Source organism: Mauremys reevesii, linkage group 9 (genome assembly GCF_016161935.1).
Source record: "Mauremys reevesii isolate NIE-2019 linkage group 9, ASM1616193v1, whole genome shotgun sequence".
Taxonomy (NCBI): Eukaryota; Metazoa; Chordata; order Testudines; family Geoemydidae; genus Mauremys; species Mauremys reevesii.
This window is the reverse complement of record NC_052631.1, coordinates 45,504,352-45,565,299: the sequence shown is the minus strand read 5'-3', so window position 1 is coordinate 45,565,299 and position 60,948 is coordinate 45,504,352. Positions and strand designations below refer to the sequence as shown.

The 60,948-nt window shown below is 42.1% G+C and overlaps 1 long non-coding RNA gene across 2 annotated transcripts; it reads left to right on the top strand.

Moving 5' to 3' along the window:
- The first annotated feature begins 13,815 nt into the window (after window positions 1-13,815).
- LOC120372416 lies at window positions 13,816-38,425 on the top strand. Of its 2 annotated transcripts, XR_005584957.1 has the most exons (4): window positions 13,816-13,938; window positions 36,669-36,790; window positions 37,364-37,539; window positions 38,232-38,425. It is a non-coding gene; the product is annotated as an uncharacterized LOC120372416 (long non-coding RNA). The 2 variants fall into 2 exon arrangements; XR_005584956.1 differs by having other exon boundaries at window positions 37,364-38,425.
- Window positions 38,426-60,948: the final 22,523 nt, after the last annotated feature.

The following is a 60,948-nucleotide window of genomic DNA, read 5'->3' as shown; positions in this document are numbered from 1 at the left end:
ATTGTTAATAGTCATAACTTTTTTTTATAAAATGCATTATTTGACTCAATCTCCTGTGGGAATGAATTCTGCAAATTCCTTTGCTCATGTATAGAGGAATATCTCCTTCAGTTTTTTTTAAATTTACTACCCTTTAATTAAGTGATTGCCTTCTCTTTATAGAAGGGTTATATGGAAAATGTTTGCAAGAACTCTTTTTTCTGTTGTTTTCTTTTTCACTGAAATTTTGTTTTGACAGTCTTTCCAACCAATTCCTTGTTTTGAATAATCTAAAACTCCTTCTATTCCTACAACCTGTGTTGTCCTTCCTTGCTGCCTTTCAGTCTCTCCCATATATTTCTTAAACTGATTCAACTAATAGTGGACAGTGCACCAGATTTTCAACATAATGTCTACAGATGGCCCTGAGGTGCAAAATTTAGATTGTTGCATTTGAATCTGAGGTTTGGTTTTTGCCCCAACTCTATTAATGTTATCATGCTTTATTGCAATATTTTCTAACTTGTAATATATCCATTTCCATAACAGACAAGAAACTGAAAAAAAGTCTCCAATGTGCAATAGAGAACAGTCAAATGAAGGGTTGTTTTCTATTAGCTATTTATAGTGTTCTCAAGTCTAGTTTTAAATGTCACAGTTAGCAGGGCTATCACTTCTTTAGGAGATTATTCCACAAGCAAGAGATTTTACAATCAATAAGTTTCATACTTAAATTAAAATTCCCTCTGATTGCATTCTATTTCTCCCAGTTGTACCCTTTTCATAATTGCTTTTATATTTAATTATAAGAATCCTAGCTATAGTTCTAGCTCCAGGATTCAAGAACCCTTGTACAAAGTCATGAAGATCTTGCACCTATTGAAATCAATGGCAAAACCCTTATTGGACTCTACACAGGTTTTATAGAAATATGGCTAATAACATAAGATGATTACACCTAGTTGGCATGTGGAGATCCCTTCATGTGTGTATTTTTTGTTGTTTTTTAAAATTAATCCTAAACCAGGATGAACTATAAAAAATTTTGCTGGCTAGATTTTTGAGACAAACTCCATTTTGAGAACTGAAACAGCTTCCCAGCTGCCAGCCTGGAATGCTTTTGTCAGTTTCACCTTGTCAGGTGAAACTGACAGACTTCGGGCAGGCTGCCAGAGAGACAGTGAGCCTGGGGGCTCAGCTCTGGGGGGAGAGAGACAGAGAGCTGGGGTGTTGGGCTCTCTGCCTCTCAGAGTTGCAGGAAGAGATGGACAGGCCTCAGCCTCAGCCACCCTCTGGGACACTTCTGTCCATTTTCACTGGCAGTGAAATTGTCAAAACCATTCAGGTGGGAAGCTGAGATGAGAAATTTTCAATCAGCTCTAATGATTAAACATTTCCCAACCTACCTCCAGAACATTTCATTAGTAGTTATTAGGGACAGAATCCACTTTTGATTGGGTAAAATCGGATTTAGTTCACTCCCTTCTTTTTTGAAGAATATTGGATTTGAATCAAGCTATATAAATTGGATCAAAGCTAAGCATAATTCACCATTAGGTGATAGTGAGTGGCTTCCTTTGAGAGGGGTTTAAATTTGAGCATCTGCGTGAGATAAGGCTGTCCAGTCTCTAGTTTCCTTTATCAATATGCAAATATCTCCAGTCAGAGAAGATGTAACACAAATAAACAAATGGTAAGAAACACAAAATACCTCAATAGGCTGAAAATATACTTATATAGCTAAAAAATCCACAGCTAACTTTTCCTAACTTAATTAAGGTATATAATAGTTTTGGGCAAATTTCAGGCTTCAAAATCAGATACAGAAACAGGACTTCTGTGGTGTTCTGTTCTGGTAAGTGTTTTAGAAGGCTTTCTGTCTAATGAGCTAGGTAATCTATAAAGAAACTATGTTTAACATGATAATTCATGTGACATAAGATAGAAATCTGGGCTGTATTTCCCCTTCTCCCCTGCAATATACTATGGGTACCTAGAGCAACTGAAACTTCTTTGACGCCCCAGTCTGGCAAGGCCTTGAAACATATTCCAAAATCAAAGGTAATCTGTTACAGGAGTGCTATCAAAAAGAGGACTGCATATCAAGATAGTTTATGTAAAGAGCAACACCTGTATATACACAGGCATGTGTAGCATTGTTGATAAATTATAGACTCATAGATTTTTAGGTCAGAAGGGGCCATCATGATCATCTAGTCTGACCTCCTGCTCATTACAGGCCTCAGAACCTCACCCACTTACTCCTGCAATAGACCCCTAACGTCTGGCTGAGTTACTGAAGTCCCCAAATCATGATGTAAAGACTTCAAAAAAAACAGAGAATCCTCCATTTACTCTAGTTTAAACCTGCAAGTGACCTGTGCCCCATGCTGCAGAGGAAGGTGAAAAATCCCCAAGGTCTCTGCCAATCTAACACGGGAGAAAATTCCTTCCTGACCCCAAATACAGTGATCAGTTAGACCCTGCACATGTGGGCAAGACCCACCAGCCAGACATCTGAGAAAGAATTCACTCTTGGTACTCAGAGCCCTCCCTTTTCTAGTGTCCCATCACCAGCCACTGGTGATCTTTGCTGCTAGCAGTTGCAGATTGGCTACATGCCATTGTAGGCAGCCTCATCATACCATCCCCTCTCTAAACTTATCAAGCTCAATCTTGAAGCCACTTAGGTTTTTTGCCTCCTGCTACTCCCTTTGGAAGGCTGTTCCAGAACTTCAGTCCACTGATGGTTAGAAACCTTTGTCTAATTTCAAGCCTTAACTTCTTGATGGCCAGTTTATATTCGTTTTTGTGTCCACATTGGTACTTAACTTAGATAACTCCTCTCCCTCCCTGGTATTTATCCCTCTGATGTATTTGTAGAGAGCAATCTCTCCTCAGCCTTCTTTTGGTGAGACTAAATCAGCCCAGCTCTTTGAGTCTACTCTCATAAGGTAACTTTTCCATTCCTCGGATCATCCTAGTAGCCCTTCTCTACACCTGACCCAGTTTGAATTCATCTTTTTTAAACATGGGAGACCAGAACTGCACAGTATTTCAGATGAGGTCTCACCAGTGCCTTGGATAATGGTACTAACATTTCCCTGTCTCTACTGGAAATACCTCACCTGATGTATCCTGGGACTGCATTAGCCTTTTTCACAGTGCCATCACATTGGCAGCTCATAGTCATCCTGTGATCAACCAATATACCCAGGTCTTCCTCCTCCTCTGTTACTTCCAACTAAGAAGTCCTCAGTTAGTCAGTTTTTCTGCAATACAAAGATCTTTGAGTCCAGCTCTTGACCTCAGTACATCAATTTAAAACTGCAGAGTAAACTGTATCTTTGTATACAGCCTTTTATCTTCAAGAAGGTGCACATTTTACAAGAGTATTCCTGGAGAACTCTCAAGCAATTATAGCAAAATTATCCTGACTGTACACATCAGGTTGTCTCACTACACTACTGTGCATAAGCAATAGAACATGACAGGCAATGCATTTTAATCTGTCCTTGCCCACTTGGGCATTACACCTTTTGCTTCAAGCATTCAGAACACCTCCAAAATAACAGTGTCACAAAGGAGGACTTTACTGGGATCAGGAAAATAGGATCTGGGAAAAGATCCAGGTTAACTAATAAGTACTAAAACACCCCAAGTCAACAAATTCCCCCCAACTCATCCCTGGCATCTTCCCAGGCAGATGGCACACTGAGGATGACTCCAGAGATGAGTGGTGCAGCACTGTGAATGTTGCCCAGCTTACACAAAAAGGAAAGGGTTCCCCTTATTGAGTCTTCACTCCTGGGTGGGACAGGATTTACTCCTGGGTCCCTAGTCTGGAGTCCTGTTGAGGTCTTGGCTGGCTCTCGGTAACTGGCACGAGGGTCAGATCTCTGCCACTCTGGACGCTGGCCACTGAAGGGCTGGAACTGCCTGACCCATGCATTAGATCCCACAGCAGTTCGGTGACTCCCCAGTTGGTGGGACATGGGAGTTAATTAGAGACTCCCTGAGCTGTTCTGCTTCTCTCTCAGCTCCAATCCCAAGGACCAAACTGAAACTAGTCTCTTTGTCTCTGGGTCAGTCTCTCCACACCTGCTGAGGGAACAATCTCCTTGTTGGTCTCAGCAGGAGTTTCTAGCCTATTGTGCCCCCACCTCTGACTTCAAGCATGCTGGGAGATGGTGTCAGTGGGCTATGGTAGCCATTATTGTTGTAGTCCATAGACTCAGGCCCCTCCTGCCCTCTTAGGCTCCAGAGTTTCCAGGAGCTGGAGAACTTCAAGTGAGGGTTACAGAAAAAAGGAGAATAGAATTAAGGTTATAGGTCTCTCCTGAATTTACTGGAAATGTATTGACATGGGGACAACATCAGTGACAGCCAGTCCTCATCTTCCATTTGTGTTTGGAACATATAAAGCTGGTTTGTTGCATAGCAGCTTTCAAGAGGAGATGTTAGTATTTCTACTCATTCACACTCCATGTTACTACACACAAAATAGCAGTTATTTCTCAAAGTTCAACCACAGTGAAACAATGTAAAATTTGTAAAAGCAGCAAAGAGTCCTGTGGCACCTTATAGACTAACAGACGTATTGGAGCATGAGCTTTCGTGGGTGACATGCATCCAATGAAGTGGGTATTCACCCACAAAAGCTCATGCTCCAATACGTCTGTTAGTCTATACGGTGCCACAGGACTCTGCTGCTTTTACAGATCCAGACTAACACAGCTACCCCTCTGATACTTGACACAATGTAAAATTTGCAGATCTCTCTGCATCGTACTGTAAGTATGTATTAGAAATCATCATCACAGAAGCAATCACAGAATAAGTTTCACTTGAAACAAAATCCAGGTTGGCTCCGAAGTAAGGCTTGAGAGCTTAGTCTGACTTTTAGGTCATTAGGGGAATGCAAAACCCAGGGGTTTTCTCTACAGAAGATTCAATCTAGCTCCAGAGTTGACCATAAGGAGGTGGGGATTTATATGGTCATGTGATATCCTTCAGCAGCAAAAGCAGCGGGGCTGGGGACCCACAGCAATAAACAACATTGCTCTTTCTATATTCTTCATAAAGATAAAAGGCTGCACAAAGAAAACCATTTGCAGTACAAGAAGTTTCATTGGGAAAAACCCATAACTCAGGAACTACTGTACGTATTCTTGAGCGCCACCCATTGACACCTCATATGGACTGTTCTATTTGTACAGATAAACTTGGAAGGATTAGCTTTTCATTGGTAAATGTGGATTTAACAGTACACACACAAACTAATGAATTTTTTTTCCCAACGATAATAAAATTCATAGGCAAAGTAAGATAAACATTTGTTGAGAACTTTGGAGTTTGATTTAAGGATATTTACTTTGTATATTTCACATGCAATGTTGCCCTCCCACCAATAATTTTGCACAGCTATGAAAATGTAAACTGATTACAAATAGAGAAAAATGCATAAAAATAAACATTGACATTATCCATTGAAATTATTTAAAAAATCAAATTCTGCCACACTTATATATAAACAAAGTACTATCAACAAGTGAGAGCTTGATGGGGTCAAGGTGAGCAGCAAGGCTGCTCATTTTCAAGGCCATGATCCAAATACTGAAGAAACTGGCCCCTTCCTCAGCTACTACAGAAAGCCAGTGGCCCTATAGTTAACCTTCATACAGTTTGCTAAGTAGAACTAATATGCTGATTTTTTTAACTTTGATATTTGCCCCTCTGTGAATATTTACCATTGTGCTTTTGTTCCTTCAGTATACATGGCACAGCATTTAAACACAGAACAGGCGTCCAAATCCTCTTACCTGCCTGGGAATTTACCTTCTCACTAGCTGTAAATAACACTATTTGATGGAGCAATGTTTGGCTGTAATACAAGCAGCTAATCCATAAGAATATTCCTCGCCCTTGCTCCTAGAAAGCATTCAGAATCCTTAAATTGTGTAAGCAAGATTTGCGTGTGCAGATAATTGCTTTGCATCTGTGAACGTTCTGGGTATGCTAGTCTTCTGCTGTACTTTCTGAAATTTTGTTCCACATGTACAAATATGTAAATAGAGCAAGTGTCCTGGGAATGTTGTTAGAATTCTCTGCTGAGTAGTCATCTTTGAGAGTTGCTGTTGGGACCACTGAGCTGCAAACACTGACTTCTCCACTGATAGCTATTAGTGACTAGTAAGATAGTACTACTGAAGCTCTTGTGTCCTTTCAAATAATCCAATGGCCAATACATATGTATTCAAGGGATTTAAGTTACCATACACAATTTTTCATCAACCAAAAGAAAATACACCAACACATCTGGTCCTTGTTTTTCTTAACAGTTGTCAAAGTTAGGTAGGAAACTAGCTCACCTTTAAATTGCTGCAAATGACCTTCTAGGATAAAAAAAAAAGTACTGGGATACTTAACATGCCAAGAAAATGTTTCCAGTTTGATAACACTTGCTTTGCTGGCGGAACTGAGGGAGTTGACCTTCAAACACAACTAACAAGGGCTTGATTCCTCACTACCTCGGCATCTGCACCTTCACAAAAAGAGTACACTCTGAGTGTAAATTGAGGCCAAATCAGAACAGGAGCTTTATACACCCAGTTCACACTTGCTCTGCCTATGTGTAAGTTACTAAACAAGGCATGAGGCACTGGAGACTCAGGCCCTGTAGCTTTAGAAAGGAAAAAGTAGCACCACATAAACAATTGGTATTCGCTGTCAATATGCACCTATAATTCCCATTCGCAACAGTGAGAGTTACCTGTGTGTATCAGGGAAAAAATGCCATTAAAGCTGTTCAATTCAAACAGTAAACCATGCACGGTATATAGAGGCTATTACATCTGCTGCATTTAGATCTCATTCACAGCAGTGTGGGGATTAGTGTAACTGAACTAGTAGGCTAAATTTAATTTCATTTGATCTTCTAACATGAGACCTCAAACAGCTTTAGAGTACAATAGACATCTCTGCATACTTCAGATGGTAACGAAAGGAACAGGAACTGCAGAGTATGTGCCAGGTCCTCAATAATTTAAGGTTTTTCCATTTTCCAGGGGCCTTATTTTCAGACATAAAACAGGTTTTCAGCACAACCTGCTAAAAAGTCAACAGCTAGATCAGATATCTAGTCACCTAATCCAGCAATGCCTCCAGATATGCTGCTTTCACATTCTTGAATTACCTTTTTCTGGACAAGGGTAGCACAAGGTGTTGTGAAATTGCTTTCTATGAATCATGTCCTTTTAGTCTCAGAAAGCTGGTGATAAAGCTATGGTTGTAGAGAGGTCTTGCAGGACTTATGATGCCTACTAATGAAACCTATCTCCAGAGGTGTGCAGAAGCCTAATTCTGCTGCTACTAAAGCCAATGGTAAAGCTCTCATCAGCTTCAACAGTAGCAAAATTAGGCCAGTGCTGACTGCTTTTGAAAGTCAGCCCTTCCCCTAAAATGTTGTGGAGTTCCATTGTGTAGCTAATTGATGGAAAAAATTAGGAGTGCTGGATTTTTACAAGACTAAATATTTCAGATTTGTGGTCAATGTGTAGCTAAGTTATGGCCCTGATAAAGCATGGTAATTCCCGTACTCCAGCAACTCAAAGTAGCATTTTATCCTGATCTAGTGTTAAGTCTCCAGCAGCAGCCAGTGAAAGAAACTGGTACTGCTGGGATGCCCTCTTACAGGAACTTTTTCCCAGCGTGCATTGCTGACCTTTTAAATGGGGCAGAACCAAGCAGCTCCAGCCTTAAGGCTGCCATTTTGTAGCTGACTACTACTTGCTTGCTGCATCTTCCTCTCTTCTAGCTAGTAAGTGTTTCTTAACTCTGGTTATGTATTTTAGTTTCCTCCTTGAGGAGCTAGTATGTTTTCAATGTCTCCTCATAGAGGTACTTCTGTTTTGTTCTTTTTTTCCTTTTTCATGTGCATGGAGAAACTTATTTTAAGGAAGGCAGTTCATATAAAGCAGTTCTTAGTTCACTTTGTTAGTCCTTCTCCTACTGTTTATTCTCTAACTACTTGGGCTTTACATTTACACTTTTTGCTCATTATAATAACCATTTTTTACAGTCAACATTTTCCTTTCCACTGCTATGATTAATTGACTTTATGTATTATGCTTTTGTCTAGTTCCCTTAGTCAACTCCTTTGGGTAATACCTTTTTCCCCTTTTTTTTTAATATTAGCCTGTAATATGTATTTGCATTTCAAGTTTAAAATTAAAACAAACAAACAAAAAACCCTTAAAATATATGGGTTGTTTTGGCTAGATTGGTACAGTGTGTTTGAGCTCTTGGGTCATCTGACATCCAAAATTGGATGTTTTTGTAAATGATCTGCTCTATGAATTATTTTGGGGAAGTTCTATGGCCTATGTTACTCACAATGGCCCCTTTGGGCCTTGGAATCTATAAATCGATGACTCATAATACACTTTCTGTCAAACAGTCCAGACTTTAATGATTCATTAATGACTCTGATAAATCTTCTGATCAGTAATCCTTTATGCCTGTCTACATCTGTTCTTAAATAAATGTAATAGTAGAGAGCATTTCAGGTGAAAATGTTCACTGCTCTTAAATTTGTCATAATTCCTCTCCTTTTAAGCTAAGAACTTGCTTGATTACTCTGTCAGCAATTTTACAAGACACGGGAGCATGCACATTTTTTTTCAGTGTTCTGAAGCGCAAAGAGAACATGGTATAAAATGTTAATGTAATTAATATTGGCAAATATAATTAATGTTGGGAAAGATTTCAGTGTGCTGCAAGTTGATAAAGAATTTAATTCTTTCCCACTGAGTATAGATCTAGCAGAAACTTGATATGACCCCCATTTTTCACACACATCCAACTTGCCTTTTGCTTTTGAACACATTTTAAAAACTGAAAATATTCCCTTAAATCACCGTATAAAGAAAACAGGCTGGGGTGGTGCAGAGAGAGTTGTTAATAGAATACAAGGCATTCCACCTCTGGGTCACGGCTGAAAAGTCAGCCCAGGTTACTGCAGTCTTCCCCATGCTAGGAGTCATCACTTAGGGCTGGAAGAGGCCTCTGCCATCCCCTTCCATCTTGGGGCCCTCTTTGCATGTCCTCTCTGATGAAGTCCCATAAGTTTCCTCTTTCTGACCAGCGTTTGATGGAGGGACTTGTTTAGTTGGCCTCTTTTTGTGTATCCCTCCACAAACATAATATCCACGGCAATGAGTCCCACAGTCTAGGTCAACTGACTTGGGCTCGCACTGCAGGGCTATAAAATAGCAGAGTAGACATTTGGGCTTGGCCTGGAGCCTGGGCTCCACATCCTGGACTCCAGCCCATGTATGAAGGCCTACACTGCTATTCTTAGCCCTGCAGCATAAGCCTATGTCAGCTGGCTCTGGGACTGTTTAACTGTGGTCCTGATGCTTGGGCTGGAGCCCAGGTTCTGGGACCCTGTGACAAGGAAGGGTCCTAGAGCCTGACCCAAATGTCTACAGCATGATTAAACAGCCCCTTACCCCAAACCCTGCAAGCCTGAGTCACTTGAGTCAGGTACCCTAAGGCTATTGCTTTTGAAGACATTTAGATGTCTGTCTATCTTTGGTGGATTTACAGCTTTCATATCTATATGTTAAGGTGGAAATAATATTTGAGTTGAAGATGTGTAGGTCAGCAGTGATGAATAGTCATCAACTGAGAGTTAAAATCCAAAATTTCAAATTTTTGAAGTTGTTTGCGTTCTGAAGTTTGAAACAGACCTATTCCTTGTTTGTTAAAAAAATTTCACTATTTTTCTTGCATATTTCTTCAATATTTTAAAGAAGTCATTATAGAAAATATGGTTAACATCTTTAGATTACCTAACATTTCAGCTAATGGAATAGTTCAATAAAAAAATTCCCCCAAAAGCATGACATAACAATAAATCAACAATTTTGTAATGAACAAACTTAATTTAAGAAGTCATTTTTAAATTTAAAAAAAACCTTCTGGTCAAAATATTACAGCCAGCTGCACTGGTACTGACGTAAAACAAGTCAATGCCCATAATGAACAGATGTTGACATCACAAATATCATCATGATGCCCCCAAAACTGTTTCCAGTGACTTTCTCACATATAACCAGTATGGATGCGGAGTGTCTCTGTAGAGTCAGATGACTCAAGGAGCTGAAACACTGTTACTCACTAGCGGCTAGCCTTTACTTTCTCCTTAGAATGGAGTAGCCTCCATAGGCATTAGTCTAGAGAAGTGATTGGTGGGTCTGTGCACTGGTGGGTGCAATGAACCCCCTGTGATTCCAACCCCCTTGTGTAACTGTATGATAGCATACAGGGAACTCTCACTGAACTGTGTTCTGTGGTGAGCAGGAGATGCGCTGTCACAATGCAGTTCTCCCACTTCTCTGCTGTGAGAGACATTTAATATCATTTATTAATAAAATTAAATACAAATTGGTGTATTTTAAGGGCCTTAGTTTGGTGGTGGGAGTTGTTTGAGCACAGTATGAATCCTAGAGCTATTTGGGTAATGTATTAAAATATTCTGCATCTAGACACCTTGGACACATAGAATAAAACAAATAATGTAGTTGTTGGGGTTATTAATCAGCTGTAGACAACTAAGTGTTTCATATGCATTCATAATGGTAAGCGATCCGTCAATAATTCAGGAGCTATCCTTGGCTGATATGGTAAACACAGGGGTCATAGGCAAAGTGGGATGGAATATTATTAAAGGGGGCCAATAAAGGAACTAGAAAATCTTCTAAGACAAGTATAATCTTGTGTGCTATAAAAAGCAGCCAGTACTCAATTTGATATGCAATGGATGTCAGCCTTGCAAATGAAACACTGGAAGCTTCCTCAGCAATGAATATGAAAATGTGACTATCATTTATGCAGAAAGAGGAAATTCAGCAAGTACTTTTATGTGTAGGTGTGATTAAAACTGTGCAGTATTTTTTTTTTTAATCCTTTCGGGACCTATATCCTGATGCGTCATTCACTGGCCCTAGACTTTGCCCTTAGGACTTCACTCCAGGCTTCAGCAGGTTGCAGTACATCGAGTGAATTATTTTTTGTTGAATCCTACAGACAACATGAAGACTAGCCCTCTTGGGATTGGAGCTGGGTGGGGGAGCAGAGGCAGCAAGGAGACGAGAATTGCTTTTATTTGCAGCTAGCATTCTATTGTAATAAAAGGCCCTGAGTATGTCACACTGGAATAGATTTCCAAGGAATTTGCTGTGAGACATAGTCCAGCAAAGAGAAGCTACTATAGAAGCACAATAGGTACTTTGTCTTATAGCTGCAGAAAATATTCTTGGCACTCTGCAATGGATGCTTGTTCTGTTGCAGGTGCTCCTAGCCAGGAAAAAGGCCTGCATACTGCTGAAGGCCCAAACCCCTTCTTTCCCTTCCAGCTGAACACTGGGGAATTGCAGAATAGTTGAAGGTGAGGTGCTGTAGCCTATGGATCATAAGCTTCCCCTTCTTCACTTGGGCACTATATAATTTCCTATGCCAGATTTGGTCCTTTCTCTTAGTGGGAGTTAACTTTCCCTGGGACCTCATTCAGAGTTTCCTTCCTCCAATGGACAAAGGACTGGCCTCTTGCACTAATCTAGGAATTGAGGTACAGGAGGGCAGTTCTGTTCCCTGCTGGGTGATTGGTGGGCTCTCCCTTTGTTTGCTGCTGTAGCTAAATGGCTTTCTGCCCACCAGCAATCTAATGGGAGACTCCTTCTCTCCCACCCATCCAAGCTCTACAGAGAGGAGGGGAGCTCTTTGGACCCACATGTCTGGCCATGCTTTATCTCCTTTGCTGAAATAGCTGTTTAAGGAAAAAGCTATTTTTAAGGTGCAGCCCTTATATTTTTTTTTGGTCATTCAGGGAAGACTCTACCATCAGCATTGAGATATCAGATATGTGGAGCCTGGGAGGACACGCTGACAAACTTAAGTATCCCATCCTGCCCCAGTAGCCACCCTTTTTTGGGGTGCTGGTCTGAACGGTGTTGCAAAGCACTGCCTGGCTCAGAACAGGGCTCTTGGCCTGTCTGCTGAATGCAGAATCATCTCTGGGTCAACAAAAGTCCATTTGTAGAAGGAGAGGAAATAGTATTTATCAGGCTTAATACCTGGATGTCTTTTACTATGTGTAAGGAAATACTAGGTACCCCAGCCTGCCAGAGGATTCTAGTACCTGTGAGTACGTAGGTGGGTCAAGTATTCATTTTTAGATACTTAAAGCCATCACTGAAGGAATAGAAGAGCTCTGATTCATATGTCAAGCATATTGGAAATGGGAGGAAGGAAAAAAATATTAGAGCACAGCTATTGCTCACTCCCTGTTTGCTGAGGAAGACTTAATGTCACAGGGATTAGGTAGCTGGCTATTTTTAGATGCCTATCACCTTTAGAGGCAATTTGAAGAAGCAGAAATCACCTCCAGCATGTCTTTGTGCTGCCAGAACAGCACCTTGTGATAAGCAAGGCCTTCTTTCAGTTTTAGAGTCCTTAATTTCCTTCAGGACAGAGACTGCATAAATTCAGGCTTGCCAGTTGCTAAATCTCTGTCAAACAGCCTGCTAAACACTTTCTGAGAGGGAGAGCCAGCTGAGTAGCATGAGGGGAAGAATTGGCATGAATTGTATCAGCAGCAGTGAGGAGGTGCATTCACAGCTATCTAACAGATGTTCTTTTCCTTTGTCTTTCCTGCAGGGCTGACAAGAAATGAAATAGAAAGTTAGAACCAAGCAAGGGAATGACATGCATTTACTAAAAATTGAAAGGGTGTGTGTGTGTGTGTGTGTGAGAGAGAGAGAGAGACTTTGCTAATTTTTAATTTAAAAACTATGGGCCAAGTTTATCAGCACATTCTGGCTGTGTTGTGCTGCTCCAGCGCAACTGTAAAATCAGTTTAATGGCTAGTAACATACCAGTGAATCTGCCCCTAGATTTAAATCCAATCATGTGTTGTATTCTTGGGATAATAACACATTAAGCTAGCTGCGGTCAGGAAAATGACAATAGCAACCTCTTGCTCAACAGATATGCTCTATGAGCCAAGCGCTGCTCCCTTACAGCAGTGTAATTCAAATCAAGCACTGAAATTTAGTGGCATTACTCAGGCTTTGCATTTGGGTAAACAGGAGCTGAATTTAGCCCCTGGGATCTATTTGGAATCATACCTGCTTTGGTGATGGATATTTGTACAACTCATTGGTACTGTAGAGGAAGACAGCCATAGGAGAGTGAGCTGCTTTCTGTTGTGGCTCACACATCAACATATTTAATTTTGCAGTTGTGGAATCTTTATTCTAAGGCATACACAGCTTCACACCTCAGTTGTGAGTGTAAGGCCAGTTTTACCAGTACAATGGCTGCAAAAGTGACCCAGTTTAACTTTGGCCAGTTATACTAGGTGTAGGGCTTCCTTGCACTGCCAAAGCAGCATGAAGCAACCTGGGTGTACCTGTGGTCTTATCTTCAGCTAGAGTAAATTGGCATATCTCCATAGAAGACAAAGGTACTCTGCTGATTTACACTAGCTCTGGATCTGGCCCTATATCTATAACATATTAGCTGTGTTGAATTATTGGTAATAATTCAGGAGCTGAAAAGGACCTGGACTGACTTTCAGATCCCAGACGGAAGTTGCGGATAGAAAACACAGCTCATTACTTGTGAGCTGAGCAAATCTGATGTGAAACCAGAGAGCGAGACTGAGGAAGGCCAGTGTTGCCTTTTTACGTGGCCCTTCTCTTAAGTGACTGCATTTTAAAATTGAATTACTTACTCTCATAATGTTTTCTTTCCCAGGGATCCCCCTAACAAGAACTGTCTGCTATTTGGAACACAGTTAAGTGAGTTTTCAAATAGGAACTCTGGCAGACAAACCCAGGTCTTCTGAGCCAGAATTTAGTGCTTTAACCACAAGATCATGCTTCCTATCTGAAGGTATTAACTCCCTGAATTCTCCTCTTAGTCTAATGAGTTGGGGAATTCAGCACATTGCTAAAGGCTGGCATTTTTCAAGTGCCTAAAGGAGTTAGATGCACAAATCTCATTGAAATTCAATAGAAGTTGGGCACCTCATTCTCTTAGTCTTCTTTGAAATCCCAGCCAAAGTTGATAGGGTTTCCATGTGTTGTTTTCAGTCACCCTTTATCTCTGCCTGCTTTTCTTGTGCTTTTAGCAAAGGTGCATTGGTAGCCTAAAACAATCTAAACCCACAATTATAGAAACTAGTTCCAGGGTTTATAGAAGTGTTTTTCTTAAGATGAGGTGCTGTATACTATTCCCAACAGCACCTTGGAGTTAAATACTCTTATACAGTACTTGGCATTGGTTGTTATATTAATGATCATGGATTCTCAAACACACACAAAAATCTATACCATGGTACAAGCTCTGTGAAATCCAAGAATACTTTGCTTGAATTGTAGTAGCTGAGATACGCTCTTAGAACTCCAGAGTTTAAATCAAAATGCAATTATTTTGTGCCTTATAAATCTGCTTCGCAGAAGGTAACACCAGCTTGTCTGAAGCACCCTTTGGCTGTGTAGAAGTTCATGTGTAAGAGGTTGTTGCTATCCCCATGACTGGCATAGTGGAAATGCATTTTTGTGCATCACTGTGACTTGATCACTAATTTCTATGAGCCCATGTCAATAGGCACTGGATTGAGCCTCAAAAGCAGAAAAGGAGGATAACAGAAATAAGTCAACAGTACTATTTAAGAGCTTTCTTGTGCTTTTTTGTGTTCCCTTTCCATGTACCATTCACTGCAAGCTCTTTTGGACAAGGATCATCTCTTGTTCTGTTTGTATGGTGATAGGGTTCATGACCAGTATCAACATGTGAATCTTGTACTTGCACTCTTGAATACTTGCACAGCATGCTTAAATTCAGTTTCTGAGAGCACTTGCACCAGAATTCTAATTAGCCAGGGAAGAGAAACTATCATGTGATCCATTGCAGTTAGACAAGTCATCTGGATTTTGAATATTGAGCAGCACAATAGCGGCCCCAATTCAGCAGAGCATTTAAGCATGTGTTTAGATCCCTTGAATGGGATTTAAGTAAGTATTGTGTAAGTATTTTGCTGAATAGGGATGCTTTCCTGAAATAGGGTCAGAAAGAGTAAATGAAATTTGTGAAAATGTTAATGAAAGATTTCAAAAGTGTTTATTCAAAAAAAATTACTATCTGCAGACATTGAAAGAACAGGTAAAAAAAGGCAAAATTAATTGCATAAGTAAGAATCATTTGCTCTGCATTGGTCACAAGTGACATGAGCTGAAAAGTTATTCCAGCCATACAAATATATCTCACATCCTGCAGTGTGCTCACTGCTAGTGAATTCTCATATGCAGTCTGCAAGAGCAAATTTTAAAAGCATCTTAGGATAGGTGTATCTGATTTGTTATAGTCACCATCAATAGGCATTAATATGGACAACATTTGAAAGGTGCCTAGTGCTTTTGGGTACCTTGAGTTTCAAGTATCCAGCTTGAGGCACCTTAAAATGGGGCCTGATTTTCAGAAAGTGTTGACTCACCTTCCCTTTGAAACTTTAGGCCCTTTGAAGTGTCTTAAGTTGAGCACCTACAATTACTAGTCACCTCTTACAGGTTTGGCCTTTGCTCTTGTTTAGATTATCATGCGCAAACATTTTAATATACAGGTCTAAAAATATGCATTTGTTGTTCTTACCGATTAATTTGTATTGTGTTTTTGCCACTCCATAAGTTGATTAAAGAATTTCACTCTAGCAGTTCTTTGGTGTATATAATAATAATAACAATACATGCACTTGTGTGGCATCTTCCATCAGGGGATTCCAACATACATGCACCTATTTATATATTTATACTTGGAAATACAATAGCTCTAGTGAAATTTCCCACTTTATTTCTATGACAGCCCAAGTAGCTCTACTGGACATTGTCTACTGTACCTTTCAATAGATGTACATTTTTAAGTGGCATATTTGCAATTTGTGTCTACATAAGGGGCCCATTTTTGACAAAGGACAATTAGTAGCTTAGAACACTGGTTCATTTTGTTTGTTTTTCTTGGTTTGAATGGGCATAATAGGCCCTGATTCTGAACATCACTTAAGAACATGCTTTACTTTGAAATCAGTGAGACTTAAGCACATGCTTAAGGTTAAGCATGTGCTTAAGTGCTATTCTGAATAGGACTGCGTTCATGAATCAGGCCCATAGTTTATCTAAGATGCATAAATATTAGGGATCTTTCCCCTCGCCGCATACTTCATTATTGAGAACAATTAATGTTAGCAATCTAGGGCAGATATGCACTCTTACGTTCCATGCCAGAAGTGTAGAAGTCATTAAATAATATGCACTTTTTAAAAGTGTCCTTAAAAAAACCACTCTTCAATCCTTTTGATAAAATATTTCATGCAGTGCATTACTTTTATATGTGCCCACATATCATAGACACTTTTAATTTGATGAACCTACATGGATTTTTAAACATACTCAGCTAACCATGAACTATATGGAATTTAGAAGGGTGAAGTTTTAGATCTGGGTTATAGTGAGGGTTCAAGGGTGCAACAGATCATGTCTTGTTCAATACTATTGCTGTCTGGTCTTCTTTTTAGCAAACAATTTTGTTTCTAAATGAGCCTGAATGTGGGTCTTAGTCTGGGTGCGGAAACAATGGCAATAATGTAGAGATTTCTGTTCAGTAATGTACCTGAGATTCTCCACTCAACCCCCACCTTCTTTCATTCATGCTACTTTCCTAAAGCCAGATTAAATGAGAAATACCCCAGATTTCAGTGATCTTCCCTAGGGAATCACATGCAGCCACAACACTCTGCAGTCCCAGTTTTCAAAATGCACCTTCTACTTCTGCTTGAGCCATTGTCTCTCCCAGTGATATGCATGTGCCATTAGGACCTGAGCCAGCTGCCAGCAAAGTCAAAGGGTTTCCTAAGGGCCTCTCCATCCCCTTACAGCTGTTAGAGGCTTTTCATAACAAAGAAGTGGGGCATTTTTTGGATGAAGCCAGTACTGTAAGCAAATAGCACATATACTGTCTAAATGCAGAGTTACTGCCAGCCCAGGGCATGCAACTGGGCATGCTCAGGGATTGAAAAATGAGGTACTTTCTTGTGCGTACTTCTGTGATGCTATCGTCTTTAAGCTTCATATTAGTATCTTTGTTTCTGGATTTGATTTCAGTGGAAGTGAGCAAAGCAACAGTGAAATTGTCATTGAGGTACATTAATTGTTTAGCTGCATTACAGGCCTGTGGCATCATCCCTTCTTTCATCCCTTTGTGACTCACGAATGCCTCATGAATCTGTTTTCTCAAAGTCCTAGTGCTAGTCTTGGGTTGCACAGCAGGTGGCAGGTGGATCACTGGAAACTAATAGCCTGCTAAGTTTGCTTTGGACTGTGGTTCCCTTCCCCCTCTCCCCCCCAAAAATACCCTTCCCCCAGGACATTAAGGATGCAATGTCAAGCACTCAAAAGTTAGGAAGTGACAGAATTGAGGTTTCCTGTGCAACCTTATTTCAGCCCCTCTTGTGCATGATGTCTTTAATTGCTTGATCACATACTGTTTTTTCCACAGAACCCCTGCCCCTATTGCCCCCACACTGGTTCCTAGTCTCACTCTCCCACTAACTCCTCATCTAGTCTCTGTGTTCTTGCCAACTGATGCCCAGTACCCCTGCTTCCTTCAGTGGCTCCCCATCCCAGCCTCCTTCCCCAACCTGTCCCAGCTTTCCCTTCGTCCTCTCAGTCCCAGCCCCAGGTCTCCTCCTGGTCCCCAGTCTGCTAGCATCCTGGCCCTGGGTTTTCCTCCTGTTCCTACTGACTCCTTGCCTCAGTCTACTTTTCCCCAAAAAATTCAGCCGGTGGGAGACACCCAGCATGGAAAACGTCAGTCCAAATGGTTAGTTCAGCAAAGTAATAAGTAACTGAAGCCAGGATCTTCTAATGGGAAGTGTGGGATAACTTTCTTAACAGACAGTACTATCAGCCCTGCCTATAGTATATGTTGATAATATAAAGAGTGCCATCTATTAGCATTAGATTATGAAATTATATTGCTAAATTAATAAGGTCAATAAAATTGTTATGCCCTGGAAGCGTGTAGCTCTAAACAACTTGAACCTGGAGATGGCATCCCAGTTTGAATGATCAACCATAAAGGAGGGGAGGAAACCCTAGACATAACACAGGGGGACACTTTTAGTTGCAATGCTGATCCACCTCTTCATAGGTTTATCACAAATACCCCAGAGCAGCCCATTTATTGTCTTCACCGCACCTCCCCAGACCCATCAAAAGGTGGTGTAGACACAGTCTTCATGTAATTCCCAGTGACTCAGCTCTGAGTCCTGAGAAATGGTGACCTCAAAAACAGAATTGTGCATCTAATCCAGCCAAAGAACCCCCAGCAAATAAAAGGTGCCCTCTTGCTACACAAGTTTTTATGGCCTTTCTGGTTCCCATCCTCGCTAATGTGGCCTCCTGCTCTTCAGTACCCATACTGGGCCTCAGATCTTTTAGTGCCTCTCTGCTCCAATAGTTCTAAACTTTGAGGGTCATTAGATGCCCTCTTATCTCAGGGCCCAGATCTGTGTATCTGGTCTTGAAAAGATAATTAGCACTTTTACCCCTATATTTTCACCGAGGAGAGTTTATATTGTCCTAATTTTATAGGTGAGGAAATTGAATCATAAAGAGGGAAGAGAATCCATGGTCACACAACAGGCTTGTAGCTGAGGTGGGCATAAAACCCAGGTCTCCTGAGCCTGTGTCCCATGATGCCTCCCTCCTGTTAAAAGGAAGAAGTAGCCCAGAATCAGTGCTGGAAAATACTGCCCTTCTACTTGACAATGTATTTGATTTCAGAAGCTAGGAATGTTATTTTAGGGGTGCCATTGGCCCCTTCTGGAAAACCTTTTTACAGAACAGGTGTTTCCCCAGCAAGATGTCATGTTGTGCGCCTGCAGTGGAATCACAGCACCTTCAGCAGCATAAAAAGGTGCTACATGTTTTCATCCACCTCCCCTGCCCACCCTGCCCCTAAATACTTAGAAATGGCAGCAAGTTTACTGTTCTCAGCCCTGCTGCCATTTGTGCACATCATGAAACCACTATGAAATTTGCTGCAAATGTCATGCTGTGCTCAGAAATATAGGAGTTACTGCTGATCGGGAGTAAAGTGCATTGACAGAGCAGAGCTGTGAAGCTTGCAGTGTGCTTGCCTGTGCTTATAACCAGCTCTGGCTAAGGGCTATTTATTCCTCACTTTTTTAAGCATTGCATTCGCTGCCATGCAATGGGATCAGCATTTGTGATTGAGATTCATTATCTCTGGTGCTGGGGAAAACTTTCCTTTGATTATCAGGAAGCTTGTTCCCTACTAGTGTGCGATGCCCTAGATCTCAGCTTTGTTGACTTGAACAAAAGGTTGCTCAAAATCACCCCGATATAAGGGGAGGATGTTTGGACATTTGGGATTTTTTTTTTAAATGTAACAAACCAATGGAGCCTTTTTGAAATGCAGGGCAATGAATCTGACCCATGTATGTTTTTCATACCTGCAAAAATTGTCTGATACCTTGTTGTTCCCATTTGTAATATGAAAGCTCCTTGGTTGAAACTGCTGTGCACCCATCTTTCTCAGCAACTGTCCTGTGCGCTAGATTTCATCTATGTACTGAATAAAACCAATGGCATTTTGTAGTCTAACCTGATTGTGAGATGGCTTTAAAAACAAGAGTTCACAATGCAAAATCAACCTCGTTTTAAAGTACTCCACAGCTCAGAAAAGCTTTATTGTTACCTCAATATTTACCACCAATACAATAGTCGGAGCCAAAAAGGACTTTGGGATTTTTCAGAGGAAATTAGTTTGGCATCAATAACTGGAATATACGGAGATGTGATGGACATGCAATCCTGCCTTCGTGCTTAATTTAGATACAGCAACAACTGCCACTAGGGGATGTTTATGTGGTTGGATTTTTTCTAGGTATAATTCCAGATTATCTCTAGGATGAAGTTTCCTCCTAAATCTACAGCTAGTTATGCCCCCTCCTGTAATTTTTCAAAGCATGGGAATATAAATGTAAATTACAAGTGGGACTTTCAAAGCTACCTAAGGAAATTTAGGAGCACAATCCCAACTGCCTTCATGGCACCAGTGGGGGCTGTAGGGAAGTGGTGCTACCTGAAGCCAGGGAAAAGGGGGAACTCCCATCAGCTTTTTTCTAGATCCCTTACACTGCTCCCCCTTATTTTAGTGCCTGGTGCTAGCAGATCCAGTAGCAGGATCAGAGCAGTTGCTATCAGATTACAAGCATTGTGGGGAAGGGACCATCTTTTTGCTGTAGTTTTATACGATGCCTATTAGCCCTGATTGAGGCCCCTAGGTGCTACTGCAATATAGATAACTCTGGAAGTGCCTGCAATGTGCTAGGCTCCTTCCAATCATACAAGGCACTGTCCCTGCCCCAAAGAGCTTATATTCGGAAACGGCCACAGCTCATTTTCCTGCAGTAACTCGGCCAAATGTCTTTGCTTTCAAATTTCCCAGAGGAACTGTTGAGGGGCGTGATGGCTTCAAGAGAGCAGGAGGGAAGGTTCGACAAAAGTCACTGTAAGCTGCGCAGCCGTCAGTGACGTGGAATCGTGTGCCTAGAGTGTTTGTGAGCTTTGCCGTGGAGGTTAATTACATCAAGGACAGTCCTATTCTGTCATCCCAGGCAAGCTGTGACTAGCTGACACGGTGTAGGGAATGTTGACTGCAGTAACTGAGCTCATTCTTTCAGAGCCTGCTCTGGCAGTCACAGGCTAGTTATGTCAAGCGAGACACTTCTTATTCGCTTAGTCCATTAGTGGCACATTTATTCCTATATTGTGCTCCACTCTTAAGGATTTCGCCAGATTCACTGTGACAAATATGGCTTGTTTTTCTCTTTCATGATAGCAGTTAGTGCAAGAGGCTCTGTGACTCTTTTGCAGGAGATATATTGCATTAGTGTAATCATATTGGTTTTTTTATTTTGTTTTAGTGTTTGAGTCACTTTGTTGCAGTCTTCCTTTTCCAGGTACTTCAATGCCAGGCACTGGATGGTTTCTATGGTTTTAAAAAAAACTAATTCAGTGACACACTCCTGATGTTGATAACTATATTCAAATGAACCAATATATCAAGAGATATGGTTCAGGGCTGAAGCTATAACTTTGCCCTCTCTGTAGGGCCACTTTTTCCAAGTGAGAGACCTGCACTTTGAATGGAATCCCACAATTCACCCAACTTTTACACTGGTCTGACCAGACTACATTATCCCTTGCTTACCAAGCTTATTAGCTTGGGGGGAGGGATAGCTGAGTGGTTTGAGCACTAGCCTGCTAAATTGTAGGGTTATGAGCTCAATCCTTGAGGGGGCTATCTGGGGCAAAACTGTCTGGGGATTGGTCCTGCTTTGAGCAGGGGGTTGGACTAGATGACCTCCTGAGGTCCCTTCCAACCCAGATATTTTATTATGTCAACAGGTCAAACTGGTTTGGGCTCCTGCTATGGACTTCTCTCCACAAGCTTGTGACCAGTATGAAATTGCAGTGACCCAGGACAGTGTCTTCAAAACAAGTAGTATTTATTTGCCCATAGGAACATAACAAATGGTTAGGAGGGTTAAAACAGCACTTTTGTTTGTTTGGGTGCAGCAAAATCAAATACTTTAGAATATATATCAAGCTGGAAGGAATGCCTTTCATACAGCTTATAGAGTGTTTACTTTATGTACTAGGTATGATGTTTTGTGCTTTGTGTTCACAATTGTACAACAGCCCCATTATATTATTCCTATGGGATTGTTATTGTTTGTAGTGTTGTTAGTTAATTTAGGATTATATTATTGTTGTTGTTGTTGTAAAAAACGTAAGAATAGCAATACCTTTCATGTTCATGCTAATCATGCATTGTCATTACGTCCCATGACGGTTGACATGTCTGCTGTAGAATCTGAAGTCCATGGTTTCATGCGAATTGAGATTTGAAATTGTTTGTTGTACTAGAAGTACAAAAGGGGGGAGTGTGGAAGCCAGTAAATAATTAACAAGGATTTGAAGAGATCTTAATGAATGTTAGTTAGCAAGAGTCAGGCCATACTGTAACCCTAATGACGTGAGACTTGTAGGAGCAAAGATAGTGCGAGGCGACAGGACAGGAACTGTGTACAAAGTTATTATGACCTTGCAATCACTAACCAAAATGCAGGCTTGCTTTTCTTAGAACTGAGACAAATAAGATAAGCCTTTTTGCTATGTATAAACAAAATGTAGTTGTTGCTTTGTACTGTCTGTATTATTGCTAGAAATTGTCTGTAACAAAGGTATAAAGGCTTGCTGTGATTGTTTACCAGTGGAGAGACCTGTCCAGGACTGGGGCGACCCTGTGTCCTATGGCACTCTCTCCCTCCATGGTAATTACTGGAGAAATAATAAAGTATTTGATTTTGCTGCACCCAAACAAAAAGCGAGAACTGAGTTTTTCTTCGACAAGCCTAAATGCACATTGGCAAGGGAAGGCTATGCTTAGGTAAAACAGTTTAAGTAGGTCCCACTTGACTCAGGTATTGACTCAGGTATTGACTCAGGTATTCCCAGCATTGGGGATGGATGAGACAGACAGCAACTTCTGCCTCTGGCAGCTTGTCCCGCCCCATCTATGTGTGTCCCTCATTTCACAGGCTGCCTTTCATCCTTCCTTTGTTCAAGGCATCCCACATGAAGATCTTCTTGGAACTGGTCAAACTGGTTTGTTTCTTGAGAGACATAGGAGGTAGTCTTCAAGCAGTGGGCTCCCTGCATTGCCCATTTGAGCACCCAGCAATTTAATTAGTCATTGCCAGGTTCCTGGATATCTCAGGATGCTCCAGCTGGAATTAACCATTAGAGTTCCATAGAGCCAGCTACATCACAATCACCAAATCCACAGATATTTATACAGATGTCTCCCATGCTCTTCACATCAAGGACTTACAGCTATAGAAATTAAATTAACTCAGTAGTCAAAACAAAATAGTACAACTTTTAGTTGCAGTTCAACAGAATTTTGTGATGAATGTAGTAAGAAAAAGGATCATGTACTAATATGTGCCTAATTCTGGGTTTGCTCTTTAGTTTTAGTCACAGCAGTGGCCAAAACTTTAAAAAATGGGAGCCCAAAAATTAAGCTTTTAAATCCATATTTAGGCACCTAAAAAAGTGGCCAGACTTCAAAATATGTTGATAACCCAGCAGCTCTTTTTGACTTTACTGGGTGCTGCTGGGCGTACAGCCTATTTAAAAAAACATCAGGCCACATTGAGGTGTCTAATACAAATTCAGGAACATAACTTCAGGCACCCATTTTTGACAAATCTTGGCCAGTACAGAGAATGCAAGTTGAATCAAAGAAGTGCTACAAGTACACAACAGATGCAATGAATGTGTTTAAATGATGCAGCGCCCAGCACATGATCCGTGAACACTTTATGAATATCAAGTGTAATATCAAATGAGTTTGCTGTCAGAATAGAAAAGAACTTCATGAAGTTAGGAATAAAATATCCATGATTTTCAGAATTACAAGTGTAGCATACTCTGTAATGATCTACTGCAACTAAAGATCATTGCTACTTGATCCCTTTTGTTTAAGGGGGACAAAGAAATCATAGTTAGCTCTGTCTATTTTAATTTCCTTTGAATGAGTTCTGTTTGTTTTAACATCTTTTGAGGGCTATCACTGTAGATCAGAAAGCTTGAAATCAGGATAGATGAGTGCACCAGAAAAAATGTCTATGTAGATTAACATCTGTAGATTCCACTGCTCCCAAAATGTACCTGGCATTTGCTAAGCTATAGTTAGTAGTGGCATTGCTTGAAGTAGTATCTATAGAAGACAGTATTTCAGTGTTTAGATCATGGCCACATCTCTCCTGGGAGTATCACTTCTGGCACATATTTCCTAAGATTGCCTATGCAGTAAAACATCCTTATCAAGGATTGTGAGTTGGGGTGGACTCCATCACACACACACACCCTATGGATGACCTTGGGCAAGTCACTTAATCTCTCTGTAGCTCAGTCCTCCATCTGTAAAATGGGGATAATACTTCCTTACGCTGATTGTTCACCTTGTCTATTTAGGTTGTGGTTTTCAAAAGCACTTAGCACTGGCCTAATTCTGTTCCCATTGAAGTAGTTGGTAAAGCTCCCATAGATTTCAAAGTTAGCAGATTTAGGCCAGTGCTGAGTGCTTCTGACAATCTCACCTTTAGATAGCAAGCTCTTTGAGGCTGCCCCTAACTAGAGGTCTGCTCAGTGCTTAACAGTGTAGGTATTGCTGTAGTACAACAATAATAAATAAATGATCTTGTTTTGCAATAGCCTGACAAATCCAAAAGGGAATGTTTTTTGTCCTGGAACCAGTTTGGGAATTCATTAACGCTCTTCCTTTGCAGCACTGCTTGTGAATATTCATAAAACAGGAGATGGGTCTCTGTTTAAAGTTGGTGCCTTATGTCCTCTTATATTTAAATTCTTCCAAATGAGTTAAGCATCTCAAGGCAAAAGAAAAATATAAACATCAAATGATCAACATATGCTGTCTTAATGTTTCTTCCCCTCTTTACCTTAGCTGTTTTAGAATATTAATGAGTTATATGTAAAGGTAAGCTTCACTCATAAAGAACTCCCTTTCTATAAGCATGATTCATAGCTTCGCTATTTAAATGGCACCCTGATCACAGGACTGTTGAAAGCCAACTGTTCTGTGTTGCACAGTGAAATGTTTGTTTGAACAGCCATGTTTAAAATACAGTTTAAAAATCAGAATGACTGTTCAATTCATTTGAAGATTCAGCAGATTTAGGGGAAAAGGGCTGGTTTCTTTTTTCACCCCTGGAAATCTAACATTTTCAGAATGGAGCTGTGCAACAACTTAATTTTATATCAAGTATTTGATTTCACAGCTCGCCATTATTTAGGATCTAGTTGCAGCTGCATTGTGTATGCTTAACAAATAAAAGCTTTCAGAGAACATCACTCAGTTCTTACCTCCTTCTAAGGGTTTTCGATGTGTAATACATCATGGAATCAAAATGACTTTCACTAAAAGTTCATGCTGTTTAAATCACACCAAATGTTCTATTGAGCTGTAGCATACATAATTCATGTGTCATTAATGGCTTCTACAAGTCTTCAGCTGCATGGCATACCAATGAATCAGGATATGCGGAGATATATATATATATATATATATATATATATATATATATATATATATATATATATATATATATATATATATTTGATATCTGCCTTAAATTGCATTTAGGAGCAGCGCTAGGTAGTTGTAATAACTTGGAAAGTCAAACAGTCATGCGCTGAATTATAGTTTGTGATTGACATGGTAAAGTAGATCTTGTTTCTCTCCTGATTTGAGTAAATATTCTATTTTAAACAGGAAATGTGTGATATATTCTTATATTATATAAAATATATATTTGCTTTGCTTTAAACTCCGAAAATATATTGGAATCACTCATTGTAGCTAATGGTGAATTGGCAACATCGTCTTGTCAGTTAAACCTGCCCAGTTAGTTGATCTGTATCTATTTCAACAAGGGTCCCGAGTCTAGTGAGTGATGTATGCTGGTGGCTCCCACAATGGGAGAGGGCAAAAGAACATGACGGGCTGGGTCCCATGAGATTTCTGGCCTCCACAGGACTTCCAGTTAGGGAGTTGCAGGATCTGGCAAGAGATTTGGAGCCATGATAAGAGCTGTGTGCTCAAGGCCACTTCCTATTTGCTGGTTTCCAATCCTCTGCCTGCCTGGATGAGGCTGCAGCGGGGCGTCCTCCCTGGATGCTGCCTCCCTTTGTAGGGTGGACAGGACTGAGCCTCATGACCCAGGTAGAGCCCTGGTGGGGAATCCTGTCTGCTTCCAGCTGTGGGCCATGCCCATAAGGGGCTGCTTGCAGCCATGTGGGACTTGAATTGGTGGCAGTGGCTGCTGTTGGATGTGCACTTGACTGGCTTCATCCTGGGCAAATGCTAGAGGTGTCTAACAATCAACACTACCAAACAGAAATGTTTGTGCAGTATTCATTTCACAGACTCCAAGCACTAGCACTGGAAGCGGAGAAAGTGCCAGAACAGATGCCAGTAGCCCTATGGAATCTTGTTTCTAGAAGCAGTCTCTGCGGCCAAGGGAGCACATGCAACCCACACCTTTTTAAGCTTACCCAGTGGAGTTTGATGAGTTTCAGAGGGCTAAATGTCTACCCAGGGCCTTGCCTGTACCAGGACACCAAATATGGTGGTTCATGGTCATGCTATAGCTAACTGGTAATCTGGGGTGGCCTTTTACTGCAGGTCTGCTGGTCATCTGTACCATTATTGGGGATTCATGATCCGCCAGATGCAAGAAGGTTGGGCCCAGGCTGCTGGGATGTGGAGCAATGTCAGGAAGCTGGTGATCTTGCGGGTCCTTAGGCAATTAGTTGAGGTTCTTTCTCAGGTCTACCATTCGGGGGCTGAGGCTCTTGGCTTTCTTTTGGGATTTCCAGGCCAGTGAATTGTTCCCTTCAGCCAAGGGAGACTCTTTAGGGTGGGCTCTTGAACTACAGGATGTGCAGTGGGAAGGTGATTCTCTAGGGCTCAAGGTCCGCAGATCAAATAGGGATTAGTGAGGCTGTTGTGCCGCACCACTGTATGTCCTGTGCAGACACTGCAGGTATATCTGCCTCAATGACCCCCCAGTAAGAGTCCCCTTGTTCCAGATTGTGGGACTGTTTAGGAAGGGGCTGTCATTCTTGTGCTTGCCACTGGGAATGCACAGCTCCCACACATTCCATAAAGGGTCTTCAACAGTGGTTACCTGGTTGGGTCTGGTGGCGTCAGAGGCCCAGGCTATAGGGCATGGGTGATCCTACATGCAGCTGTCTGAGGGGAGGCCAACATGGGTGGTGGGCCATAAGCACCACAGGTTTTCACCAGGTCTGCTTCCTTCCCCATATCTTTCATAGAGAATATATCAGCACTCGCCTACAGCTGGGGATATGGATGGATGGATGGATTTGCAGGCCCAGCATTGTGTACTAGGCATACAAAAGAGTGTGTAGTTCAGCAAGGGGCTCACAGCTGGGTCTTGAGCTGGATGAGATGTTATTCTTGGCACAGTAGATGGGGCATGTGCTGGGACCAGCTCACGCCTCTTTTGCATGGGCTGGTGCTCAATGAGGACATGCTGGATGCCATTGTTATCCACCTAGGAAAGAATGCCCTGGGAATATACTCTGGGCGCCAGTTGATTTGGCTAAGTAGGATACTGGATTACTGGTCAACATGTTTCCTAGCATGGAGATATTTGGTTGGAGATACTAGCCCCCAAAGTCTGGTGGACTGCTGGCCACTCTCGAAAATGGTGGACAGGGCCCAGAGGAAGGCCAGCTGGAAAATATTGAAATGGCTGGAGTCCTGAGGGGGCTCAGTTATCAGCCCAGAGTGTGGCTGGAGTGCACTGCTCTGATGTAGGTACCGATTTATTTCTGGATGATATCAGTATTGGGACGGCTGAATTTCTGGTAGGCTGTGGAGGGTAGGGTGGAGGCAGCCAAGCTGATGCTGGTGTCTCCTTGTGACAGGTACCCAGTGCAGGAACTCTCTGAGTTAGGCTCCAATCCAAAAAGGTAACATAGCACACATCCCAAGGGCATTTCATTACAAGATGGGAGCAACATGTCTGACCCCCTAGGGGCAAGTGCAAACCAGAGGCTCTGGCAGTACCCCAGAGGGGCTGCCCTGCCAATGTGCTTGACAGTGGTGCTGGCTGGGTGTTGAGGTACTCTCTCACCTCAACCTCCAAAAGGGGGAGGCATGCTAGTGGGCAAGTGGACACACCCAGAGATCCTCCCAGTGTGATGATTGGCTCACCCTGCAGTGGGAGCCCCCATGAATTGACAAAGGATAAAAGGGGTGCAAATGACTGCGCTGGGCTATCCTGACAGGAGCTTTGATTGTAATTTGATGACTACAGCTGCTGAAACCCACCACCACATGTCCTTACCTTCTTCCGTGCAGTGAGTACACCAAATCTAGTGTTCAGGAGCAAACAGTTATTGTCAAAATCAGGTTTTGATAAAGGAGGAACCCCCCCCAAAATGGATACATTTTCATGATTTAAACCAGCTCCACCCAGGTACTTATTAGTTACTATTGTGATAACCCACAAACAGGTTCTTGACATTTCGCCGCCCCAAGCAGGGCAACATGCCGCGGGGGGTGCTCTGGTGGACCTCCCGCAGGCATGCCTGTGGAGGGTCTGCTGGTTCCGCGGCTTTGGTGGACCACCGAAGCTGCGGGACCAGCGGACTCACCACAGGCGTGCCTGTGGGAGGTCCACCGGAGCCGCCTGCCGCCCTCCCGGCGACTGGCAGAGCGCCCCCCGCGGCATGCCACCCCAAGCATACGCTTGGCGTGCGGGGGCCTGGACCTGCCCCTGCCCACAAATAATATTTTATTACGAAATGAAACCAGCTCTGATGTATGTTATATGTACATCTGAATAGCATTACTTCAATCGTACCAACATCAATGAGGCAGTATCTGGTTTGGCTGATGTAGCATTTCATTGGCACACATTCAGGAAGATAAGAGTTCAAAATTCAACTTGTGGAACTCCTTACCTGAGGAGGTTGTGAAGGCTAGGACTATAACAATGTTTAAAAGGGGACTGGATAAATTCATGGTGGCTAAGTCCATAAATGGCTATTAGCCAGGATGGGTAAGAATGGTGTCCCTAGCCTCTGTTCGTCAGAGGATGGAGATGGATGGCAGGAGAGAGATCACTTGATCATTGCCTGTTAGGTTCACTCCCTCAGGGGCACCTGGCATTGGCCACTGTCGGTAGACAGATACTGGGCTAGATGGACCTTTGGTCTGACCCGGTACGGCCTTTCTTATGTTCTTATGCTAGGTTCACTCTTTCTGCTGGATCCTGAAGAAACCTGCCACTTGGAGGCTTTTATCGTGTCATTACCCCAGCTACAAGAATAACTCAGCAGTGAGGGAAATGCACAGATTTTCATCTGGCAAGCATCTCCGTGGCAGACCCCTTCCCATGGCATGATTCCTCCCCAGTTAGCACCACTAAATAGAGGTAATTTCCCTACATTCAACAGGAAATACCAGTTTATGACAACTAAGTTGATAAGGGTAGCAGATCTCAGATGATGAAGCAGAAAATCCTTCTCTTTGTATCTTCAGGGTGCACAAACCCTTGTATTGTTTGGTTAAGTCAGATCTCATGCTGCTGCCTGTGATGTGTCAGTATCTGGTGCAAAGACCCTAGGGTACTGTAAGACTCAAGGGAGAATGTACGTCAGTAAAGGCCTGGACACTATGCTATATCTTGCCATAGACTAACATATGGCTCTGGCAGTTTTACAGTAGATCCAGTGGTTAGGGGTGGAGCAGCCAATTGAATGATCTCCTGGGAGAATACCCAACATCACTGAAAAGCTTCTTACACTAGTCCCTCTGAGGCTAGCTAGATGTGGAAAAAGCGGATGCAGTGCCATTGAAATTGCTGAGTATTGATCTGTGGTGTTTAATATGGTAAACAGCTTTGTGGGGAGCTCATGCAAACGAGACCTCCTTTCCCCACAAATAGACCATCATGGAGCCTGCCTCCTGGAACCCACTGCTGGGCTCAGTGGAGATTACTGCTTCCCTTGGACTGCAGTGACCCAAGCAGAGCAGTTGCCAAGAAGAGATACAAGACTAGGAATGGGGGAGGAAATATAATATTTGTGCTGGCTCAGAGAGGGAAATAGTGAGCTTTCTTTTCTCAGGAGCCCTGTGTAGGGAGGGTATATTTTCCCCAGTGAGCCTTTTATGCCAGACAGCCCTGATTCAAAGCCACCAGCCAAGTCTGCTGGCTTTGGGCTACACTGCCCATACAGTCTATATGGCTGCCACTCACCAGGGGACAGCTTGTGCTCACTGTGGTGTGGAAAAATCATGAGAGGGCATAATATGCTTGGCCAAAGAATCTGCTTCAGACGTGTACTCCCCGTTTACTATAAGAACAGAGACAGATGTTATCGGAGGAATACATGAAAATCACCAATATAGTGGCAGTAAAGTGATGGCTACAAAACAAAAGACTTAAAGGAAGCAATCATAAGAGTTAATGGCACTAAGAAAACTTCAAACCTGTTTATAAATGTCAATAACTGTTAAACAATACACTGGATTCAGCTAGAGGAGATTCAATTGAAAAAATGCTAAATAGGGGATAGAGTGACTTGAAATATGGGAATTTCCCCAAAAGTGGAGGTTTTTGGAGAGGATAGTCTAGCTGAAGCCATGGTAAATGTGAATCTGGTAGAATGCAATTTTTTCATAAATAGTGTTGAGTGTTTTCAAATTCACATATTAAGAAAAATCTTCCCTTTGGATTTTGTCATTTTTAGTATGTGATTTCAGATTTATAGATATACATACACACTCCACAAAATGAGAATACAATTTATAAATATAAAGAAAATGCAGAGATCTGAAGAGGAAAATTTCTCATTGGAATCCACTTAACTTTAATTATAATGTTCAACTTTTATATATATTTTTGTGTGTGTACACATACTTCACATAATATTTAGTGTATAATACACAGGACATGTATCTATTTGTGTAACTATATTTATTTTAAAACGTCTGGGATTAAAGTCAATTGGATTCTAATAAAAACTCTTCCATTATAAATAGACTGAGCAGAAAATATCAGTGCATTAAGGTTTTTTAATGAATACCTCCTTTGTGTCACTAATTGCAGTTGTGCAGTCTGCAAGTGAAGGATATGCAGGATCTTATTTTCAATTTCAATCATTTTATTCCTGTTGATAAACAACCCTTATCGTCTTCCAACACACCAGATAGGTTTTACATTATTTTACAAATGAGAAATTTCCATTGAGCTGCAGCTCATTGTTAGTTGAGACCAGCCTTTATTAGAAAGAAATAGAAATGTAGAATTTTGAAACTTTATTTTCATTTGAGTGATCTGTGTTTTGTGCAGTGATGTTTGCAGGAACAATTACATTAAATAATGGTTGTGTGGTCTGAACTAGCAACACTGATAAATAATATATTGCTTTTGGGGTTAAATTCTGCAGTATTATTGGCTCCAACTAAACGTTAGTCTTTTTCTGATGGGTTTTGAAGTGGCATATGCCCCCACTGCACTATGCGTTCCTCTCAAACACACGCCCTGACTTTCAGAAGTGCAGTTCAAATCAGTTGGCGCTGTGTGTGCTCGGACCTCTGGAAATCAAGCCCAAGGTTCTCAATTTTATGGGTGGTGATCCACAATGTGATCACAAGCAGTTGACTGTGGTTTGTTATCCTGGTCGAATTCTCTTTCTCTGATCATTTGCTGAAGCAGATTTGCTCAGTCATATGCAGCCAGCCAGCTTCAAAGAGCAGTAGTGCCCCATAAATCATTGCACTGAATCCTGACGCTCCACCACTCTCCCTTTTTGAAGGACCACAGGAATTGGCTCAGAGGGTTCTGAGATGCATCTGAGGAGGCCTGGCTGAGTGACTGAAGATAGGGTCATATTTGAAAGATTCAGAATCCTTCTGTGGAAACATCTCACATTTTCAGTTTGATCATAAATGGTTGCTAAAATAGATATAGAGACCTTTATTGCAGCTGTCAGCTGAGTCTGGGCTAGATGCCACCCTCCACCCCTCTTGCTCATATTGTGTAAAACTTTGCCTCTTGGTGAGTCTCACTGATTTCAGGGCAATGTTCAACAAAACTTGCTTGTAACGAGGAAATCAGGCAAGGAAAAGACTAGGGAAACCAAGAAATAGCTTCATTCACTTGTTGCATTAAAAATGGAAGTTCTGAGTTCCCTTCACCCCCAAAATATTATTACTTCAATCTACTTAATTATTGAAGAGTGGTGATAATGAGAGCAGATGTTAGGGGAATTTGCAAAGAGGAAGTGCAGTTACTTGCATAAAAATAATTAACCTCGTAAGGAACCCAAGACCTCTGCTTAAGTCTCAGGATATGTTACATTTTGCCATGACATTTTACATTTTGAAGGGCTTTTGAAAAATTCCATTTGTTTCACAAAAGGCTCAAAACGCAAGGAGACTTCTAGAGAGTGAGAATAATGATTTCCAATAGTGGAATGAAATATTTTAGCTGAGAAGTTCAGTGTTATGGCTCTGTGATTCCTTCCACACTCCCCGCCAATATCACATCAATTTTGTTTTGACTTCCTGCAAATCTGTGTAGGGAGGAGGGGGGATGCCCTTCTCTCTCTGTTCACTTATATACTCTGTATAACTGTGCATAAATTTCCTCACACACACTTGTGCCTGTGCCTCTGCAAAGCATAAGGAATTTTATATTGATTTGTGAACTCTATAAAACACTAATAGAGCTGCTCCTTTAGCTTTTGCTTAGTTGGGAAAGATTTTGCTTTAGGAGGCTGCAGGCAAGTTCTTTCTGTGCTGATCCCAGTGGTGCCTATTCCCTGTTCCTTTAGCCTGCTTAGCTTCTGCTTGCCTCAAATGCATTCCATTTGCTTATGAAGCCACAGAATCTTATTTGAGTCAGCATAATGAGTTATCTCTCTGGCATCTGGTATACTCATTGTTTTGGGGGTATTTTTTTAAGCAGCTCTTGAAAAAGAAAAACAAGCCTCAATGTTATGCTGATAGTTTATAACCTATGGTGCTGTGAAATGCTTCATCAGGTAGAGATGGAGAACATCGCTCTTCTCTCGTTTTATTTTCAAATGAATTGTTGTGTTTTCGGCAGCCTCCAGCTGCAGCTTGGTGTCCTCTCTGTGCTCCACTGGAAATGATTCCTCATTACATATATTTTATGCGAGCCTGTGGGTATAGCAGCAGTAGTCTCCATTGCCATGTGTCTAGGTGCAACCTCAGGACACCTTGCTATTCAGAAAGAAGCACATAATATAATAGGGCTGCATACTTTGACAGTACTTTGAATCCCAAAGCACTTTGCAAACTTTTTTGTATACAGATCAGTCCAACCATTGCTGAAACAGGTGCCTCTGAAGTGAAACACAGCTGCTGTTTCACATAGTCTTTTCAGACAGGATGTGGGGAAGACCATTTTTGACAGACTGACAATATCCTGAGCAAAGCTTATGGAATTAAGATAACTTTACTAAATGAAGTTAAGCCTTTTTGAACTAGGGTCAGTACCTTTGGGGTACGTGTATTAAAACACAATTGTGTATGTATTGCTGTGGCATTGTATGTACCGTCTCTAGAAGGGAGGGGGGGGATGCTAATAAACTTCCTCCATTTTCAGCTTTTAAAGCTACCCACCTGGGGAGATGCGCATAACCTCGTTCTAACTGCATTCTCCAGAGACCAACAGACAAAGAAAAGACCTTTGGATAAAAGGCTGGGCTTTAAACTGACTTGGGGCCTTCTTCCTGGTGCAGGAAATGGACACGACCCCTGGTCCATGGAGGTCCCCTGTCCTTAGAAAGGATAGGAAGGCCTTGGCCCACTCAGACCTCATAAGACTGGGTACTTGTTCTGAGCTGAAGCTATGATGACCTGTAACCACCAGGAAACCCCTAGAGTGGGATGCTGACAGTCTTCTTGGCAGAATCCATGTTAGGGTTGATTCTGGTAAGCTTAGTTGCACACACACAGGCTTTGATTGTTTTTAATATGTTTTCTCTGAAATGTTTTTTATCTTGAGACTAAAGTAAGCTTGCATGGGAAGTGCTGATATTTATAACTGTTGACAATCACTCTGTTGTTAGTCTCTGAAGAGAAAGCAAGTGGGTCTGTTTAGACAGACTGTCTTCACTGAGAAATATATGGTAAAGGCCGGGAACTGTGCAGCCTGGGAGTACCCTGGCCATAAGGGAGAGAGACCCAGGTCGCCTGCCAGACTTGAGGTAATGGGTGGGGAGCTGGAAGCCGAGAGTGGGTGCCCTTGCTGACCCTGATGGGAATATAGGTGCAGTTGCCCTGATCTGTGATAACCATGTCCTGATAAAACTGCAGGAGGAAACTAAGGAGGCAAAAGCTAATTAACCATACTGGAATTTAGATAGTCAACAGGACCACTGACCTGACCCCACTTGTGGAAAGTCATGAGATCCTGAATGACAAATAGGCTCTGCCTCAGTGTAAAATTCTTTGAGAGAACCTCCAGCAGCCTGGTTCCCCCACACACTGCAGTGCGGCGCTTGTCCCATAGTGAATCTGGAGAGTGCTACCTACTGAAACACCATCTGCAGCAACAGTTTCCATAGTTGTGTCCCATCCAAGTGCAAAGGGGACTTGCTTGTTTTTCCAAGAGGCAGAGGAGATGTTTGAGGAAGGGGTGGGAACAGAAAACAGGCTGAAGTCACATGGCACTGAGAACAGTAAGTCGGAGAGGATGCTGACATTCCCCAAATGGCCATATTACTGAACATGGGTTCTGCTGGCTTGTGAGTTTCATAAGTCTCTGAGCAGTGTTCTACTTTGCATTGTACTTGGCTAGTGGTTCTCAACCTTTCCAGACCTACTGTTCCCCTTTCAGGAGGCTGATTTGTCTTGTGTACCCCAAGTTTCACCTCACTTAAAAACTACTAGCTCATAACCTCAGAATTAAAAATACAAAAGTGTCACAGCCACACTATTACTGAAAAATGGCTGACTTTCTCATTTTTACCATATAATTATAAAACAAATTGCGACCGCTCAGGTTGAGAAACACTGGTATAGTATATAGAGCAGTATAAACAAGTTGTTTTCTGTATGAAATTTTAGTTTGTATTGACTTGGCTACATGAAAGGCACTAGCATTTTTTAAAACTAAGCAAACATCTAGATGAGGTGATGGAAGACCTCACATACCCCTGGTTGAGAACAACTGTACTTGGCTATTGATTGTTGGAATGGATGACTGTCCCCTGCAGTCATCAATTAGTATTCCTGCTGGAGGACATTGCTACTTTTAGAGAATAGTATGTTGACTGTGACAAACCCCAAGACGCTTTCCTAGATATAGCCTAAAGTCTATAAGCCCTATGGAGTTTGTTTGCTTTTGCAACCTCTTTTAGTTTCTTTGCAACCTTTGATGAGTGGGTAGTGGACAGAGTGATGCACTGAGATGAAAGAGGTGAAGTGACTCTATCGGTCTGACTTTACTCCTAGCCATATTTTCTTGTGTTTTTTTTTTAAATTCCTCTAATCATTTTGGTTCATTTGATCAACTGCTTTCCCCTGTGAGAATCTTTATCGGTTCAGTGAACTACTGCACGTATTTCATTAATGCATAAATAATGAGTAGAGTGAGATCATCTCATTGATTGGTAGATGCCTCATTATCTGGTGTATACTTGCTGTGGGACCCTCAGGGGGGCCTTTCTGCTATGAGTCTATACACTGTTATTTCGTTTGGCTTGTTTTCTTATTGTGTGTGCACAAATAATTCAATAAACATGGTGTTACAATTTCACATTTTATATAACATAATCTCTTGTCTCCCCTCCTCCTCACAGTAAGTAATAATATCATTATTTCAAATGTTCAATCGGGCTGTTTGTGGCTGTGTCTAGACTCTCATTGTCTAGACTCTTATTTACTCTCTGTATTGGTGAAGTTGATGCTCATGGCTCAGGAGTTATGTAATCAGCATGGACAGACTGACACTTAAATGGACTGAAGGTTATTTGGGAAAACAAAAAGGCAGCTGAAAGTGGCTTTACTGTCATTGGAGACAACCAGCAGAAGGGGTGGACAAAGGCAAATGCACTCATCTCAATGGGATTCAGATGTGTTCTACCAGCCTCCTGTGATTGATGGAAGGCGCAAGTGCTCATTGGAAACAGAGCGTGAACCCCCCTTCCCTCCAGTCAGTGATGTGTGTGATAGGGGAAGTTGGAGTCTTTGGTCCATGCTAAAATTGAACTGTGGGATTTCACAGTGCTCAGCATTAGCCTAACTCTGTTCCCAGTGAAGTCATTGGTAAAACTCCCATAGACTTCATAGGAGCAGAGTCTGGTTGAGCACTTCTGAAGGTCCCACACTAAACTCTTAATTCTCCAGATAGAAAAGTTAGTGCTCTCAAGACCTCCATGTCTGCCCCCATGCCAACACACCTACCTCTTGCAGGCTTGCTTATGTCTATAGAAGAGGATTATGACGAAGTGGGACTGTTCTTAATGTTTCCTCTGAATACTGTGTGGGTGCCTCAGTTTCTCCTATGCATTTCTTAAGTCGCTAGGGGGTGAGAGTAATTCAGAGCAAAGGGCCAGTGCACATAAATGGCCAACACTCTATCTCCTGGCAACTAATGGCCAGGGCCCTTCCCCCCAGCAAGGAGATAGCTAAACGTGTTAGAGAACAAAGGAATCAGGTGACCTCCTGGCCCAGGAAAGGAACAAAGCCCAGAAGAGGAGGGGCTGGGGGGTGAGTCAGTTTGGAGTTATCTGGGGATGAGGAGTGAGTACAGACGTGGGTGTCTGGCTTGCTGCCCCCCAGGAGGGACCTGGCTGAGGAGTCCTGTTCTCTGTACCTACAAGATCTGTTTTAGACCATGCTCCTGTCATCTAATAAACCTCTGTTTTACTGGCTAGCTAAGAGTCACGTCTGACTGCTAAGTGTGGGTGCAGAACCCTCTTGCTTCCCCAGGACCCCACCAGGACGGACTTGCTGTGGAAAGCGCATGGAGGGGCAGAGGATGCTGAATGCTCCAAAGGTCAGACCCAGGAAGGTGGAAGCCATGTGAGCTTCTTGCCCTGAAGACAGTCTGCTCACAGAGAGGAGACTTCACCAGAGTCCTGACTGGCTTTGTAGGGAGCACTTCCGGAGCATTGCCTGGGAACTCCATGACAGGGATCCCTTTTTGGCACCTGCTAACAGTCAGAATAGTGCCCCTGCTAGTGAACTCTGATATAGCATAGGTAACTTGGGGGACCCAATGTTAGTTACTTTGGTGTAACACCCATGTCAGTGAGAGCCAGAGACTCAGCATCAGGCCCATGTATTTTATACAGCTCTCTAACTTAATCCGGCCCGGATCCATCACACACACAGCAACATGGGTATGCTCCAGCCCTACCCTTTCTGAATGGTGGGAGGATTTGGATAAGGCAGCAAGGTGAGCCAACTGACTCCATTTCCATCACAAGGTGTCCCTCAGGGTTGTTTATTGGCCCCATTCCTTTTTAACTTTTATATTAATGAGGTGGTGGTGATGGGGTTATAGAAGGGGTACAGTGTTTCCCTCCCAAAATTTTGGACTGATTTGTGTTGGTTCTTCTTTTCACAGAAGACTTGATTTTGCTGTCCCAAACTCCCCATGGCTTGAAGCATATGTTAAAGGATTTTAGCTCTCTTAGTCAGCAAGAGTTCCTGACCCTAAATGATCAGAAAACTGAAGTAATTTCCTTTGGCCACAGACCAAGGCTGCATAAGTGGATGATTGATGGACATTATATTGAACAGGTCAGGTTTTTCCCTATCTGGGAACTTGTTTTATATATAATGGTCAATGGAATAAATATAGAGAGCAAGTGAAGAGGAGCCCTGTAAGTTTCATTTCACGTGGGTCCATGGAGGCAGTTTGATTGCACCAGCTCTGAGCTAACATCTGTGCCCAGTTATTATACAGTGTGGAAACTTGGGGCTGGAAAGATCTTATGGTGTTAGAGGTTGTGCAAAATAAATGTTTAAGGCGTGTGCTTGACTTCCCAAATTATAGCCCAGCTGCTTTACTTATGGCAGATATAGGGGACTACATTGCTATTTCGACTAAAACTCAATGCCTTTACTTTATTGACTATGTGTTCAGCATATAAATCTACAACACATTCCAAGGCTATGTCTGGAGGAACAGCTTAACAAGACACATGCCTGGCTTTTGCAAGTTCTCCTGGCTTTTGGAAGTCTGTTGTTCAGTCCATTCCTTCGTTTTCTCAGAACTTGACCTGGAAGGATCACAGGCAAGAGTGTGAAATCTTTAATCAAGCTTAAAACAGAAGATACGTGCTAACAACTGGGAATGGCAGTTGTCCATAAAACAAATATATCTGCTTGGCTTTCTCATTTGAAGAATATCCATAGTTATGAGAAATATTTGGGTATTTTGAACCATATGTTAGGGAGGGCTTTTATGGCTCTGTTTTCAAACTATGCAGATGGCCTCTGTGGACAGGAGGTATGCTGGTCTCAAGAGACATCATCGGCTTTGTCCATGCAGTTCTAGTAAGATTGAAGACCTACCACACTGTCTACTTTCTTGTAACCTGTATGGTCACCAGGCTCACATGCTTCTTTCCACTCTGGCTTAAAAACTAGAATACTTACTGCGTAAGAGAAATAGTTTTACTATACAGGCTGTTACCTTATTTGTCTGATTGGTCACAAAAATAAAAAAAAAGAATGTGAAAGAGAAGCATCTAAATGAAATAAGTTCACTGTACGTATGCCTAGAAAGACAATCCATGTCCTCACGAGCTTCCAGTCAGCGCGGACAAGAGGTGGGAGGGAGAATGCAGTGAAAGGTCTTGTCCAAAGTCAGGCAGCAGGTTGATGGACACCCCAGCAGTAAAACCCAAGTCTACTGAGTCCCAGCTCTGTGTTCTACTAGATCACACTGCTTTTGCCAGCAAAAAGCCATTATTGATAGGGACTATATTAATCCCTGGTGGTACTCCACTGAAGGCAGTGTGCTTGGATACTATGGAGTAATCTGATTAAAAACCCTGTAAAACCATTTAGGCCCTGTGACGGGTTCCCCCATGGGTGCCACTTGGAACCACTGAGCCCTCTGACCCACCAGCCTGGGCTCCCAATCACATTGTGCTGCTGTGACAAGCTGCAGACATGCTCCCAGTCTTACACTTCCACCAGCATTCACACAGGCAGGGACGTGCACAGCTGCAGTTACATGCAGGCTCTGGCCAGCCACTGCATGAACCAACAATAAAGAGGCTACAGCCAAGATACCCCCAGCTTCCCAATCTAGGACCCCAGAGCTGTTCCGTCCTCCCCTGGTCCAAACCCCAACCAGTATGAATTTATGATCCAGTTCATCTCCCCCTCAATGGGGAGGGGAAATGCAAGCAGCCTGCTGAGCCAAGATTCCCACGCACTTCACTCCAAACTCACTGGTTTAGATTAAAACATAAAATCAGTTTCTTAATTACAAAAAGATAGATTTTAAGTGATTGTAAGTGATAGCAAAGAGATCAAAGTAGATTACCTAGTAAATAAACAAAAATGCAAACTAAGCCTAAGATACTAGAAAGATAGGATATGAATTAGCAAATTCTTACCCTGGCTGATGATATAAGCAGGCTGGCAGATTCTCAAGGTACAATCTGCAATTGCTTTGCAGCTTGGAATCCCAAGGTTTTCATACACGGGCTGGAAACCCCTTTAGCCTGGGTCCAGCACTTCCCCCCGTTCAGTCTTTGTTGCTCAGGTGTTTCCAGGAGTCCTCTTGTGTGGGGAGTGAAGAACAACTGATGATGTCACTCCCTGCCTTATATAACTTTAGCATATGGCAGGAACCCTTTGTCCTAAACCTCAGTTTGTGGAAAAACACTGACATCCCAAGGTGGCATCCAGAGTCAAGTAGCTTGGTCACAGGCCCTTGAATACCTTGTTGAGTCATAGCAGCCATTACTTACAGGCTGTCTGGAACGTTTACAGGAAGGTTCACCAGATGATGGATAAGTTTCTCCCAATGCCTATTATTTTCTCTAATGACTCATTACCCTGAATAGGCTCTTCCCCATCCACAATCTAGACTGGAAGCATCTTGCCTAGTGGGCATCACCCAGGTGTAACTATATTTGAAATACAGATACATAGTCAATATTCATAACTTCAGATACAAAAATGATAGATGCATACAAATAAGATAATCATATTCAGCAAATCATATATTTTCCAATGACATCTCACATGACCTGTCTCATACAAAATGCATCATAATCATACCATAATAATACCACTGTGAAGAATATGGGGTGCAGTGTGACAGGCCCATTTAGAATTTTCATTTGATTATGTTGTCATGTTTTATATTAAAGTTACATTGGCGATCTTGTCTACTAAGTGACCAGGTTGAATTTATTTTGCTGATAGGCTCTTTCATGGCACTCTCCATGCACGAATGGAGTGTTTCTCAAACATCAATGGAGTTATCCCTACGACACCTCCGAGAAAGGGAAATACCTATTTTATAGACAGGGAAATGAGGCACAGAGCCTTGCTCAAGGTCATATATGAAGACTGTGACAGAACTGGAACTTAAACCCAGGTCTCCTGAGTCCTAGTCCAGTGCTTTATCCACAAGGCCATATTTCTCACAAGTCACATTCAGTCAATGCTGTATTGTGCCATAGTCACTTCTCTCAAATTTCCATTCCTTGCAGACTTATGTTTCCATGTAAATCACCCTGAATCCTCCACTGATTCAATTCTACTTGCTGCAGCTGCCTAACTTCATAGAAATTCTGAAGGACTGGCTTTTGCAGCCAATGTTTCATGTATGGGCTGCTGAAGATAGGACTATCCCCAGGCTATCTAGAAATGAAACAGCGTGAACAGCAGCATGTTCTTCATTGCTCATTCAACACCCCTTCCTCTGAAATTTTCAGCTAAACTGCAGGTAGGAGGGAAAGACGGCTGGGAAATGCTTATGTGTACCTCCATGTTCTAATGGCTGTAGTGTAGGGCAGAGTGGGCTTTGGAATGCCGTATGACCATTTCAGTGATATTCTCAGCTGCAATAATATTTGCATATGATGCATAGTAAGGGTGCTGCATAAACCCATCATGAGAGAAGTAGATGAGACAAAGGGAGGGAGAAGTACTAAGGCAATATGACTCGCTCAAAGTTGCACAACAGGTCAGTGGCAGAGTCAAGGACAGAACTCTCATCTCTGTTTCTACGTTAGCTCTCAATCCACTGCTCCACACTGCCTCTTCTTTTCCTCACAGAATACACAAGCACACAACTCTTAGTCAGGTGTCTCACACACACAGTATGTGAGGATATAGAAACACTCCGCCTGAGGCTTTTGTGCTCTTAGGTGCCTCGGTGCTGAGGTGAATTTCACCCTTCACCCAGTCTTCTACACACATCTTCTGCTCCACACAGAGGGCTCAAGTGTCATGTAGTATCTTGTGTGGATCCCCTGCACTTCAGTGAATTTTACCCTTCATGTTACAGGCAGAGAAAGTGCCATTCAGTTGCCTGGCACTTCCTTTAAATCTTTTCCCTTTCTCCCCATCACCACATCTCCTGTTCTTCCCATTCATCATAACTTTGTAGAGAAAGTTTAATAAATAGCAACTTCAGTAGAATTAAGTGCACTATACTGAAATTATGGGGTTTACCCTTTTACGTAGATGTTCCAGCTTGTGCTGCATTGTAGTCTGAAGAGGCCATAAAGAAGTCTGGTGGGATTCCCCCACATTTGGTTTTGAATCACTGCTGCGCCCCAATGATTGGCCATGAAACATTCAGAAGGCCATTATTAGATTGAAAATCCCAGTGTGTCCCAGCTAAAAGTCTGGCTGTGTCCTGAAGTCCATTAAGACACCAAATGGTTAAGACATTGGACTTTAATTCCAGCAGACAAATCTCTGCATGGATTCAAATACCTCTTCTGGCACAACAAATGCCCTCAAAACCAAAAAACCCACAAGTGCTCAGATACCAGTCAGACCCTGAATGTAAGAACCTAAATAGAACAGAACCATTACCAACACAATTTTTTCCCCTCTCTGCATCGTCACCCTGATGCAGGCCTGTGATAGCTTCCTGGAAAAGGCTGTGACTTCTTGGGAGAAGCTTTCTTTCTGTATCCATTCTCTGAAAGGCAGGTGCCTGTTTTGTTCCTCTTGTGTGTGCGTAAGAGTAACTCCAACAGACCTTGACTTGATAGGCGGCACTAATTTTTACTACAGCCAGTCTCTGGAATGAAGGATCCTAGTGGTATAGAAAATGTGCAAGCCTGTAAATAACAAAAACATTTGTTACGTAGATGTTCCAGCTTGTGCTGCATTGTAGTCTGAAGAGGCCATAAAGAAGTCTGGTGGGATTCCCCCACATTTGGTTTTGAATCACTGCTGCGCCCCAATGATTGGCCATGAAACATTCAGAAGGCCATTATTAGATTGAAAATCCCAGTGTGTCCCAGCTAAAAGTCTGGCTGTGTCCTGAAGTCCATTAAGACACCAAATGGTTAAGACATTGGACTTTAATTCCAGCAGACAAATCTCTGCATGGATTCAAATACCTCTTCTGGCACAACAAATGCCCTCAAAACCAAAAAACCCACAAGTGCTCAGATACCAGTCAGACCCTGAATGTAAGAACCTAAATAGAACAGAACCATTACCAACACAATTTTTTCCCCTCTCTGCATCGTCACCCTGATGCAGGCCTGTGATAGCTTCCTGGAAAAGGCTGTGACTTCTTGGGAGAAGCTTTCTTTCTGTATCCATTCTCTGAAAGGCAGGTGCCTGTTTTGTTCCTCTTGTGTGTGCGTAAGAGTAACTCCAACAGACCTTGACTTGATAGGCGGCACTAATTTTTACTACAGCCAGTCTCTGGAATGAAGGATCCTAGTGGTATAGAAAATGTGCAAGCCTGTAAATAACAAAAACATTTTTAGCTTTACCTTTTAACAAGACAGTGATAAGGAATCCTTAGGAATAAGTCATACTTGGAGTACAGTTTAGATCTACATTGGTATTGATAGTAGTATATAAAATGTCTCTTCTGTATATTTCCCTGCAGATAATTTTTTTCTTTATTCTGACAATGGTGATATTCTGCTTGTAAACTGTTATAGAATAAGGCTTTCAAAATTGTGGCTGGGAGTCATAATTGAAAGACATAACTAAAACTTAAGGCTTGATCAGAATAGCAGATGTCACCTAGGTTTCAGCCCCAGAAACACTTCCTGATTGACACCTGAAGGGGTGTTTGGTTTGAGAGGGATGTCCATGCTCTTCATTGGGCATTGGGGGTCCCATCAAAATCAAATGTTGCCCTTCAACTGGAGGAGGCCATGGAATGGTAATAATAGGGAAAGGTGTGTCGTGCTGTTCCAGCAATAAAGGGGAAGGTCTACAAAGGCACAAATTGCAATTAGGCACCTAACATTCACTCCTCCGTTCCCTGTCCCAAATAACATTAGATAAGGCCAACATTTTCAGAAGGGCTCTGCACTCATTTGGGGCCACACTTTCCAAAGGCAATAATCGGAGGTGTTGGTGCTGAGTCCTCTTGAAAATCTGGCCCCACATGTTTAACAGTAATTACTATCTTATGTTGTCAAACATTCCTACTTATAATCTCTCATGGTTGACATCTCAGTCCATTAGTCATAAAGAACATTCAGAGGAAATAGATACACCATCTGTGTGTGGTACCTGATTGCTGTCCTATGTTACTGGTGAAGATGCATGTTGTAAGTTAACGAAAGACTTGATAACTCATGAGTAGAAAAAAGCTTTGTCCTCATTCACAAAGATAAATGACAGAACATATATCAGCCGTCAGCTATACTGTCTCATTCCCTCTTCTGCCAGAAAAACTATATATTCTATCTGCATATACATACAAACACGCACAGTGCACTGTTATATACACAATAAAACTTTCAGTGAAGATTAAATGGAAAAAACTTACTCCCAGTGTTTTTAATATGCTTGATGAAGCAGAAGAAGAATCTAATTACAATGACACAGTGCAGCCTAGGATAGGACAGATTTCCATAATGAACAGCTTAAAACACTCATGATAGGTGCTCATCTATCACTGTTACAGACTACATGTGACAAAAACAAGCACTGGTTTAGCAGCAGGTGAAGTGTCAATGACATAGCAGCCAAAGGAAACTTGGAAAGATTCAGTCCCAGGTTTCTTTCCCAATCCTACATCTGTTCTATACTCATCCTTCTGACAGAGCCAAAACCTTTTAGTATCTTGTGCACAGGTATGTACCGCTAAGGATGGTGGGACTGATTCTGCCCTTGGAATCTGCACACAGATCTCCAATGTAGTCATGATTGTCTCTGTTTATTGAGCTCCCCCTGCAACACATCCTGATCCTTCCTGGTAACTGTGGATTACCAGGAACTTTATAACCTCTCCACAGTCAGATCCTTGACAGTGGTGCAAAGGGGTTAGGAAGCCCTTTAAACTGTCAGCTTGCATAGACTAATCCTGGTGGGCAGGATACCCATGTAGCAAATTCAACATCACCTGCTGCCAACCCTACTGGTATTGGAGCAGGAGATGAACTGGCTAGTGGGCACTGTGCTCTGGTGATTCTGGGCCAGTGGACAGCTTCTAGGCCTTAATGCTGATAAATGTGTTTTTTAATTCCCTTTGTCAACTCAACACTTTCTACAAGCATTAAATTTAGCACACAAGTAGTTATGAAATTCTGTGACATCACTGGTAATGTTTTAACCAGCTGCATGTGAGTATCACAACAGCATCAGTGCTGGAAGGGAGAGGGCAGAAGCCAGGCCAATGCTAGATAGCCACTAAATGGGGAGAACAAAAGGCATAAATGTCCTTAGAGTACAGAAGGGTGCCTAAAGCCTAAGGAAGATTATCCTGGTGAGGGGAAATGGTGCATTTAGAACTCAGTTGTATGGTTTTGTTAGGGAACACCACAAAGTGATATGCAAAGCTAAGTGCTTTATACGGGAGCTCGTAGGAGAGTCACCATAGATATTTTAGGAAAATAGTTATGTTTTGTTGAAGTTGGGACAGCAATGATGAGTAAAGCCTGATCCTTAGCTGGTGTCAATTAAAGTCAATGGCGCTATGCCAATTTACACCGGCTAAGGTTCCAGACCAGTGTATTTATATTTAAGCTAGTAGGTTTTAAACCCAGCTGCCTTGTTCTGGCCTAGGCTACAAAGTGTTCTTTAGGAATACTGAAAATTATAAATGCAGGTGGAATTTTCAAAAATTTCTTGGGAGCATAAGTCCAAGTGAAAGTCAATGAGACTTGTATGTCGAAGACTCTTTGAAAATCCTACTCTAAAGGTTTTGTAAACCTCTTATTACATAGGACTCATCTGTATAAAACCCCTCTGGCTTCCAATCATGCACATTTAAGTCAGTTCTGTTATTAATTAGAACCATGCTTGGTTTGATGAAATGGCGTAAGTTTTAAAGGGGTACTTAGTTCGGAACAATGGGAATTTTTTTCAAAGAGATGTAGCTGTTAAAAGGAGTTATTGTGACAGGCCACAGACTTGGGTGCAGTTTGCCATCTGATACTTCCTAAACTCATCAGCAGTGTAGGATTTTATGAAAATCCACTGTTTTCCTGATATATTTGAAAATAGGAGCTATTAGTTATTTGGGAGGAGACTATGGGAGTTGGGCACTTAAGATCTATTATCGACCACCTGACCAGGACAGTAATAGTGATGATGAAATGCTAAGGGAAATTAGAGAGGCTATCAAAATTAAGAACCCAATAATAGTGGGGGATTTCAATTATCCCCATATTGACTGGGAACATTTCACTTCAGGATGAAATGCAGAGATAAAATTTCTCGATACTTTAAATGACTGCTTCATGGAGCAGCTGGTACGGGAACCCACAAGGGGAGAGGCAACTCTAGATTTAATCCTGAGTGGAGTGCAGGAGCTGGTCCAAGAGGTAACTATAGCAGGACTGCTTGGAAATAGTGACCATAATACAATAGCATTCAACATCCCTGTGGTGGGAAGAACACCTCAACAGCCCAACACTGTGGCATTTAATTTCAAAAGGGGGACTATACAAAAATGAGGGGGTTAGTTAAACAAAAGTTAAAAGGTACAGTGACTAAAGTGAAATCCCTGCAAGTTGCATGGGCCCTTTTTAAAGACACCATAATAGAGGCCCAACTTCAATGTATACCCCAAATTAAGAAACACAGTAAAAGAACTAAAAAAGAGCCACCGTGGCTTAACAACCGTGTAAAAGAAGCAGTGAGAGATAAAAAGACTTCCTTTAAAAAGTGGAAGTCAAATCCTAGTGAGGCAAATAGAAAGGAGCACAAACACTGCCAACTTAAGTGCAAGAGTGTAATAAGAAAAGCCAAAGAGGAGTTTGAAGAACGGCTAGCCAAAAACTCCAAAGGTAATAACAAAATGTTTTTTTAAGTACATCAGAAGCAGGAAGCCTGCTAAACAACCAGTGGGGCCCCTTGACGATCGAAATACAAAAGGAGCGCTTAAAGACGATAAAGTCATTGCGGAGAAACTAAATGGATTCTTTGCTTCAGTCTTCACGGCTGAGGATGTTAGGGAGATTCCCAAACCTGAGCCGGCTTTTGTAGGTGACAAATCTGAGGAACTGTCACAGACTGAAGTGTCACTAGAGGAGGTTTTGGAATTAATTGATAAACTCAACATTAACAAGTCACCGGGACCAGATGGCATTCACCCAAGAGTTCTGAAAGAACTCGAATGTGAAGTTGCGGAACTATTAACTAAGGTTTGCAACCTGTCCTTTAAATCGGCTTCGGTACCCAATGACTGGAAATTAGCTAATGTAACGCCAATATTTAAAAAGGGCTCTAGGGGTGATCCCGGCAATTACAGACCGGTAAGTCTAACGTCGGTACCGGGCAAATTAGTCGAAACAATAGTTAAAAATAAAATTGTCAGACACAGAAAAACATAAACTCTTGAGCAATAGTCAACATGGTTTCTGTAAAGGGAAATTGTGTCTTACTAATCTATTAGAGTTCTTTGAAGGGGTCAACAAACATGTGGACAAGGGGGATCCGGTGGACATAGTGTACTTAGATTTCCAGAAAGCCTTTGACAAGGTCCCTCACCAAAGGCTCTTACGTAAATTAAGCTGTCATGGGATAAAAGGGAAGGTCCTTTCATGGACTGAGAACTGGTTAAAAGACAGGGAAAAGGGTAGGAATTAATGGTAAATTCTCAGAATGGAGAGGGGTAACTAGTGGTGTTCCCGAAGGGACAGTTCTAGGACCAATCCTATTCAACTTATTCATAAATGATCTGGAGAAAAGAGTAAACAGTGAGGTGGCAAAGTTTGCAGATGATACTAAACTACTCAAGATAGTTAAGCCCAAAGCAGATTGTGAAGAACTTCAAAAAGATCTCACAAAACTAAGTGATTGGGCAACAAAATGGCAAATGAAATTTAATGTGGATAAATGTAAAGTAATGCACATTGGAAAAAATAACCCCAACTATACATACAATATGATGGGGGCTAATTTAGCTACAACGTGTCAGGAAAAAGATCTTGGAGTCATCGTGGATAGTTCTCTGAAGATGTCCACGCAGTGTGCAGAGGTGGTCAAAAAAGCAAACAGGATGTTAGGAATCATTAAAAAGGGGATAGAGAATAAGACTGAGAATATATTATTGCCCTTATATTAATCCATGGTACACCCACATCTCAAATATTGTGTACAGGTGTGGTCTCCTCACCTCAAAAAAGATATTCTAGCACTAGAAAAGGTTCAGAAAAGGGCAAAGAAATGATTAGGGGTTTGGAGAGGTCCCATACGAGGAAAGATTAAAGAGGCTAGGACTCTTCAGCTTGGAAAAGAGGAGACTAAGGGGGGATATGATAGAGGTATATAAAGTCATGAGTGATGTGGAGAAAGTGGATAAGGAAAAGTTATTTACTTATTCCCATAATACAAGAACTAGGGGTCACCAAATGAAATTAATAGGCAGCAGGTTTAAAACAAATAAAAGGAAGTTCTTCTTCACGCAGCGCACAGTCAACTTATGGAACTCCTTACCTGAGGAGGTTGTGAAGGCTAGGACTATAACAATGTTTCAAAGGGAACTGGATAAATTCATGGTGGCTAAGTCCATAAATGGCTATTAGCCAGGATGGGTGAAGCATGGTATCCCTAGCCTCTGTTCATCAGAGGATGGAGATGGATGGCAGGAGAGAGATCACTTGATCATTGCCTGTTAGGTTCACTCCCTCTGGGGCACCTGGCATTGGCCACTGTCGGTAGACAGATACTGAGCTAGATAGACCTTTGGTCTGACCCGGTACAGCCGTTCTTATGTTCTAAGTCCCCTTTGTGCCTTTGAAAATGTCTCCCTTGCTTAATAAAAATGGATGCTTACCCAGCTGCTATTAAGGAATGAAGTGCAGACAGGAACATGTAGCTTCTAATCTAATATCTGCAACAGAATGTTCACATTTGGCATCCAAAGTTTCCACTTCGCTTAGTCCTAAACCAGCAAAGCACTTAAGCTTGTCCATAAGTTCCATTGACTTCCGTGCAGGGGCGGCTCTACAAAGTAGGCTGCCCCAAGCAGCGCGGAGCGCTGCGCCGCCCTTCCCCAGTCCCGCGGCGGGTCCCCTCTTCCCGCGGCTCCGGCATCCTGGGGAGGGCGGTATTGGGCTCCGGTTGAGCTCCCGCCGGCATGCCTGCGGCAGGTCCACCGGAGCCCGGGACGAGCGGACCTGCCGCAGTCATGCCTGCGGGAGCTCAACCGGAGCCGCGGGAAGACGGGACCCGCCGCAGGCATGACTGCGGCAGGTCCGCTCGTCCCGGGCTCCGGTGGACCTGCCGCCGGCATGCCGGCGGGAGCTCCACCGGAGCCAAATGACGCCCTCCCCAGGATGCCGCCCCAAGCGGGCGCTTGGCCCGCTGGTGCCTAGAGCCGCCCCTGCTTCCGTGGGAAGAAAGCACATGCTCAAAGTTAACCCAGTGCTTATGTGCCTTGCAGGATTGGGGTCTTGGTAGAATAGCTGCAATACATTTTGTTTGGGAGACTCCTCCAGTCTCCTGCTTGAATTCAAAGATGAGAGAGGTAAATGGGACAGGGAAAGAGTAGAAGAGGATTATGGCTGCATCTTTTATAGGAGCAAAAGTAAGTTAGGTGTCTAAATCTTATTAAATTTTCATGAGACTTGGGCACCAAACTTCTTTAGGCTTCTTTAGAAAATCGCGCCCAAAATAATCCCCCTCTCCTTCCCCCCCCACCTCTATTTGCTCTTTCACCTTTTCAGGTTTCCTTTCGTAACCCTGCATAAGGGAATTGTGAGGGGGAGTTAGAGGAGAGTCCTAAATGTATCATGGATTACCTGACCATGCCAAGTGCTAATCCTTTCCAACATGGCCCTAGTAGGTAATAAGGTCTTGTGACTGTATGAGACTTGTCTTTCTGTAACTTGTTTATTGGGCAGATCTGTATGTAATGTACAGCATATTTATCCCTCATCCATATCTTCCCCGTCCCCCGCAAGTTTTTACATAACGCCCAGACCACAGCCACCACCAGCAAAAAGACTTCTCTGCATAGCTCTGACTCCCTCTGTTGAAAGTCTCATGTGCAGGAGAGTGTTTCCAATGTTCTTAACAATGAGACATGGATTATTAGAGAGCTTAATAACACAGTCCTGCTGCAGTCTGCTCTGGGCACACTGTTCTCTGAGAACATTACTGTTCCTTTCAGAAATAACTTTGCTTTCATTTCTCTTTTGATTCAGCTATTTGTACTTTCCGAAAAGCAGAGTAGCATATAATCACATTGGGTTTCTAAAGAGAATATTTGCAGATAAGAGCATTCTTACTCCAGTGCTTTTTATGAAAGGTCTTACTAGAAAAATATCTACCTCTGATTGAACTTGCTAATATAAGTGGGCTGGATCTCCAACTGGTGTAAATCAGCAACAAAGTCAGTGGAGTGACTGGTTTACACCAGCTGAGCGTCTGGCCCAAGGTGTTCATTCTTTTCTTTTATCATAGCTGTTTTAATGAAACTCTCTAACTTCATTACATGTCTCTTGCAATCTCTGTGCTAATGTTCAGGTTATAATATATCTACAGTAATGACACATTCAATATTACCTGTGGATGGCATTTCCCCACATACCTTCATAACCACATAATATTGTTTCCTGTGCTAATTATAGATTGTACCATCATGTCCCATCCCAAGATCGGCCTAAGAAATCTCCCCTCCCCCTGAAGAGAACATGACAAGAAGACTACTCACTGAAATCATGACTGCATGATGTAGTGTGACAAATTGCCCTGATTCTGTCTCCTTGACTCATTCTGAATAGTAATCCCTACATAGGCCCACTGGAACTATGTGTGTCTGAAGTTGTTTCCTGGCTTGCCATTAGTTACAATTTTAACTAGAACTTGTCTGGAATTTTTCAGTGAAACATTTTTTTCACTGAAACTGTTCATAAGAGCAGGGTCGGGTGAGAGGAATTTCTCATTCAAAAAAATCTTGGAAACAATTTGAAATTGTTGACATCCCATTTTGATAAATTCAAAACAAAATTATGTTTTTTGGTTCAAAGTGAGTTTTTGTTTTGAAATGTATGCTCATTTTACTAAAACAAACAAACAAAAAAGATTGAAATCTAAACAAAACATTTCAGTTTACCTGAACTGAAAAATCTTTTGGATTGTTGGTTTGTGAAAATATTTAAGATTTTGACTTTTTGTCCCAATTTGGGATGGGAAAACTTTCAAAATCTTGAAAATATTCCCAGGAGAGGAAAGCAGGTTCCCACTCAGTGCTAGTTTTAACCACGTAACCTTGACTATGACACATTAATTTATGCAAATGAGGTTTTTGCCTTTAGGCTGTGGTTTCAAGGAACTGTGTGGGTTCAAGGAAATACCTTTGTGACTAATAGCTAGTTCACATTGCTGTTTCAAAAAGGACTATGTTCTACGTTAATGCAAGCTAGGTATCTTTTAGTTTGCACTAGCAGGGTCTACGCAGGGCCATTACAGTGCCACACTTTAATGTGTGCTGCAGTTCACACCCCTGCAGTTCACGCTGCAGGGCTGTATAGACAAGCCACCAGCACCATGCAGTTCCAAAGTACTCAGGCTCCAGTGGCCCAAACATATTCTGGATACATAGCTAAGAAGTGTGACTGGAATGTGTGGTTTAGTGATTACACATTTAAAATAACATTGGGGGGCAGATGGGTGGGAGAAAAGGGGCACATAGGGCTGGAGAGTTCAAGTTTGGAGGCACCAGCCAGTCTTTAGTTTTGTATACTATAACTATAGCATGTGCTAGCGTGGCTATGAGAGTAAGAGTACAATACAGATATATAATGTGAATTATACATAAAGGGCTTGCTAGTGCTCTGCATGGGGCTACAGCTAATGACCATTCACCTTCAGCTGGTCCAGAATGGGACTGGCCATTTATTAAGCTGAAGAGGTACTTTTCTGGAAACATGTTATGTTAAGGTTTACAATGGCTTTCAGTTGATTTCTTGAGACTGTTTAAAGGTGGCAGATTTGTATCTCTGAATCCCTATCTGGTTTGGGTCCTGGATATCTTAGGAAACCATCTCTCTCCTTGTCTGATACTGTAGCTGTTATGTCCAGCAGAGACACGTGAGCTAATATCTCCCATGTTTAAATGGCAGGGCAGGACCTACAAGACCCAGATTTATTTATCCACAGGCCATGGGCAATCTCCCAGGCTTGCCCTGGGCAGTTGGCTTAATGAGGAGAGTGTGAACAGAATGACTAGGGAGACTTATTTGTGGTGAGTCGCATCTTTTGTGTAGACATAAGAACATAAGACATTTGCCCAATGAAATTTTTGTGTTACTGGGGAAATATATATACTAGAGCCTAAAGGTTAATGGCAGTGTTTAATGATCACAAATCTAAAAGGTGGATAATAAATAAAAGATGAAGGTTTGTTCGTGCGCCCCGAGATTCAGACACTTATCTGAGGCTTGTTTCTACATGATGAATTCTAGCGCAGCAAGCCAGTGTATGAACCTATAGCACAGTAGCTTGCCGTGCTCTGACTGACTGTGCAGACCCTCCTACAGCTCCATAGTGTGCTTTGCCATAGGGAGGGAAACTTTTAGTGCACTGTAGCAGGGTCCACCATGTGAGTTAGTATGTGGCGAGCTGGTGTGCTATAGAGTGACACCCTCACTTGCCGGGCACTTACTTGCCATGTAGACAAGCCCTACACCCTGTCCAAATTACCCTGAGCTTCTTAAGAATCACCTTCTTCCATCTCCCACTTTTTCTATGAGGAGGCTTCTGAAGTCCCAACTTGGCAGTCTGCCCCTAACCAGGATTTTCTTTGTGGGGGCTCCATTCCTCTCTCCCTTATCTGCACCATTCCTCTCAACTCATTAATTTTTTTCCCATAGATTATTAGGGTTGGAAAGGACCTCAGGGGATCATCTAGTCCAACCCCCTGCTCAAAGCAGGACCAATCCCCAAATGGCCCCCTCAAGGATTGAACTCACAACCCTGGGTTTAGCAGGCCAGTGCTCAAACCACTGACTCTTCAGGAGGAAGGCACTGTTGTAGAGCTGGGCAAAAAGATGTTTTTCATGGAATGTTGTTTGTTGGCAGAAATTTGCCTATTGAAATATTTCATATGCAGTTCATCATGGGAGTTGTAGTTCAGGTGCCTCATGCTCCCATTTTCATCTAAAGGCCTGTCTCCATTGAGGGACTATATCACCCATGATGCACCACTTTATCCCATCTTGCAGAGGGAAGGCTGTGTACCATGGGACATGTAGTCTGACCAGGAGTTCGGTCCATAGGGAAGAATGGGAGCCTGCGATCCTTCAGCAGCATGGCCAAATCAAAATATTTGTGTTTAGTTGAAATAATTCATTTTTAGGTGCTCATTTTTTTTGGTAGAAAGCATCCCTAGTAGATGCTGTTTAACATCCTCCTTAATTACTAATGGACAGGAAAGCAGTTAATCATCCCCTGGTGATATGAATACATGATCATGCTTCTTTCTCTGTATCAAATAAATATTTATTGAACATTTCTGCCTAAACTGCATCAAACAATTTTACCATCTCCAGTTTGTGATGGATCCTTAATCTTATTAGGATTGCTTTTGTTCTTGATATACTTCCTTCTTATTGCCAAAGATAAGTGACTGGGATCTGAACAGAACTTCAACATTCTCCATTTCAGTTCAGTTTGCAGGATGAGTGGCAGTTCTCATTTTAATCAACCAACTTTCCCGTTTCTAACTGATGGGAACTCTAGGGTTGTATCTTAAAGAAGTAATTGAGATAATTCACTTCAAGGTACTTTCCAATGCGAGAGATTTTATAATAATAATAAAAATACAGACCAGGGCACTCCCTGCCCTTGAACTGAGCACTTTCCGCAGGTCTGTGCTTCTTCAAACCTCAGTCACTCAGCTATACAGAATGTCTTTTGAACTCCAAACCTCAAAAAGCTCCTGTGTACCACCTCTGAAATAAAAAATATAAAACAGATCTAAGAGTCAAAGATGAGAACACGTTATCCACTGCATCAGATGAAGGCTGGTGTTCAAGCCTTGTCAACCACTGAGAAAAGTCTGACTCACAGGTATCCTGTGACAGACTGGAGATAACAAAATATGTGGTGTGTAACCAGCATGAAGGTGAGTCACCTGAATTGTCTCAAGGGACTGTTTAACACTCTTGCTCTGGGTTCCTAATTAAAAGATCTCAAGAGGTATGTTCTGCATATTGCAACAGGAAGGACTTAAATGTGCAACACTTCGTTTCCATTAGAATCTTTGCTACAAGAACAGATTCCTTTTGTCTCATTTTCTCCTTGTTGTCATGAGAACAAGACTACCATATTTTTTATCTCCAGGGCAGTCAGTATAAAAACTATAAACATTTAATGGACTTATTATCACATACTTCAACCTCTTTAATATTCTGTATTTCCATTGGCTGGCCTTTCACCTCTTCCTTACAGGTTTTTGAGGCCGTAAACAAGGAAGAAGGGAAATCAAACTGCAGAACTGTGAAAATGTCATTGCAGAATAGTTTACCATTATCCCTCAGAATACGTGACACATTATAATCGTGATACAATAGGCCACGCTCTGGCCAAGGCAAGTCCCCTTTGCACTGCTCTGATGGCACAAAGAGAACTTCAAGCTGTTCTCAGTGGACAGCTCAGGAATTCTCCAGCATGGGGGAATTCTATGGCTGGCAGGAGTCAGAGGAGCTAGCTCTATCCCACCTTCTGCTGGTCTCTTCCTTCAGCATAGGGTGTAGTTGTGGGGTGACGGCCCCTAGCAGGTTGTTACATAAGAATGTCCAATGGTCTGTCTAGCTCAGTATCCTGTCTTCGGAGAGTGGACTGTGCCAGGTGTTTCAGAGGGAATGAACAGAACAAGGCAATTATTGAGTGATCCATCCCCTGTCATCAAGTCCCAGCTTCTGGCAATCAGAGGTTTAGGGACACCCAGAACATGGGGTTGCATCCCTGATCATCTTGGCTAATAGCTATCGATGGGCCTATCCTCCATGAACCAATCTAATTCCTTTTTAAAACCAATTATGGTTTTAGCCATCACAGCATCCCTGGCAATGAGTTCCACAGGTTGACTATGTGTTGTATGAAGAAATACTTCCTTATGTTTGTTTTAAACCTGATGCCTATTAATTTAATTGGGTGACCCTTGGTTCTTGTGTTATGTGAAGGGGTAAATAACATTTCCGTATTCACTTTCTCTACACCATTCATGATTTTATAGACCTCTATCGTATTCCCCCTTAGTTGACTATTTTCTAAGCTGAACAGTCCCAGTCCTTTTAATCTCTCTTCATATGGAAGTTGCTCCATATCCCTAATCATTTAATTGCTCTTCTCTGTACTTTTTCCAATTCTAATATCTCTTGTTTGAGATGGGGTGACCAGAACTGCATGCAGTAGTCAAGGTGTGGGCATACCATGGATTTATATAATGGTGTTTTGATATTTTTCTGTCTTCTTATCTGTCCCTTTCCTAATGATTCCTAACATTGTTAGCTTTTTTGACTGCCACTGCACCTTGAGTGGATGTTTTCAGAGAACTATCCAGGATGACTTAAAGATCTTTCTTGAGTGGTAACAGCTAATTTAGACCTCATAATTTTGTATGTATAGTTGGGATTTTTTTCCATTGTGTATTACTTTGCACTTGTTGACACTGAATTTCATCAGACATTTTGTTGCCCGATCCTCCAGTTTTGTGAGATCCCTCTGTAACTCTTCACGGTTAGCTTTGGACTTAACTATCTTGAGTAATTTTGTATGATCTGCAGACTTTGCCACCTCACTGTTTACCCCTTTTTCCACATCATTTATCAATATGTTGAACAGCCCTGGTTCCAGTACAGATCCCTGAGGGACCCAGCTACTTACCTCTCTCCACTGTGAAAACTGACCATTTATTCGTACCCTTTGTTTCTATCTTTTAACCAATTACTGGTCCATGAGAGGACTTTCCTTCTTATCCCATCACTACTTATTTTGCTTAAGAGTCTTTCATGGGGGACTTTGTCGAAGGTCTTTCTGAAAGTCCAGGAACACTATATCCACTGGATCACCCTTGTCCACATGCTTGTTGATCCCTTCAAAGACTTCTAATGGATTGGTGAGGCATGATTTCCCTTTACAAAAGCCATGTTGACTCTCCCCCAGAAATCATATTTATCTAGATGTCTGATAATTCTGTTCTTTTCTACAGTTTGTCAATTTGCCTGGTACTGAAGTTAGATTTACTTACCTATAATTGCCAGGATCGCCTCTGGACCCTTCTTAAAAAAAATTGGCATGACATTAGCTATTCTCCAGTCATCTGGTACAGAGGCTGATTTAAGCAATAAGTTACTTACCATAATGAGTAGTTCTGCAATTTCATATCTGAGTTCCTTCAGAACTCTGGTGCATATCGTCTGGCTCTGGTGAGTTATTACTGTTTAATTTATCAGTTCCAAAATCTCCTTGTGATGGCGTGTACAAACCCCACAATGAAACCAATGAAGTTAATGGACAATACTGCATCCAGGTAGCCCCACCCTTCCAGACCTGAAGAGCATGCTCCAACTGGAGAGGGAGCTTAAAAGGGAGCAACTCAGCCCAGAAGAGGGAGGCTGGGGAGAAAGACAAACCAACCCTAAGAGCTCCTGAACAAGCGTGTTGAAGAAGCCTCCCTGTGAGGAATAAGACTGCCTGGTGAGTCCAGTTGGGGTGAAAGGTTAGTTGTCTTTTCTTTTCTCTTGTTATCTCATATTGAACTTGGAGCCATGAGGGGAGACAGATTGTAAGAAGTAACCCAAGGAGGCAACTCTGAGGGCACTCCAGGGTGCCGTACACTGTTGGCTATCATAGGACCCTGGGTCAGAGCCCGGTGGAGATTGAAGGGGAGCCCGGGCCCTTCAACTGCCCTTGCTATAGGAGGTGCATAAGTCTCATTTCCACCCCACTCCCCATGTAGTAAGGAGAGGACAAGGACATGGGGAAACCCTGAGGTGAAGCTAAGCCCCACACAAGGGTTAGGAATTGGACTAGAAGGCCTTCCTACTGGGAGGTGAGGTTGAAAACTGGGTGCACCACCCACTACACCAACTGGCCCTTCAAGGACTTTATTAGACTCCTCTATTGACACCTCAATCTGGGACAGTTCTTCAGATTTGGCACCTAAAAAAAGGGTTCAACTGTGGGAATCTCCTCTGTGGTGAAGACCGATGCAAAGAATTCATTTAACTTTCTCATTTGCAAGATTAGTATACAGCCCTTTTAAGGATCCTTTGTAGTTTCCATTCTTCCCTCACAGTCAATGATACCCAACACTTACTGGGCACAGCTGAAGATTCAGTTCAGTGTTCTTGTTATCTTTGGTCATCTGTGTCTGACAGTGGCAAATCGCCAAGAAACAGCATGGAGCAAAGAGACAAAGTACATCCTAATCCACTTGAACCAGCCCCTCTCAAATTTAATGAAATGAATTTGCTATTATCTCTTTCTCTGATGAACTGAATTGATAAACACATTTTAAACACAATATTGTGATGTAGCATAAACTCATTATGACGCTGCGTTGTGACCTGTCATTGTGCTATGCTGGGCACTGAGAAGGCCACATCCTGCAGCTGTCTCAGAACATCCATGAAGGGAGACGAGAAGAGCATGGGAATGTATTTTTACCTACTTTAAGATGCCATTGCACTGCTGGAGTGGAGCAAAGGGGCCTTTGCATAATTGAGAATCAGGGTATGTCTGTGCTACGGAGAATATGGCTGATATAGCTATGTTGGCCTAGCCCCTGAATGTATACGCAGCCTACACCATAAGAAGGAGTTTCTCTGTCAGTGTAAGAACACCCCCTTCCCAAATGACTTTAGCTGCATTCACTGAAGCACTCTTCTGTCGCCATAGGTATGTTTACACTGGGGTTTTGTTGGCATTACTATGTCAGGCGTTACGATGACTGATGTAGCTATGCTGATAAAACTTTTCCCTGGCCCTGGGAACTAATGCTGAAATAATCGGATGAGAAAGCCAGATCTGTGGGGAAACACCTGACCAAAGAATCATCCCAAGTTTGGGCACCGCCACAATCTTTGGCCAACAGCACAACCCAAACCTCTCTGGGTTTGTCCACCCCCACTTGTAATTGTATGATCCTCCTCAGGTGCTACAGCTAGAAAAGAGCTAGGAATATAGAAGAAGATGAGTACATTAGGCAAGATCCTCAGCTGGCATAAATCAGCATAGTTGCCGCAGACTGCAGGAGAGCAACACCAATTTACATTGGCTGAGGATTTGTCCTTAGCTTCTAGAAACACAGATTTGCTTGCATCTTGGGGGCTAAAAGCAGAGTTTAAAACATCCCTTAGAACTTGTCATCATTGAACGTAGGACAAGTTATACATCAAAGCAGTGGATTTTTTTAAAAAAGGAAACAGCTGAGAAATGGTAGATTGCAGTTCTGAGGTTCAGTAACCAGGACAACACAAAGGTATTAATAAAAGTGAGCATCAGAAAGTACAGCTGTAATTTTTCTATGTTTAAGATTGAACCTTTTGAGCAGCTTCTGGAATGGCAGTGGATTTGTTTATAGGAGTTTGATTTTCATGATTTTTCCTGTGTTTCAGATGAGTTACAAAATGTCATAATGGAGATTTTTTTGGTAGAAGGCATCATAACCACTAATGATTTATTTTTTGAAGGGGGTGGAAGGCACAAGATTATTCATAGTGATCAAAAATTTCACTGAAAGCCCGCAGTTGGACCAAAATGAGAGCTCAGGCTTCCTTTGTCACTTTGCTTTTTACTGAAGCTTTCAGCGCTTAAACATGCTAATGGTCCCTTTGCCTCTCCAAGTTCTGAGCAGAAAATTGGTCCTTAAAAAGATTTGCACTTATTTTGCAGTGCAATATAATTCCTGCTTTTATTTGAAACTTTCTCTGTTGATCTACGCGCAGCATACCACCATGAGCACCACCTAGTAGGAAATGAATGAAATCTTCCTAATTTCACAGGAAGCAGAAAGTGTATAACATTACCTATGCTTGAATCACTGATACTGTATGTAGCTGGTCCATAATGGATAGAGAACTAACTATCAAAAGTGTGTGTGTGTGTGTGTGTGTGAGAGAGAGAGTTGTGTTGATCCAACACAGAAGAAGGCTAATGAGGCATATAAAGTCCCTAAAGCAGAACAATGCCTAAGCTTACAAGTGATCCTGTTCCACTTGAAGTTGGCTGTCTGCCTGCAGCACATTCATAATACTTTTGAAAAAGGATATTAGTTTCCATCTTCCTGGGTGTGGAACTATTTGTCAGGAGAAAGGGTGCTTCGGGATTCATCTTATTTTTCTGTTTGGCATTGACCATGTCTCTTAGAATTGTGCTCCTTTCTGTTTTTTAATGTTTTGAAATACCTTTCAGTTGGAATGTATTACAGTCAGCTGCATAAAGGAAAACTGTTACATTTTCTCCAAGCCCTTCTACAACGGTCACCATTAAAGTCTTTACAACTCCCTTTACAAGTGATTACCATTACTGTAGTGTTCTGTTTCCCCTAGATATTCTCTATACTAAATATTGTTACCATATATACCATTGTAAAGTTATCTACTGAACTATGCCTATGACCGCCATAAAAAAATTAAAATTACTCCAGGAAAACAATGATTGAGGCTTTCTCCATCAAGCAAACTGTCTGCTCCAAGCCTCAAATCCTGTCCCATATCCACAAGTGTGGATGGTCCCTTGCCAGTGATCTTCTGCTGTCAAATGGGGAAAGGAAGCTTTTAGGGACCAGGTAAAAGTGGGCTTCTACTCTGCATAGCATGGGCTCCCAGTGTAGCAACATGCATGGGAAGGTGGGTGGAGGGCTGGAGGATTTATCACCTCAAATGCTTTCCCTCATGTGAAGTTTCACCAGGGCCTTGATGGCTCCCCCAGGCATCAAGCTGGAGTAGCCTGTGTAGTGTTTACAGCCGTTATGTGGCCTTGGAGAACAGATTCTTCTCCCCATCCCCTGCCCCCCTAGAGCTCAGCTGAGATAATTGGCTGGGAATTGTGGTGTGGATTTGCCCCTAAGCAAGCCATATTATTGAGAAATTTTTTCATGATGCTTCTGGCCCAAATGAAATGAGGAAGAATCATAAATCCTACGTCAGAATTTTCCAACTCAGTTTTGCAGACCTCCTTCACGCAACAATTGCTTGGGTGAAAGGTTCGAACCTTCACTTTGAACTGGAATCATTCCAGTGCTGGGATTCTGTTCGAAACTGAGGGAAAAAAAAAGAACTGCCAGCCTTGAGATTAGCTGATCGTGTCTCCTGAGCCTTCTTGCCCAGAAGGAATGTGGCTATGATATAAGCGATGCAGGATTGCAGGAGGATAATGTTGAAATGGAGGCTTGTGGAGAGGGGTTCTGACAGGGGTGCAGAGAGACAATTTTCCCCCTCACATCTCTTTTATAGTCTCTCCCTTTTTTTTGCTGTTTTTTTCCTTCTCTACCCTCCAGAAGTGACTCTGAATGGTGGATTCCCACCAGTAGGGCCATGCTGTCATCTTTTTTTCAAGACAACTGTTTGGTTAGGTGGCTAATGCTGACTACTAGTTCTTGAAGGCAATTTCATACTTTGCACTTCTGTAATATCTTCCATCTTAGGATCACAGGGCATTTTAAAAATGTTGCTAGATTAAGTCTCACAACACCCCTTTGAGGTATGCATCTATTGCCCCCTTCACATATGGGGAAACTACAAAGCTCAATTGACTTCAGTGTAGCTATGGCCCTTTACACTGGCAGAGGATCTAGCCCGTTGTGACCAGCCAAGTGAATGGTCAGCATTATTCTCTATTGGGAAACAATCAAGCAAAGTGTTTCGAGACACTCCTGTAATAACTACATCCTCTGTCACCCTGTGTCATACCATTACCTTGTGAAGTGCAGCCAATCTATTCCACATTGCACCCATAGATTGTGAAAATGGTCAGGTGTAATATAAAAAAATGCAACCGCTTCATTTGGCAATCATGCTTGTTTACTAAAGAATTAAAGTGATTGCATGGGCTGTGTAATAGATTTTGCTATTGAATGTATTTATTCTGTTAAATATTGTCATTATATTCCCATTCAGAAGCCAATGGTATTTATTTATATGGTATTTTAGGCTTGCCAGTCAGTAATGGAGGAGGAAGAGACCTGATAATTTAATGTAACGGCCCTCAGTATATTCCTTTGGAAATCCTTCATTGTGTCTCAGACAGGTTTTTCATCGATCTAGCAAGCTTTCCGCTTTGATGTATTTTTGTACAATTTTCCTTAAACCCTTTTTAAAGTCTTAAGCAGTTATCACACACGATTTTGTGCTCCTAGGTTATTGGCCACATCTGTGCATAAATAACCTTACATTTCTTAAATGCAAATGTGTCAATTAAAGCAATATTAGGATTGAGATTTTAATCTACCAAGAAGTTAGGAAATGCAGCCTGTGTAGAGGAATAAGGGGACTCTTTTTACTCCCTTGCCTGAGGGAATAGCCAGAGTCTCAGTGTAGTAATCACACTGACTCAGAACAGCAACTT